General features: G+C 41.8%; 1 protein-coding gene and 1 long non-coding RNA gene across 2 annotated transcripts; both read left to right on the forward strand.

Moving 5' to 3' along the window:
* Positions 1-33,965: 33,965 nt before the first annotated feature.
* Positions 33,966-57,368, forward strand: LOC131478564 (uncharacterized protein CXorf49 homolog). The gene is made up of 4 exons (XM_058658795.1): positions 33,966-34,162; positions 54,455-56,138; positions 56,782-56,920; positions 57,253-57,368. The coding sequence occupies exons 1-4, from the start codon at positions 33,966-33,968 to the stop codon at positions 57,366-57,368; spliced, it is 2,136 nt and encodes a 711-aa protein (XP_058514778.1).
* A 74-nt stretch (positions 57,369-57,442) lies between these two features.
* On the forward strand, positions 57,443-58,820 carry LOC131478497 (uncharacterized). Its single transcript, XR_009244501.1, has 3 exons — positions 57,443-57,523; positions 57,846-57,891; positions 58,659-58,820. It is a non-coding gene; the product is annotated as an uncharacterized LOC131478497 (long non-coding RNA).
* The last annotated feature ends 7,257 nt before the right edge of the window (positions 58,821-66,077 follow it).

Raw genomic sequence — 66,077 nt, forward strand, 5'->3', positions numbered from 1 at the left:
TCTGCGAGGAGGGATTTGGACTTCTATCCCATGTGGGAGATTCATGTGGGAGTGGATGACCTCAGAGTACTTAGCCTCCGAAGGCACTCCAATTCCCCGTGGTCTCCGACCCAAGTGTTTTTGCCTATGAACTCACATGGGAGACCCAGAAGAAGCTCCAGACCCCCGGCTTCAGGTATGCCTCACTCCAACATGGCATCCATTTGGGGAGTGGGCAGTGTGTGGAGGATCTTTATGTCTCTCTCTCTTTTTCTGTGTGAATCTTCTTTTTAAATATAAATAAATGAGTCTTTTAAAAAAGTATGGTAACTGAATATTTGCCTTGTCTATGATATGGGCACAAAGAGTTTAAATAATCTGCCTGGGAAATACTAAGTGAATTTTGGCCTGGTTTATGCTTGGGTAATTTGGTGGCAAGCAAAAAAAAAAAAATCAAACTCAAAATTACTTAAGCAATTAGGACATTTATCATCTCACAAAAGAAAGAAATTCAGGTAAAGTGCAGGCACTAATTTTGGTTACTTCAGATGCTTGATGTCATCATCTGCGAGTCATATTTTCTCAGTCTGTCTGCTCTGCAATCCTTAGATTTTGGCGTTGTCCCCGGGATAAATGCCATTTAGGGATTGGGGAAATATGCTTCTTTATTTCATCCAGAAAAAAGAATATGAAAAGCACTCCTCCAGTCACAGAATTAAATATTCCCTTCCATTTTTATTGGCCAGGTGCCCATCGCTGAAGCATTACCTACCGCCAGAGGATTATGCACTGATATAATCAAGCTAGCATCTTCTTGGAACAAATAACCAAGTGAGTGCAGTAGGGATACTAAAAACAAATCTGTTCCTGGGAGACGTGAGACTCCTCTGTTGATTGATTCCTCCCCCAAGTCTCCATTGTTACTATAGGTGGGAATGAAGAAGGAACTGTAGAACCTCAAAATTTCCTGTAAGGAAACATGATTGCACAATATGAAAAGTAAATTATCACCCTTTGGGAATATAACTTGACACATGCTATGAATTGACATAGTAATTCTGGGAGATTTGAAATATCATTAGTGTTTATCAGTCAGACTGGAAACTGGTTAAGGTAAGGTGATGAACTGATTTTTAGATTAGATCCATCTTACAATCATATCACTGAGTTTCCTAACCAATCCATGGTCAACTTCCCATTTTCAGAATGCGTGTTCAGAACAGACACATGCTGGGATCAGTGATGTGATGCAACAGTTTAAGTCACTGCTCGCACATTGAGTGCCAGTTTATTGTCCTCAGGTACTCTAATTCTAACCCAACTCCCTGTTAATGTGCCTCGAAAACCAGCAAAAAATGGCCCAATTACTTGTACTGCTGCCAAGCATGTGGGAGACCTAAATGGTGTTCCTGGTTTCTGGCTTAGGACTGGTCCAGACTTGGCAGTTGTGGCAACCTGGGGAGTGAATCAGCAGAAGGATGATTCTCTCACAATCTCCCTCTCTCCCTCTCACTTGCCCTCCCTCCTTCCCTTTCAAATGAATGAATAAATAACAAATAAATAAATCTTCTTATTTATTGGAAAGTCAGATTTACATAGAGAAGGAGAGACAAAAATCTCCCGTGTGCTGGTTCACTCCCCAAGTGGCCACAATGGTTAGAGCTGAGTCAATTCAAAACCAAAAGCCAAGAGCTTCTTCTGGGTCTCCCTCATAGGTGCAGTGTCTCAAGGCATTGGGCCATTCTCTACTGCTTTCCCTGGTCATAAGCAGGGAACTGGATGGGAACTGGAGCAGGTGGGGTATGAACCGGTGCCCACATGGGATCCTGACACGTGCAAGCTGAAGATTTAGCCACCAGACCCAACAAGTATAAATAAATCTTTATAGAGCAGACATATTTAACCATTGGCAGAATCTCCAGGTTAGTTCCCTGACATTATTGAGGAGAGCTATTATGGTATAAAAGGCCAAGTGGAAACCATTAGAACTGTATATATTTATAAAACTAATGCACCAATAGCAATATTGCTTTTATAGAAGGATTTCACAATCTAGTTCCACTATCCGGAATCTGAAACATTAGGAGTGGCAGTTCCCATCACTTAACCTATTCAACTTACCTATTCCATCTGTGCAGAAGACAATTGGGTCTTTTTTCCCCTAAGATTTACTTATATTATTGGGAAAGAATATTTGCAGAGAGGGGGAAAGAGACAGAAAGATTTTCCATTTGTTGGTTCATTCCCCAAGTGGCTGCAATGTCTGGAGCTGAGCTGATCTGAAGCCAGGAGCCAAGGAGCTTCATCTGGGTCTCCCCCAAGGGTTCAGGGTCCCAAGGAAGGGAAGTGGAGCAGTTGGGACATGAACTGGTGCATATATGAGATCCTGGCGCAAGCAAGGTGAGAATCTCGCCCAAGACAATTGGGTTTTAAGGATGACAATAAAATTAGTCAGTTGGTGACTTCAAGTGAAATTGCTTTTTCATATTGTGTGTATTTTTTTTAAAGATTTATTCATTTTTTATTACAGCCAGATATACACAGAGGAGGAGAGACAGAGAAGAAGATCTTCCGGCCGATCGTTCACTCCCCAAGTGAAGGCAACGGGCCGATGCGCGCCGATCCGAAGCCAGGAATCTGGAACCTCTTCCGGGTCTCCCACTCGGGTGCAGGGTCCCAATGCATTGGGCCGTCCTCGACTGCTTTCCCAGGCCACAAGCAGGGAGCTGGATGGGAAGTGGAGTTGCCGGGATTAGAACCGGCGTCCATATGGGATCCCGGGGCTTTCAAGGCGAGGACTTTAGCCGCTAGGCCATGCTGCCGGGCCCGTGTGTGTATTTCTTATGAAGAGTAACATCTCCTGTGGTAAATTAGTTATATTAATATTGATGTGAATTTTTTTCTACCAGCCTTCTTGTAAAGGCAACCAAAAGCAGTGAAAACTCCAGCTAGTAAGGTCAACGGTACATCTTCCCTGTCTTGTCCAAGGACAAATTTTTATTTTCCATTATTTTTAAAGATTTATTTTATTTTTATTGAAAAGTCAGATATACAGAGAGGAGGAGAGACGGAGAGGAAGTTTTCCATCCGATGATTCACTCCTCAAGTGACCATAATGGCCAGTGTTGCGCCGATCTGAAGCCAGGAGCTTTTTCCAGGTCTCCCACTCAGATGCAGGGTCCCAAGGCTTTGGGCCACCCTCCACTGCTTTCCCAGGCCACAAGCAGGGAGCTGGATGGGAAGTGGGGCTACTGGGATTAGAATTGGCACCCATATGGAATCTCGGGGCGCTCAAGGCCATTAGGCCATTGCGCTGGATCCCAAATTTTTATTTTTTGCTGCTTAGTTATAGGAACTTTTATACGTTCTAGATGTTAAATCATTGTATCTGATAAGATTTAACCTATTCCATAACTTGGCTTTTAACTTTCTTTTTAAAAAGATTTCTTTTGTTTATTTGAAAGAGAGTGTTGGGGAGGGATAGAGATAGAAAGACACCCCTTACACTCACTGCTTCACTCCGCAAATGGCTGCAATGTCTGGGGCTGGACAAGGCATTAGCCAAGAACCAGGAGTCCAATCCTGCTCTCTCACATGGGTCCAGGGGCCCAAGCACTTGGGTCATGCTCTGTTGATTTCTTAGGCACGTTAGCAGGGAGCTGGAATAAACATGGAGCAGCCAAGACTTAAATTGTCACCAATAGGGGCCCGGCGGCATGGCCTAGCAGCTAAAGTCCTCGCCTTGAACACGCTGGGATCCCATATGGGCGCCGGGATCTAATCCTGGCAGCTCCACTTCCCATCCAGCTCCCTGCTTGTGGCCTGGGAAAGCAGTCGAGGACAGCCCAAAGCTTTGGGACCCTGCACCCGCGTGGCAGACCTGGAAGAGGTTCCTGGTTCCCGGCTTCGGATTGGCGCAGCACTGGCCATTGCGGTCATTTGGGGAGTGAACCATCGGACGGAAGATCTTCCTCTCTATCTCTCCTCCTCTCTATATATCTGACTTTGTAATAAAAATAAATAAATCCTTTAAAAAATGGTCACCAATATGGGATAATGATGGCAACTTAACTTACTATTGCATAGCACTGGTCTTTTTAAAAGTTTCTTTAAAATGTCCTTATTTGCACAAATTTGAATTTTGATGAAGCCTATTTTGTCAATTTTCCTTGTAATCCTTGCTTTTTGTCATATTTAAGAATCCATTGTCAATATTTTCTATTTAAGTATATCATGGCATTGTAGATATAGACAATGCTAGAAAGTCAAGTATCTTGTTATCAATACATATGCTTACGGTTTCATTGGGAGTCCTCCTTTTATTCAGAAGCAGAGATACATACTGAAATATATCTTCGCTTCCTGGCATTCTCGTATCCATTATACAGTTCATCTATGAGAATATATGTAAGTACATGCTTACATATATATCTATTGATCTTGTATTTTGCGTGAATGTTGTCTTATATCATAGAGAAAATATGACATTTGTATTTTGGGGATTGTTTTTTTTCACTGGACATAGTGGTCACTAGTTGGGACCATTTAGTTGTAAATTGTACAATTTCATTGTATTTAATGGCTGAGTAGCTTTCCATGGAGTAGTTGCTGAAGAATTACACTATTGTAATAAGATGGAGGAAAACAGTGGTGGAAGAGGGAATCCTGTTCCTATAGAACCATACCATGGAAAAGAAGATCTTACCATGGTTTGCCTCAATAAGCTATAAAATTTTTTAAAAAGCTGTGGGAAATGGCTGGGTAAATTGATGTGTGGATGAATACACGGACCAAGTCAATGGATAGATGATGGGAGAAATTCTTGTTTATGTTTTGGAGGGACTGCTTGAAGTTTTTTTTTTTTTTTAACATATTTTATTATTATACCTCAAATACCAAAAATGAAAGAAGTAACATACAAAGTAAAATTTTAAAGCAGTTTAACACATAAATAAAGATAGAAAGATTCTTGACAAAATGTTGTTAAGTCTTGCCTGGCAAAACTTAAAATGATAATACATCAAGACAATATATTTTATATCCCTTAAATGGAAGGTTAGTTCATCTTCTAATGCCTATCTAATCAACAAAAACATTATCATAACAAATTGGGAAATAAAAACCATGACCATCATCATCAAAGAAAGGGCATTTCATACAATTTGAACACATCATTATTTAAAAAGAAAATACTCCTATTAACGAGACATAATATGATTAAACCATCAAAGAAAATTACTTTTATTTTTTTTACTATTTTTTGGATTGACATCATTTCATAACAGCCATATTGATCACAGCAACAATAACAACAACAACATCAACAACAAATTGTAGCACCCTGATAAAATAATGTGCCACTGAGTAAGCAACACATGCTTAACTAAAAGGAAACACTCCAAAAGCAGTAGAAATTGAGACCAAAATAAACAATTGGGACCCCATCAAACTAAGAAGCTTCTGTACAGCTAGAGAAACAATCAACAAAGTAAAAAGGCAACCCACAGAATGGGAGAAGATCTTCGCGCACGACATAGGTGATAGAGGGCTAATCTCCAGAATATACAAAGAGCTACAAAGCAACCAAAATGTCAAAACAAACAAGCCACTCCAGAAATGGGCACGGGAAATGGGCAAACACTTCACAAAGGAACAAACCCAAATGGCAAATAAACATATGAAAAAATGCTCAAGTTCCCTGGCAATAAGGGAAATCCAAATTAAAACATCAATGAGGTACCACCTAACGCCAGTAAGACTGGCCCACATGAATAAAAGCACCAACAACACTTGCTGGCGAGGTTGTGGGGAAAAGGGATCCCTACTCCACTGCTGGTGGAGCTGCAGGCTGGTACAGCCTCTATGGAAATCAGTATGGAGAACATTCAAACAACTCAAATTCAACATACCGTATGATCCAGCAATAGCACTCCTAGGAATATATCCAGAACACTTGTTTTATGAGAAACCAACATGCACTCCTATGTTCATAGCAGCACAATCAGTAATTGCAAAAACATGGAAGCAACCAAAATGCCCATCAGCAGACGATTGGATAAGAAAGCTATGGTTCATCTACTCCATGGAATACTACTCAGCTATTAAAAAAAACAAAATGCAGTTCTTTGTGGCCAAATGGGCCAAACTGGAAACCATAATGCTAAGGGAAATGAGCCAACCCAAAAGGTTAAATACCACATGTTTGCCTTAATTTAAGATGATATGATGTTATGTATAACATGTTATGTTATGAATGTTATATGTTGTGTATAAACTAAAATTGAAGTATAGGTGAGGTGGTCACAGAAGGTGGCTAGGAACTCGCATTTACTTTCAACATATTGGTTACTCATTACTATGTCAATTAATTCCATAATGATGTAAATTTTTGCTGATGGTATGTTGGAGCTTTTAATTGATCGGGATGATACTCTGCTGGCTCTGTCTTCAGACCAGAAAGGGTATACCTAAGAAGCCATTGAACTTGACTGGACAATAAGATGCTGGACTCTGTGTTTGGTATATGCTCGCAATGGGGGAATCTCAACTGAACTTGAACTGTGGTTATGCAACAAGGTGGAGGAATCCACCATGGTGGGAGGGTTTGGGGAGGGGTGGGGAGAACCCAAGTACCTATGAAACTGTGACACATAATACAATGTAATTAATGAATTAAAAAAAAAACTTCCTTTCAAATGAAAAATAAATAAATCTTTTAAAAATTTCGGAAAAAAAAAAAAGAAACTATCATGCCATCGTATACTTCATGGGCACTTGATGAATTCTTTAGAGAAAAGATATTGTTTGGAAGCAAGCAAACCGATATAAAAACATCAAAACATATGAGATATAGCCAAAAGAGCAAACAGACACTCAAAAAACAGTATAGATTGGACTGTTGAAGTTATCCTTTCCATGTTGGCTTCCTTATATGAGAGAGCATATACGGTATTTGTTCTTTTGTGATTGACTGATTTCACTGAGCATAATGGTTTCTAGTTGGGACCACCTGGGACTGCTTGAAGTTGGTAGTGAAAACAGTAGTAAAAAGGAGAAATAGAAAGATTAGGTAGCTTGATGAATCAAGGGACTGAGTGAATGTATAGGATGGAACACCCAAGAAGAGTACAAATGCTTCTCTCTCAATACCTAAGTAAACATAAACAGTTTACAAAAAACAAATTGGCCCTGCAGCAGGTCAGCAAGTTCCTAATACATTCAAAATATTTTTATACTTTCGGTGAAGACTGATCTAAATGGACTACAATATTCCTCAAGCCATGATCAGTATTTGAGAATAATTGTGCTGCTAAATTCACAATCTTTTGGTCTTTATAGCAGCAAAATCTAAACGTTTGTGATGTATAAACAATTCAAATATGTGCCGTGTTCAGACAAAATGTATTATTATTAATAGGAGGAAATATTCATGCTTTAAAATTAACACAAACAATAACTACTATAATAAATAGCTTGATTTTACAAAACCGAAATAAAAAAGAATCCATTGTGAAACCCAAAATTATGATGATTAGGATTTTCCTTGTCATTTGATCATGTCATTTGAGGATACAAAGAGTTATGATTCTTTTCCAATTTGTCTGATTTTAAATCTTTTTTTCTAATTAATTGTTCTGAGTAGAACCTATTGCCTGATAGTAAATGGCAGCAGTGAATGTAGGCATTCTCATCTTGTTCCTAATTGGAGGGGGGAAATTTCCAATATTTTGCCAGAGAGTATGATATTGACTGTGTGTTAACCTGGAAGGTTTTGTTTAAATGTTTTTTGTTTGTTTAACAATGTATCATAAGTATTTTTTCATGCTATTAATTGCAAAAAAATGAATACTTATTCAAGAAATGGATGACAAATTTGAGAATACCAGCAGAGAACTATAAACTATAGTAAAGGTTTCAAATAAAATATCTACAACTTAAATTATAATATTCAAAGTTAATAACTCAGTAAGCAATGCTAGATTAGACATATGATTTTCTATTGAGAATTGGTAAAGATAGGCTTAAATATACCTATAATTTATTCCAGTGAGTGAGAAATATGGAAAGCACAAATGAGAAGGGTAAAAACAAAGAGATAGTGTGTAAAGGTCTAACATCCATGTGACTAGATTCCTGGAAGTAAAGACGATGGGACAGAAGGCATGATTGTAGAAATAAATTTCCAAAAATTGAGAAAAGATATTCAGTTGTAGATCCAAGAACTCTTATAATTCCCAAGCAATATAAATTGGTAAATCCTTATCTCCACTAGATTTTCTCAATAATCTGATGCAGTTGCAACATGGCCCAGAAAGCTTTGGGGAGCCAAGAATCAATATGCACATCTGAAGTTTTTATTCCCCTCATGGTAAATTTCTGGATCTTGGTGTACCAGAGGGGCATGGGCCTTGAAGTACACTTTACTGATGTTGATGGAACATGCTTGAGTTGCCTGCACTCTTCTTTTTGGGTGCCATCCTGCAGGGCCCAAGTTGGAAAGGCAAAGTGGCCATATTTCAAATGTTAACTAGCCTCTTGTGCTTAGTGGCTACCTTATTGTACAGTAAAAATACAAGCCATTTCCATTCGTCACAGACAGCAATGGCACCTAATGGGTGCAGGAGCCTTTTTTCCTGACTGTACTGAGGTATAGTTGACAAATAAAAATTCTGTGTATTATAGTTATGCAGTATGATATTTTGATATTGAAAAAAAATTGTGAAATGATTAACCGTAATCAAGCTAATTAACACAGATACCACTACATGGAGTTACCATTTATGTCTATGTGTTGAAAATATTTGGGATCTATTATTTTAGCAAATTTCAAGCACACAATATAGTATTAACTATGGTCACTATGAACTCATTGATTTTGCATAACTTTGGCTGGTATCTCCCCCACTCTCCAGTTCCTGATAAATATTACTCTACTGTTTTGCTTCTGTGATATTGGCTATTTCAGATTCCACAGATATGTGAGATCCTGTGGTATGTGGCTCTCTGTACCTGGCTTGTTTCATGTAGCATAATGCCTTGCAAATTCATCCCTGTTATCACAAATGGTAGGATTTCTCTCTAAAGACCGAACAACATTGCATTGCTTATATAACACGTTCTTTATCTACTAATTTGTCAGAGGTTACTCAGGTTGATTCCACATCTTTACTGTTGTGAAAAATGCTGCAATGAACATGAGAGACATATCTTTTCACTTGGATTGTACAAAAGCCCTACTTAAAATTTTTCCCTTAATGGCTATCAGCAACCTTTAAAAAAATATTACTCTATGTGGGCCCAGTGCGGTAGCCTAGTGGCTAAAGTCCTTCAGTTGCATGCACTGGCATCTCATATGAACACTTGTTCTAATTTCGATTGCTCCACTTTCCATCCAGCTCCGTGCTTGTGGCCTGGGAAACCAATGGAGGACGGCCCAAAGCCTTGGGACCCTGCACCTGTGTGAGAGACCAGAAGAAGCTCCTGGCTCCTAGTTTCAAATCAGCTCAGCTCTTCGGCCACTTGGGGAATGAATCATCGGACGTAAGATCTTCCTCTGTGTCTCTCCTCCTCTCTGTATATCTGACTTTCCAATAAAAATATACAAATCTTTTAAAATTACCTAATGGTTGTCATTGTGTTTGAAAGACAGCAGATAGGGATAGAGAGAGACTCACTCATCTGCTGGTTCACTTCCCCAAAAGACAGCAGTCAGGGCTGCACCAGGTCAAATCCAGGAGCCCAGAGCTCCGTTCAGGAATCCAAGTATTTGAGCCACCATCTGTTGCATTCCAATGTATTAGCAGTGGCTAAATTGGATCTGAAGGAGCTGGGATTTGAACCAGGCATTCAAATTCAGCAACCTTTTTTTTATTATTCATTAATTACATTGTATTATGTGTCACAGTTTCATAGGTACTGGGATGCTCCCCACCCCTCCCCAAACCCTCCCACCATGGTGGATTCCTCCACCTTGTTGCATAACCACAGTTCAAGTTCAGTTGAGAGTCCCCCATTGCAAGCATATACCAAACATAGAGTTCAGCACCTTATTGTCCAGTCAAGTTCAATGGCTGCTTAGGAAGACCCTCTCTGGTCTGAAGACAGAGCCAGCAGAGTATCATCCCGATCAATTAAAAGCTCCAACATACCATCAGCAAGAATTTACATCATTATGGAATTAATTGACATAGTAATGAGTAACCAATATGTTAAAAATAAATGCGAGTTCTTAACCACCTTCTGTGACCACCTCATTGACATTTCAATTTTAGTTTATACACAACATATAACATACATAACATAGCATGTTATACATAACATCATATCATCTTAAATTAAGGCAAACATGTGGTATTTAACCTTTTGGGTTGGCTCATTTCCCTTAGCATTATGGTTTCCAGTTTGGCCCATTTGGCCACAAAGAACTGCATTTTGTTTTTTTTTAATAGCTGAGTAGTATTCCATGGAGTAGATGAACCATAGCTTTCTTATCCAATCGTCTGCTGATGGGCATTTTGGCTGCTTCCATGTTTTTGCAATTACTGATTGTGCTGCTATGAACATAGGAGTGCATGTTGGTTTCTCATAAAACAAGTGTTCTGGATATATTCGTAGGAGTGCTATTGCTGGATCATACGGTATGTTTGAATGTTCTCCATACTGATTTCCATAGAGGCTGTACCAGCCTGCAGCCCCACCAGCAGTGGAGTAGGGATCCCTTTTCCCCGCAACCTCGCCAACAAGTGTTGTTGGTGTTTTTATTCATGTGGGCCAATCTTACTGGCATTAGGTGGTACCTCATTGATGTTTTAATTTGGATTTCCCTTATTGCCAGGGAACTTGAGCATTTTTTCATATGTTTATTTGCCATTTGGGTTTGTTCCTTTGTGAAGTGTCTGCCCACTGCCATTGTAGCATGGACGCTTCCATACACAATACATTTTAAGAATGAATATAGCTATGTTCCAATAAAGTGTTATTTGTGGTCACTAAAATTTCCTTTTCAAAAATACTCTTTTAGAATTTTCTTAACCATTTATTAGCGTAAAAACAATTCTTGATTCATAAGCCATACAAAACTCAACAACAGGCCAGATTTAGTTTGTAAGCCATAGGTTGCCTACAAAATGTGAAAAATAAACATGATGCATAGAAGTGGTTTAGCACAGATAACCATGACTGCATGAACAAGTCACACAAAGATAATGCTGACAAAAAATAACCCTTATCATTTTTCTGTTGCTGCCATAATAAATTACCACAATCTATGAATCTAAGACAAAAATTTTTGAAGATTTATTTATTTTTACTGGGCAGAGAGGAGGAGACACAGGCATATCTTCCACCCGCTGATTCACTCCCCAAGTGACCACAACGGCCAGAGCTGAGCCAATCCAAAGCCAGGAGCCAGGAGTTCTTCCAGGTCTCCCACGCAGGTGCAGGATTCCAAGGCTTTGGACTGTCCTCAACTGCTTTCCCAGGTCTCAACCAGGGAACTGGATAGGAAGCGGGGCCACCAAGATTAGAACTGGCGCCCATATGGGATCACGGCACATGCAAGGCGAGGACTTTGGCCAGCAGGTCACCGCGCTGGGCCGCTAGGACAAATTTGTCACTCAACTCTGGCACTGAGAATTACTACACGTCTCACTGAGCTGAGTTCATGATATTGGTAGAGCTTTGTTCCTTTCAGAGGCTCTAGGGAAGAATTTTTTTTTCTTGACTTAGTTTCTCGAGGCTGTTTGAATTTGTCTTGGCTTGTTTCTCCTTCCTCCATTTTCAAAGTCAGTGATGTTGTACTGAATCTGTCTCATGTTGCAGTTTCTCTGGATCTAACTATCCTGCTTCATTATTTCACTTTAAATGACCCTTGTTGCTACACTGAGTCCAATCCTAAAATGTAAAGTAGTTTCCACTGATGAACAAACTTTCTTTTTTTTTTTTTTGCTTAATAAAATCATGCATTTATTTCAGCATGGTAATAGGACTAAGGAACAGATATAGGAATTTACTTGGAAGAGAAAATGTATCCCTGGCTTCTTTCCAGAGCCCTAAGAAGAATTAGCTCTCATTGGCAGACTTTATTTTATTTGCTACCTTAATTCCACTTTCCTGTGTGACCAAACATTGTTATAAATTCCAGGAATTAGAATCAAAACACAGATGTTGCTGAAGCCCCATTAAATGGTATTGTCTTCTCTCATGCACCTCTATCAACATAAATACCAATGTACGACCACGAATACCAATTATAGGTACATCCTTTGCATGATTTTGAACCTTTTAAAGTTATTAAAAGTAGTTTTATGGTCTATAATATTTTCTGTCTTGAATAATCTATGGGGATTTAACAAGAATGTTTATTCCATAGTTGTTGAATGAAAGGTTTGGTAGATACTATAAGTGTTCAACTCTTCTATATCACCATTAATTTTGTTTGCTTCTATCATTTTTTTGAGAGTAGAGGACTGAAGCCTTAAAGCAATGTTGTTTCTTCTTTTTTGCTTATCTTACTGTATGCATTTTGTGTTTGTACTTTGTTGTTACATGCATATAAATTTATGATTGTTGTGTCTCCTTGATCAGTGGTATCTATTGATAATTTTTTATTCTTTTATTTTTTAAAAATTTTTTGAAAGATTTTAAAATTTTGTTATTGGAAAGGCAGATATACAGAGTGGAGGAGAGACAGAGAGGAAGATCTTTCATCCACTGGTTCACTCCCCAAGTGAGCGCAACGGCCGATACTGCGCCAATCAGAAGCTAGGAGACAGGAGCTCTTCTGGGTCTCCCACATGGGTGCAGGGTCCCAAGCCTTTGGGCCATCCTCCACTGCTTTCCCAGGCCGCAAGCAGGAGTTGGATGGGGAGCAGGGCTGCTGGGTTTAGAACTGGCACCCATGTGGGATCCCAGTGCGTGCAAGGTGAGGACTTTAAACACTACGCAATCGCACCAGGCCCGATAATTTTTTTCTTAAAACTATATTATGGCCACTTGTGTGGTTTTTCAGTTACTGCTTTTGTGATGTGTCTTTTCCATGATTTTACTCTCAGCATTCAAGGTGAATTCCAGTATTTTTATATCCAGAATGAAAAGCAATTAGCTTGAGTTTGTATTACATTTATTACATTCATGACTTTACATCTGCTCTTTTTCTATGAGTTTTCTGTTTTCTATATCTTTTTTGTTCTTCCTTTACCTGATATTACTGTTATCTTTAGTGTTTTAATTAGGTATTTTCTAAATTACCACTTTTACTAATTTTTTTAACAACACATGCTTTTATATGATTTATTAAAACGTGATGTGGGATTTGTAATCTGCTTCCTAACTAAAGCTATTTCTGATTAGCCCAAATATAATCCCATCTAAATATAAAAACATTGCTCCAATATAGCTTCCTTAGTTCCCACTTCTTTTGTCCCATTATTATCATGAAAAATACTTCTTCACACATTAATCCAACAAGTGATTTATAAATATTTTGCACAATTCTCTTGTAAATTAGCTAAAGGAATATGTTAGTTTATGCTGCTATAATGAAATACCCAAGAGTGGGTACACCTGGTCTTCTGGGACCCTCTTAAAAACACCATGAATTTGGGAAGAGGTAAGCACTGAAACCGTAGCACTGTTACGGCTTCTACCCATCACTCATCATCCAATTTCTGAGCTGCTTACATAGTTTTGGCTGTTTGCAGTAGTAAAATGCCATTCCTCTGGTACCAATTTCTGTGATACTCTGCTTTGTTTTGCTAGAATAAAATACTTGAGAACAAACAATTTAAAAAAGCATAGCTCTTTTTTTTCTAGCAACAGTAGAACATGGAAAGTCTAAGATCAATAATCTATGATTGTCTAATGAAGCTGCAACTTTTGAACAAGTGAAAATCATGTCTTTACAGAATAGAAAGCCAAAGTACAAGAAAGAAAGTCAATCAAATAGTGCATTAAGTCTCTTTCACAACAGTCTCAGTCTCACTCACAAGAGGAGGATCCCTAATGTCCTAGTTATTTCCTATAGGCACTGGCTCCAGCACCTGCTATTTTTGATGATTTCCTAAAGATCTCATGAATTCATGCGTTTTAAAAATTCTTTTTCTGAGGACTACCCGGGGCTCCTGGCTGTTGTTCCAATGTCATTAGACCCTGTGAAGAGTGATCTAGGATTCTCTCATTCCGTGTGGGAGATCCGATAGGGAATGTTTGACCTTAGAGTTCTCGGCCTACGAGGGCACTTAAATTCCCCATGATTTCCTTGGCAATTGGGATATGGTCCTTGGTGCCCATACTGATAGTCCTTGATGAGGTATCCACTGCTTCTGTGGCAAAAGCATTTAGAAAGTTTTCTGGTGGTCTCCAGGAGCTTGGATTTTCACATACCTCACTAGGTAGGACGCAAAGATCAGTTATTCCTCACTAGCTAGGTTATTGGAGATTGCGCTGCATACCCCTCCTAAATTGTTCTATTCTTCAATTGTTAGCATATGGCTTGTTAGAGTTATAAGTCTGTTTGGATTATCCTAAAATTTATGAAGTTCTGTAAAATCTCACTTGAATACTATAAGCTGATATATAAATGTATATATGTGTATATGTATATATACATATGTATGTGTATATATGTGTATATATATATATAAATAAATATATATATATAAAGAGACTCGAGACAGCCGAATAGTATCTTACAACCATTTTAAGGTTTATAGCAGTTGGTTATGTATAAACTAAAACTGAGATGTCAGTGAAGTAGTTACAGGACTTGATCAAGAACTTGCACTTTCTAACACATTAACCATTCAGTAGCAAGTTATTTAACTTCATGATGTTGTAAATTTCCTTTTTTATTCCTGTTGTTGATTATGTATTAAGGCTTTTCATTTAAAGGGATATATAGTAACTGTTTACTGGAGACTATCATATCTAGATGTGAGGATATTCTGCCATCTCTACTTTCAGATCAAAGATGGATTCCCAATGAAACTGTTAAACTTATCTTGACAATAGGATGCTGGACTCTCTGCATGGTCCATGCCTGCAATGATGGAATTATGACTGTTTATGAACTATACTATTGTAATAATATAGAGGAAATCAATATGGGGAGAAGGCTTGGAGAGGGGTTAAGGCAAATCCCAGAGCCTATGGAACTGTGTCATACAAAAAGAACAAAAAAAATATTTTTCTTTATATAATTGCGACTATACCACATCTCTTGAAGTAGTTTCTGTTTTATTGATTATTCTTTCAGCCCAAGTATGGTGTTAAGTTCTACTGGTCATTATTTATTCATTTTATTTTTCGTAACTTTTAGCTCTAATATTTTCAAATTTTGAAAAAAATATGTTTATGAATCTATTTGATGAGTCATTCTTATAATACTTCCTTTAACTTATTAAGCATTTTTTTGATTTTTTAAAAATATTTGCAACTTTTGATATAAAGTTTCTCTACTAAGCCTAATATCTACTGCCCATGAGGGTCAATTCCTCTTGATTGCTTTTTATTTGTTATGTGCCATATTTTCTTATTTCTCCGATTGTCTCAAACTTTCTTGTTAAAGGAATAGTGCTGTGGCACAGCAAGCTAAACTTCTACTTGAAACTTCAGCATCCAACATAGAAGCCAGTTTGAATCCCAGCTGCTCCAATTTGTTTGCTGTAGCCTGCTAATGCAGCTGGAAAAGCAGCAGAAGACAGTCCAAGTGCTTAGGCCCCTGTGGGAGACCCGGAAGAAACTCTTGGCTTTGGACTAGCCCATCTCTGGTGATTTAGACCATTTGGAGAGTGAGCCAGAGGACAGCAAATTTTCTGTCTCTTCCCCTCTCAATCTAATTCTGTCTTTCAAATAAACATAAAAAATTAAAATTTTTGCTGAAAAAATGGGTATTTTAAACATTTGTTTTCAGCAAGTCCAGATTTCTACTTCTCCCCCAAGGTATATGTATATATATATATATATATATATATATATATATATATATATATATATATATGTGTGTGTGTGTGTGTGTGTATGTATATATATATATATATGTGTGTGTGTGTGTGTGTGTATATACATATAGCTTCTGATTCCTCATTTGAATGTTTAATGACTACTATGAACTAATTCTTTAAAGTAAGTCTCCCTGTGGTGTAAGTCACTTGTGTCTGCTCAGTATTTATCAATGTCATGCATACTTCTCCATATTCATAGATGGACAATTAACTAGCTGGGTCCCTCTCCTTTGGTGTTATACATGAAGGGAACTCTACGCATCTGTGCATTTCTTCCAGGTACCCAGGAGAATGGTGAAGATTTTCAAAGTTTCTTTTGCTTACTTCATGCCACAGCTAACCTTTTAAGACTTTAAATGCTTGATTTTTTAATGTTTATGTATTTATGAGAGAGAGAGAGAGAGAGAGTCTTCATTTGATAGTTCATTCCTTGAATGTCCATAATAACCAAGTCTGAACCAGGACAATGCCAAGTTTCAGGAACATCATCCTTGTGTTCCATACTATTGGAAGTGGCCCAAGTACTACAGCCTCTTTCCTCTCAGGCACACTAGCAGAAACTCAATGGAAGCAGAGTAGTGGTACTTGAACCAGTGTGCAAATATGAGATGCAGTGTCACAAGGAGCAACTTAACATGCTGTGCCATGTACTGATCCCATGTTGTGATTTTTAAAATAGTGTTGTTAAAAATCACCATTGTTTTCTACAACATTCTGGGGCATGGGGTAGGTATTAAGACCTTTAAATTGGACCAGCCTCTAGTAGCTGAAAGAATGTATGTATGTCTACTGTAACAGAGATAGGCGCATGGTTAGGATAGCCACAAGTTATAAGGTCATGGGTTTTACTTATTTTACTGATGATATTTCCTTGAAAAATATTTTAAAAAACTTTTATGTGCTCTTGACTGAATCATATGATTCTAAAAATAGTTGTGCTCTGATAATTTCCTATTTTCATTATCTCTTTCTGAAAGAGAGGGTACTTGCAGACATCATCACAACAGAAATTCTGGAACTCACATCCTACCTTTTATTCTTTTTAAAAAGGTTTAAAAAGTTTTTTAACTTTAAAAAAAGGTTTAAAAACAAAGATTTACAAGAGAGTAGGAGAGACAAAAAGATCTTTCGTTTGCTGGTTCACGTTCCAGACGACTGCAAGGATGGAGCTGAGCTGATCTGAAGACAGGAGACAAGAGATTCTTCTGGGACAGGAGTTTCTTCCAGGTCTCCCATGCAGGTGCAGGTCCCAAGGCTTTGGACCATCCTTGACTGCTTCTGTTTCCCCAGGCCACAAGCAGGTAGCTGGATGGGAATTGGAGCAGCTGGGACATGAACCAGCACGCATATGGGATTCCGGTGCATGCACGGCAAGAATTTAGTCACTAGGCCAGTGCTCAGTCCCTGAGGGGCTATCTTGTGTTCCTGGGGAAAAAAAAAAAAATATATATATATATATATATATATATATATATATATATATATATATATATATTCTTTAAAGATTCATTTATTTTTATTGGAAAGTCAGATATACAGAGAGGAGGAGAGACAAAGAGAAAGATCTTCTGTCCGATGATTCACTCCCCAAGCAGCTGCAATGGCCGGAGCAGAGCCAATCTGAAGCCAGGAACCTGGAGCCTCTTCTGGGTCTCCCACGTGGTGCAGGGTCCCAAGGAATTGCGTCATCCTCTACTGCTTTCCCAGGCCACAAGCAGGGAGCTGGATGGGAAGCAGGGTTGCCAGGATTAGAACAGGCGACCATATGGGATCCTGGTGCATGCAAGATGAGGACTTTAGCTGCTAGGCCACCGTGTCTGGCCCGAAAAAACATTTTGGTTTTAATTTATTTAAAAATTTTTAACCAGAAAGTCAGATACAGAGAGGAAATCTTCCGTCTGTTGATACACTCCTCAAGTGGCCACAACAGCAGGAGCTGAGCCGATATGAAGCCAGGAGCCCGGAGCCTCTTCTGGGTCTGTCACACTTGTGCAGGGTCCCAAGGCTTTGGGCTGTCCTCAACTACTTTCACAGGCCATAAAAAGAGAGCTGGATAGGAAGTGGAGCAGCCAGACACGAACCAGCTCCCCTATGGGATGCTAGCTCTGCAAGGTAGAGGATTAGCCACTTGAGTCATTCTGCTTCTCTCCACCTTCATATTCTAATTAGTGTCTTTTACAAAAGAGATTCTCATTTTGATGAAGTGTATTTTACTAAATTTTGTCTTCTGAAACTGTGCTTTTGTGTTTTATCTCAGAAATATTTGCGTCATACAAACTCATCAAGATTTTTCTAGCATATTTACTCAATGAATTTTATAGTAATATGCTTTTACATTCAGAATACAAAAGACCTAAATCAGATAGATCCAAGGGACCGTGAATGCCCTTATACTTTGTGTTCTTTGACTGGCTGTCTGAGAAATTGATAAAGTCACTTATCAGCACTTACTAACTTTTATATTTTTGTAAAATCACATTTTATACAGCAAGAAGCATGCAATCTGCAAATAGAAACAGTTTTGCTTCTTATATCTCATCCAAGTGACTTCTATAATATTTATGTAGGATGAAGGCTTTCAATATTATAATGAGTAGAAGAGATCATTGTGAAAATTCTTGGATTGTACACAGTCACAGGAGGAGACTATTCAATTTTTCACCAATACTATGTTAGCTATAGTTTTCATGGATGGCATAAACTGAAGAAGCTGTCTTTCTTACTTTTATGAGAGACTTTGTCATAAATAAATTTTGTCAAAAATTTTCATCCTTTGAAGGAGGCCATCATATAGGTTTTCTTCTTTACTTTGGTAATGTCATTCATTACATTTACTGAGACAGAGGAGTTGATAAGAATGAAGACAAAGAGAAAAGCAGTAACTTTAAATCCACGTCAATACTGCATTAAATAAAAATTTTCTAAACACACACATTGAAAGTGAGAATTATATAAATCCATATTATCTTTTTTTTTAAGATTTATTTTATTTTTATTACAAAGTCAGACATACTGAGAGGAGGAGAGATAGAGAGGAAGTGGAGCTGCTGGGATTAGAACCAGCGGCCATATGGGATCAAGGCGAGGACCTTAGCCACTAGGCCACGCCACCGAGCCCAAATCCATATTATCTTAAAAGCTCATTCCCTTGTATAAACTCATTGTATAAAATTGAAATAAATCTCTAATCAGTCTACAGGAAACTCACTTCAGATGTAATTAACAGGTTGAGTATAAAAGGAAAGAAGATACACCATGCAAACTTTAACCTCCCAAAACCCAAAGTGACTATATTGATATTTGAGGGAGTAGACCTTAGAAATACTGACTGAAATAGAGACGTTGCCAAATACTGAAGAGTCAGTTCACCAAGTGTTGGAATTCAAAATTAAAATGCATTTAACAATAGAGCTTCAAACTGCTTGGAGCCAACCTAATATACTGAAAGCAGTACTTAGTCAATTATACAATCATTCTTGGCTCTTCAATACTCTTCTCTGTTCAATGGGATAAGTAGACAAAAATATCAATAACAATATATAAGACTTCAGCAACACTACCAACTAAATTTGCTTATTTGACATTTATAGAACGTAGTCATCAACAGAACACTATTTTCAAGTAGATATATAATATGTAATTTATCTACTTATTTACATATAGAATTTTGATCATATCTGAGCCATTAAACAACCTCTCCCAAACTTAAGATAGTTGAAATCATACATGAAATTGTATTAGAAATGAGTAACAGGTTAATACCTGAGAAATCTCCAAATACTGAAAAATTTAAATAGTTTTTAATAAACAATTAGTGAAAGTAGATAAAAAGGAAATGTAAATAATTTTAGTGAATGGAGTTGAAAGCATGCATATCAAAATTTGTGAGATATAGTCAAAGTTGTATTGAGAAAGGAATTAATAGCATTGACTATTATATTTAGAAATATGACATATCTCAAACCAATGGCTCAAGTTTCCAACAAAAGACAGCAAGTTAACCCAGGACAAACAGAAAGTAGTAAATAATAAAAATAGATGCAGAAATCAGTGAAACTGGAAACAATAAAATAACAAAAAAATCAATGGTGATTGATGGATATTTTGAAAGAAAATATCAATAAAATTTCTACATTCTTAGGTAGGCTTTTAAGAAAGCAGAGATGAAATATTGACATCAAGGTGGAGGGGAAGACCTCATTATAGATCCCTGGGTACTAAAAATGTAAGAAGGGAACATTCACTTTTTAATATTGCAAAGCCAATAATGGAAAGGAATTTCTTTAAATAGATAAAGATGGTCTCAAAGAAACCACAGGAAACATCATATTTAGTGGATAAACATAAGGAATATTTGATTTAAGATAAAGAATAAAATCAAGAGTTGAGGCTGTGATTACACTATGGTCATTATCATTGCCTGACCCATACTGACAAAAGCAGAGATCTATCACACCCAACTTGAATGTCAGCATGAGCTCTCACTGAACACTTAAGTACTGACCAGGATAGGCTGCCCACATCCAGCACACATATCAGGATATTCACTATAGGAACAATTACTCTATGAAGCCATAGGGTCATGTAAAAAGATAAGGCAGCAGAGGAGAAAAAACATACAAGTGTTTCCAAAAATGCCTAAAAAGACACGGAGATATTCTTCTGTAAGACATTCACAAACAGCAAGATAGCATTTATCTATTAACTATGTTAGTATGTGTATCAAACACGTAAGGAAGAAAGTGTTAAATATTTCAAAAGTCAACAGTAGTTAAAATTTACCAACAGATCAACTTTATTTTCAGCTTCAGAAGTTAGATAAAACATATAACAAATAGCGCTTGAGCTGGGCCTTTAAGGTATAGATAAGACTTCAATATATAGTGATTGGAGGTTGGGCCATTTCAAAAGGGAATCAAGATAAAATTTATGTGAATGATTTTTGTACAAATATTTATTGAATAGATGTTTTGAATATTGAAAAAAATACATGAAGAAGTACAAGAAGCAAAAAAAAAAAAAAAAAGATGTTATGACTCCTCAAAAGAAACACCACGATTCCTCAGTATCAGAAAGCAAAGGTGAAGATAGATGAAATATCTAAAAATGGAGAAGAAATGATCATAGAATTATGCAAAAAAGCACACAGAAACAAGTTACTGAAATAAAGAAATCCATACATAATATGGATGAAACATCCTACCAAGAGATTGAGACTTTGAAGAGAAATCAAACAGAGCTATTATAAATGAAGAATTTGATATTCCAAATAGAAAATGCAGTGGAAGTCATCAACTTGAGGAAACAGAAGAAAACATATCCTAGATAAAGGACAAAACCTTGGAAACATTTCAGTCATACAAAATACAACATGAAAAAATTAGAAAACCTCAAAACAGTCTTCAAGAATTATCAGTCATTAAGTGATCAAGGTATACATACCTTAGAAGTTCCTGAAGTAGTGGAAAAAGAGGATGGATTAGAAGGCTTATCCACTGAAATAATAGCATAAAACTTCCCTAATGTGCAAAAAGGGACATCTGAGTACAGGAAGCACAGTTGGCATGATTAGAAACAATCTTTACCACAAAAAATCAGAGTCAAACTTTCAACAGCAAAACATAAAGGAAAGATTCTAAAATGTGCAAAAGAGAAATGCTATGTTACCTTCAGAGGATCCCCAATCAGACTAACAACTGACACCTACAGGCAAGAGGAGAATGGAGAGATACTCAAAGACATAAAAGAAACTGCCAACCCAGAATACTATGCCCAACAAAGCTCCGATACATGAAAACAAAATAAAGACATCCCAATACAAATAGGGAAAGAATTTTCCACCACCTTCCAGTGCTACAGGTGATGTTTTAAAATGTATTGAACACCTAAATAGTGAATGATAATAAACATCATGAAAGAATGTGAAGGCAGAAAACCTGTCAGTTTTCTGTAACAAACAAACAAACAAACAAACAAACAAGCAAACAAGAAATCCCAAGCAAATGATGAGAATATTTATGGGAAAATGATAGGACCAAGTTGTTACTTTTCAATAATAACCCTGAACCCAAATGACTTAAATTCTCCAACCAAAACATACAGATTGAGCCTGGTGCAGTGGCCCAGCGGCTAAAGTCCTCGCCTTGGATGTGCTGGGATGCCATATAGGTGTCGGTTCTAATCCTGGCAGCTCCACTCCCATCCAGCTCCCTGACTGTGGCCTGGGAAGACAGTCTGGGAAGGCCCAAAAGCCTTGGGACCCTGCATCTGAGTAGGAGACCCGGAAGAAGTTCCTGGCTCCTGGCTTTGGATCGGCGCAGCACTGGCCATTGCAGTCACTTGGGGAATGAATCATTGGAAGGAAGATCTTCCTCTCTGTCTCTCCTCCTCTCTGTATATCTGATTTTGCAATAAAAATAAATAAATCTTTTAAAAATACAGATTGGCTGGATGAATTAAAAAGAAATAAGACCTAGGTCCTTGAACCATTTAGAGCTGATGTTTGTATAATGTGACAAGTGTGAGTCTTGTTTCTTAACTGCTATCCAGGTGTCCCAACATTTGTTGACTAGATCAGGCCTTTTCCCTGGATTGTTTTGTTTTCTTGTCAAAGATTAGTTCGCTATACATTCCTAAATCTACACCCAGAAACCATCAAACTATTAAAGGAAAACATAGGAAACACTCTTCAACAAATAAGAACAGGGAAGACCTCTTAGAAAAGACACAAAAAGCAAAGGCAGTCAAAGACAAAATGAACAAATGGGACTACATCAAACTAAAAAGCTTCTGTACAGTAAAGGAAAGAATTAACAAAGTGAAGAAGCAACCAACAGAATTGGAGGAAAATTTTTGCACACTACACAAGTGATAGGGGACTAATATCCAGGATTTACACAGAACTTCAGAAACCCAGGGACAGTAAAAATAACAAGCAACAACAACAAAAACAAAAACAAAACCAAAAACAAACAACCCTGTGAAAAAATGGGCAAAGGAAATGAACAGGCATTTTGCAAAAGATAAGATTCAAAGATGCTCAGGCTGCCTAGCCATTAGGGAGCTACAAATGAAAACCACGTTTAGGTACTACCTAAATCCAGTGAGATTGGCCTACATTGAGAACTCTACTAACAACACCTGCAGGCCTAGATATGGGGAGAAAAGTACTGTCCCTTTACTGTTGGTGGGAGTGCAGGCTAGTACAACCACTATGGAAATCAGGATGGAGAGTGCTTGGAGAATTGCAAAAAACTTGCCATATGATCTAGCAATCCCGCTCCTAGGAATATATCCAAAGAAATGAAAACTGCATATGAGAAGGGGATCTGTAATCCTATATTTGCAGCTGCACAATCTACAATAGCAAAGACATGGAAACAATCCAGATGCCTGACCAAAGAGGAGTGATTAGAGACTGTGGTACATCTACTTCATGGAAAGTTACTCAGCCATTAAAAAGAATGAATTTATACCGTTTGCAACTAGATGGTCCTAATTACAGACCATCATGCTCAGTAAAATAAGTAATATTCCATGAAGTAGATGTACCAAGTTCAGTAAAAATCATGCTTCAATAGTATAAGCTGCTAAATATAAAAATGAAAATAGACACGAGACAGCTGAATAGTATCCCACAACCATTTTAATGTGTATAGCAGCTGGTTGTGTATAAACTAAAATTGAAATGTTAATGAAGTAGTCACAGGATGTGGTTAAGAACTTGCATTTTCTAATATACTGGTAACTCAATACCACATCAATTAACTTCATGATGCTGTAAATTGCTGATGTTATGTTATGTCTTTTCATTGGAGGGGATGATACTCTGCCAGCGCTACTTTCAGACCAGGGATGGTCTTCCAAGGAAACTACTGAATTTATCTGGACAATAAGAGGTTGGATTCTATGCATGGTACATGATCTCAATGAAGGAATCATGACTGAATATGAACTGTACTACTGCAACAATGTGGAGGAATCCAATATGGGGGGAAGGCATGGGGAAGGGTTGGGGGAATCCCAGAGCCTATGAAACTGTGTCATTGTAATCTATAACAAGTTAGTACATGTTAACAAAACTCTTTGTGCAACTGCATGAACATGTATTCTGTTTTTACATCATAATTATTCCTGTTTTCCAGATGGACAGATGGATACACATACAAAACATCCATTCTTCGATAGATTGATCTTTTCAACTTTTACTGAGATAGTATTGAAACGTTCATGTTGAGACAAGTTACTTGAACATCACCCATGATAACATTTTCTAGATGGGAATAAAATACAAATGAATTGCCTAGGCTTGTCATCTTAGCAACTTGTTCAAAGAAACAATTTTTTATTACTACGTGTTAAATTCTCAACCTTTTAAATGAAACATGAATATATTTTTTTCTGAGATTATTGCTTGTAAAATGAATTTGACTGCTTAAGAGACAGATAATTTTTAACATAATCACTTAAGTTCGAATGTATGTAAAGAAAATGGTTCATGAATATTATTCTTAATAGATTATTTGTGTCTCATCTTTCAAAAAACTATATGAGGAAACATATTCTTGAATCTAATTTCTCCATATTTCTTTTTTGCTTGCATCACATGATCTTGCTAAAAATTTCATTCTTGCAATAAATTTTAAAGTTAATGATGACTACTTCTTTATAAATTATGAAAATCTCTTGATGATACTGTCATGATGTTAAGAAAAATTGTTAAGACCAATTCATCCAACAAAAGATGTTTATTTGGATCTAACTGTGCATTGACCACGACTTTGAAAATAATTAAAGGCTACTTAAAAGCAGTTGTACAAAAAAAAAATCAATGAATTGAAGAGATGATTTGGGGGAAAATATAAAGAAAATCAGTATAGCAGTTTCCCAACTAACCAAAAAGAAAGAGTAGAAACATATTATATAAAAATATAAATATGAATAAAATAAAACATAAATATATAATTATATAAATAACATATAAATATAAATTATATATAAGTATTTATATATATATAATATAGAAAATCTAATAGATCAATTACTGAGTTGGAGACTGAATAAGTTATAAAGACCCTCCCAACAAAGAAAAGCCCAGGACTGGGTGTATTCACTGCTGAATTCTACCAACACCTTTCAAGAAGCACTAACTTGAATTTGTTTCAAATTATTCAAAATAATTGAAAGGGAGGGAACCCTCCAAAATTTTTTATGAGGTCAGCATCACTTAGATTACAAAACCAGGAAAAGATTCAACAAAGAAAACCATAGTCCATTACCCCTGATGAATGTAGATTCAAACATCCTCAACAAAATATTAGCTAATCAAACTCAATAAATCTTCGTCTGCTCAGACGAAGAGTGGGACGTAAGCCTTGAAGCTGACAGTACCATATCAAAGGCACTTTTTAATTGTTTCCTGAGGAACTGAATATATCTAACTTGTGACTCTACCCCGTCCCTTTCCTGAAGCCACTGAATGAAATCCCTAACTAAATTCAACATGTCCTACATGAGTATATGAAACTACATGAGTTGAAAAATAAACCCCATTATATCTGTGCTAGAGTTCATCTAACCTTGTGCTAGAGTTTACCCTTGTGTTACCTAGCTCTCAAGATGGTGACTTTGTTATTCAGGTGCTCGTATATAAAATCACTTTTGCCTTTTCTAAGCCACTGTGTCCTTGTGCTGGTGAATACCTTAAAATACACTCACTCAAACCAGGAATGTTAGCCATCCTTGCTTTCTACCTTTGCATAGTGGCCATGCATATAAGCATCACAAGATCTCCTGCCCTAGGGACTCAAGCTGATTGACAAGACTTGCTGCCACTCCTCTAGTTTGCCACTGGGTTTGAATCAAGAATGGGTATTCTTTGGAAATTGCCCAGATGGTGATTGAGCATGGAAGATGTCTCTCTGCCAGGTAGGTGCAGGCTACTGCCAGAAACACTGAGAGCTAAACCGTATCTTATACTCCAGTCCACCCTCCTTTCTCTTGAATCTGTCTCCCAGGTCTGAGACATGTGAGAATTGTCTCGCTGCTGACTCCTGCTCTGTCCTCTTCATCCTTCACAAACATCTGCTCCAAGATGATCTTTCATGTCAGTTCATGCTTTGACTGCCATATTTTCAGAAGACTGAAATGAACAAAATTGTTTTCAAGAGTTACCCAAGAAAAGATAGTAAGATGGGGTTTGTGGATGGGTTCACTTACTGCCTCAAGGACAAAAAGGATACCACTGTGTCATAGGGCACATGGATTATCCCAAGTAAAAAGTGATTTCTTCACTGTTCTAGGTTTCACCTTATTAGCTGGAAAGATGAGTCAGGCCTTTGAACTATGATATGGAGGGAAGAGTATTGGTAAGAGGAGATCAATAATACTGAAGTCCTGCAGAGAGATAATGGGAAGCTAGAGGACATTATCAAACAGCTCAGAGCTAGGCTGAAGACACAGAAGGCCTCCAAGGAGCACCTCAACTCCTGCAGGCCATGATCAGAAACAATTGAGGCACACAGTGTCAATATGCTATGAAAGCGAGAAATGCAGAAGGGACACTTGTGCATGACACATCTTCAACCAACACTGGCCTGTTAAGCAATTAGAGGAGCCATACTGGTAAAAGTCTAAGACCGAGGGTGGACAAAGGTGTTGGAATGGATGTCTTCAAAGACACTGGTTTCTCAGACCCTCACCTCCAAAGCCTTAGATTTACAGAGCAGGTATTCCTTTCCAAGCGTGAGTTAGCATGTGCCTTCATTTTTATTACATGAAATCGTCAGTCCTTGCCAAAGTGAGTTACTTCCCCTAGGGGGGCTGCCTATATACCCTCTCAGGCTAAATCTAAGGTTGATGAGACAGTGATGGAATGACACACCAAGGAAGTTATGAAGAACAGTTGGGTTTTACCTGGAAGAATTAATGGATGCCCCCATAGTCAGAAATGAAGAATGCTGCAGCAAAGGGGCTAAATCCAAAGACTGGATAACCAAGTTTGACAGAGGTGGGCACTTTCACATGTGCCATGGGATTTAGGTCTTGGCAAGGAATCAAGGAGACATCAGAATCACATTGCCAGGGTGACCCTTAGGAGCACTGAGAACGTCATGGGTAACACAGAGAGGTAGACATGCCTGCCTTGAACTGTACAATGGCAGAAGTTGGAATTAGGTAAAGCAGACACACTGGAGTAGATACAAAACATGAGACCAGTTCCCAGGTTAAGGGTTAGATCTCGCAGTACTGCAGGGAGGGCACAGACATCACGCATTTAATGCTGTTTTAAGGGGGCATCTAGCAAGAGAGACTGTAGTGGAGCTAAGGGCCTCAGAAGTTGCTCCCCTTTGCTATATATGCAGATGCAGGAAAGTATGTGTTCCAGGCCTGAGATTACTAACTGCATTCATGGAGTGATTGAATTTGACTGAAAAAAGCAGAAGGGTGACTCTTAGCCAACAGAGAGTAGGAGCCCAAATTTCCAGTAGGAGCCAGTAATACCAGAGAGCCGGTTAGGAGGCTTGATCCACAGGGAGATCACTGATGTATAAGTACCCTGGTTCAGTGCCTGATCCCAGTAACTTTCACTTTGATTCCATTTGCCAGACAAGTGGAAATAGGGATCACCACAGTGAGGATGCAGAACTTCTGTGCAAGGCTCCTCCTGCAAAGTGACTGCTTGCTGGCTACTCAAGTGGCTGTACGCTGGGGGAAAGGGGACACATTTCTATGAATACCGAGAGCAATGGTTGAGGAGAAAGTGATGCTGATGTCCCAAGGTGTCACAATGAGAGTAAGGCAGGAAGGATCTTGGCAGTAAAATGAATTAAGGATAGAGATAGCTTCACAGTAAGCTTCCTGGGTCCTTGCAACAATTCAGTGGCCCCTCATCCTGTCCCTGGGTCAGTGAAGGGGAGTAATGTGTTTCAAATTGCAGCAGTAACCCCCCACTTGGCCATTGTCTTGCACAATAAGGGCTATCATGCTGGGGAAATCTATGGCCTCAGGCCAGGCCAAGGAATTAAGACAGAACTAATCTGTGGGGAGAACCCAAGTATCTATGTAATTGTGTCACATAATACAATGTAATTACTGAAGTTAAATAATAAATAATTAAAAAAAAAAAAGAACTAATCTGAAAGCCTGGCAGTGCAAGGGTAGGGATAAGTGCCAATAAAGATGTACAAGATGCAAGGGAAGAGGAGGCAAGAAAGTGACAAGGACAGAGTACAGAAGAAAGGACAAGTTCTAGATCTCTCTACATGGCAGAGGGAAGGGCGTAGGGAATGGAAATGAGGAAAGGACAGTGCAGGGCCTGGATGGGTCAGGAGTGTTTGTGAATGTATGGTTGAGGAAAGTAAGTGTTGCTTTACTGTTCTTTTTCTGTTTTGTAATGTGTGAAACACATTCTGATTTTCAAAAATGATTGTGGGGAGTGGGAGGGAAGTTATGCAGCTACAGGCAGGGGGACCTGTCTGATGCGGATGATAGTAGATTTCCAGAGGACCCAATCCACTCTGTTCTGGAACCTACCTGTGCCAGCAAGACAGGCTTCTCAGGTGCAAACCCATAGAAGCCAGTCACTTGTCACTCCACAAGGAAGAAACCCCTCAGTCCAGGTCTCATTGTATGGGAAGTTTGAGGGGGAGAAGAAGCACTGGTGAATAAAATAGGAAAGAGAAGAATGAAAGTGGAAAGTGAGCAGAGGCTTTGGAGTTTAGGACTGGTGACACACAAGGAAAATCCTAACACTGGGGCCAAAGCAGGATCAAGGAGAAGAGCACTCTCTAAATCTTAAGGCTGAACAGTTCAGAGACCTTGGGAATGGGTGGCCTCTAGGAAAATATGGCAGAAAGTTGCCCCTGCCTCAGGGACATATCTGCTGTGCTTCTGTTTCAGGCTTTACCACGCACTTTTCCTACACCTATATATGCTCTCACATAATACAAATTAACAGGTGTATTTTTTTTGTGATTTTTCCTCAAAAGATTGCATCCAAAGCCACATATAGTTCTGTAAGTGGCATAAACAGGTATGAGTTTGTTTTAGAAACCTGGTAACAGTCTCCTGTGTTCCTCTGGACTGCTGCATTTAATGCTGTGGATCCGTGGGAACCGTTGCATTAGCCCATTCTTTTTTCTGATGAGAATGTAGAACCTTCTCACATTTTCCCCCTTTACCATCCTTCTTGTACACTGAACCCACCAGCAATTACACAGAATATGTACCCCACATGAGTGTGGCTTTCTTGTGGGAGTGGGTGCTTTTCAGTTTAAGATGCTCAGCTCAAAACATTTTAACTCTGGGGCAAGTATTGGACCTAGCACTAAGGACACCTTTTTAGATGTGATGATCCACTCCAGAGTTTGGGTTTGATTTCCAGTTCTGAGTCCTTATTCCATTTTATACTATTGTGGACCTGGGAAACAATTGGGATGACTCCAGTGACTGGGTTTCTGTCACCCAGGTGAGAGGCTCTTTGATTGAGCTCCCAGCTGTCCCATATCTGACTGATGTTGTGGACCTCTGGGAGGTGAACCAGAAACTCAAGAGTACCTTTCTGTCTCTTTCTCTTCCTCTCTCTCTCCAAATAAATAAACAAATAAATAGCAGCAAATTGTGTTCCAAAATGCCTCTTTTTCTTGCTACTGCTACTGGCAATTCCAGTGAGTATGGGCAAGCTGCTGAATCTGAGCCCATTCTTGTCCTGTGAGAACGAATGCATGGCAGGTACTTCAAACAAAGGATTGTCTTAAAGGATGAATTACCATTGATCTGCAGTGCTTAGTAGAGTGCCAAGCACACAGTTGATACATTTAATCTGCATTTTACATGTTCTGGTAAGTTATTCTCTGCAATGACCATTTCTCCTTTTTCCCCCAGCAGTGAACAAGAGCTCTTGACCTCACTTCACTCTGTCTCTACACACAGAGCCTATACTGTTACTGACACCGACACTGGCACACACCCAGCTTAACTCAGAATTTTTTGTTTAGCTACCAGCAGGCAGTCCTGAAATTCAGTTCTTGAATCCCCAACACATGAGATCACCAGGTTCCAGTACACAAACAACCTTTGCCCTCAACCAGGATGGCATCACCTCTAGCATCTGGGCATTCCCCCATGAGTCTGAGGGGTTCAAGAGAGAAGCCTGTGACTCTGTCACCACTAGGGGCTCAGACTTGCATGCTTCCTTGCCTATACAAGTGACTTTCCACATGAAACTGAATGTTTTCAGGGCTAACCTTAGTGGCGTTTCTGTCATGGTGTCAGTTTTTAGCAGTGCCCCAAACTCTAGACCCAGAAATAGTAGAAAGTGGAACACAGCATGTTGTTAAGTCCCGCTGGGAACTGGTTGTCTGTATTCCTGCCAGTGGGAAACCCAGAGCCTTAGGGGCTGGAGTTACATGGATTCTGACACTGAGGTCCTGGAAAAGCAGGTCTAGGGACACAGTTGAAACCTTTAGGTCAAGAAAACCCAGCAGAACCGCCACCAGATCAGTTCATGGATGTAACTCCTGCAAGTGTCAACAGGTGTGGTAGCTTGGCCTTGGGAGGCCTTCTGGGTTCCCCTATTCTATCCACTTTATCCCAGCTCTCTCTCTCTCTCTCTCTCTCTTTTTTTTTTTTTTTTTTTTTTTTTTTGCTTGTGGGTGCAGTGTCCTGGTCTGTGGAAGCTCTTACAATTCTTTCTGTATTTCTTAAATACGAGCTCAGTGGTCTGTTCTGTCCCCAGTTTAGCGTAGAGGGGCACATGCTCTGCCTGGGTGCAGAGGAAACCCAAGGGATGGGTCAGAATCCACTATGCTAATGAAAGAAAAGGGTGAGAGGGGAGCAGGACTGTGACCCTGTGAAGAAGAGTGAAGAGGGATGGAGGCTGTGCAAGGGAGTGTTCAGCTCCTCCAGAAGGAAATGAGGACGATCAGTGGAGAATGGGCCATGGGACAACCCCGGCAGGAAGATATTAGGGGAGAACAACAGGGCCTGTGGGAGAAGGCAGAAAATACTCACATGGCCACATAAAACCCCTGCAGAAGCTAGACCTAGGGACTACTGTGAACCTTAGCATAAGGCTCAGAGCCTGCCCAGACATGTCAATGGAGAGCTCACATAATGGACACTAAAAAGATTCTTTTTTTTTTTTAAATCAATTCACTACATTTTCAACATACACAAAAAATTGTACATTCAGCTTCCCACCTCCAAGAGAGGGCAATTACAGACCACAAGAGGCACTGCAAATTGAAACTGCTGGAAGCTGGGGTGAGAAGGGGGCAAGAACAAGGGAGGAGAGGAAGTGCAGGCTGCAGAGGAGCTGGGTGGAAGCAACTGGGCCCCAGCTCCAGGGCTCCACAGGTACCAGGTACTGTTTGTCTTGTAGAAAAGGCCAGCTTCAATCTTCAAGCAGCATGAAGTGTAGGGCAGGTGTGTAGCCCGCCTAAAGAGTCAGGGTCATGGAAAGGGGTATGATGTGTGGAACACATCATAGGATCTGGGATCTCTAGGTGAGAGACTGCCTCACATCTGAAACAGAGACACCACAGGGCATCATATATACAGGCATATGGAAAACTGGTCCTCTGTTCCAATGCCTAGTGGCAGAGAAGAGGGACTGCTTATCACTGCTACCTCCATCTCCCCCAGAACACATGTAAATAACTCTGGGACTGACTCACTCACCCATCATCTGAATTACATGTGGAAATGTCCAAAATATACCATATACTTTGGGCAATGCCCGAGCCATGCAGAAAACATTACAAAAGCAATCAAATTAATGGTTAACAACAGAAACTATAATATTCACAGCATGCTGCACTTCCATGGGAAGAACATGACGTAGCTCTAAACGTCTGAACAGAAGGAATTCTCTGGGTCTCCTTGGCAAAGACAATGTGCAGCTCAGACAATGCATTTCTCCTTTTGAGCACTCCTGGTTATAACATGTGCACAGGGCTCCAGGCCAGGACTGCTTGGTTCTCCTCCACATAGGAAAGTGGGTCCCTGTGGTGACAGTTCCACACCCTGGAACCTAAGCAAATGATTGCTGATCTGTCCCCAACTGCAGCTTAAGTCTGGGGATCATCATTTCTAGTTTCTGTCTATAGTATTTTGCTCCAATCTCCTGTAGTATATTCTAGCCCAGCAGCTGAAGAAAGAGAGGAGAGAGTGAGAGCAAGAGTGAGAGCGAGAGCGAGGAAGCGAGAGAGCAAGAGAGAGAGAGAGAGAGAGAAAGCAGGGGACTTGGGAGTCAGGGAGTCAGTCTGACCTGGATATTTATCCCACTATCTTCTTTGCACCTGCATTTCTAGGATCCAGAGACAACATCATTCGAGGACAACCCTCTAGCCCAGGTGGTAAGCACTGTCTTTCTTGTCTCTGAAGACAGACAGGTTGTCTCTGGTCACCTGAAATAGAACACAAAATCAAGCTTCTGAGTCTGGGAGTGGGAAAGGGCCTGCAGTATCTAACATGAGGCAGCTTCACCCTCTACTCTGAGTGTGCTGCCCCTTCTCTGTCTGGGAGTTCTGACACTCTCAGCCTACCTTCCGTGTCTCCCAGTATCAGCTGGCATGTGTCTATGGACCCTAGACTAATGGCTCTGGGCCGCAGGCTGGAAGAGTCACAGGCACAGCCAGCTCCCAAAAGGAGACACGTGACTGTGTGGGACCTAACAGAAAATGTCCTGCTTTTACTGATAGCATACTTCTGATTTTGGTGCTTGGGGCACTGCCACAAACTCCCTCTGCCTCACAAAATTTCACTCACATTATGATGTGGCCTAAGGCTAGCCTTGTTGCCACTCCACTCCTGTTATCAAACTGCTTGGGTAGGCAGGGAGGTCTGGAGGCAGGGTTGAGCCCACGAAGCTGATGGTAGCAGAGGTTTCTTTCTTGATTCCTCTCTCCTTCACTTGAAGCAAACTAAGCTGGACTTAGAAGAGTGCAAAGGCTTTAAGTTTCCTGGAACTTCAGAATATCAAGTGTTGAGGTTTCCACTGCTGAATCCCCTACAATACTTGTACCAGTGAGTCATCCCTGACCTGTGACCAAGAAGCTAAAAATATTTCTCAGATTCAGGCCAGGGTGTGAGTATCAGTGTGGGTTGTGTGTGTAGTGTGGAGGTGAGGAGAGGTGAGGAGTAGAAAGGGGAATTTGGAGGGTGCCCTCATCAGCTGCCATGGGCCAGGAGACAGACCTCTACTGAGTTAGGAAGAGTACGGGTACTGAGAAACACATTCCCCCTTCCAGGCAAGCTTGAGAGCATCTAGGAGAGAGGGATAAGGAGGTTGACAAACCATACATTGAAGGTTTGTAACCCAGTCTGCAAGGTGGTCACTGAATCTACTCAAAGTCAGCTGGCATCCCTGCCATCCACCCTGGCTCCTCTGTGAGGAAGAGGCAGGAGAACTCTCTTTTGACATTTGTCCCTGCCTCTATGATAGTGGGTACCCAATGACAACCCCTGAGTAAGAGAAAGAGCAAGATTGAGAAGTCTGAGCTGTGGGAGATGCTGGGCCGAGAGGAGGGGGTGGGGAGGAAAGTTAGAGAAAGGGAATAAAGGCTGAAAAAGAAAGAGAGACAGCAGAAGGAATGAGCACACAAAGGCAGGGTGAGGCAGAGGGCCTACTCGCTTGGGCCCTTGGAATTGGCTCTATTTTGGGCCACTATCTTGTCAGGCCACAAGATGGAACTTCCTCATGATCCAAAATTTCTTCTAAGTGTTGGCTTGCTTAGACTGTCTGGGTTCCCAAGGGAGTGATGAGGCCATGCTGGGCTTCCCAAGTAGTGAAATAGAAGAGACTGAAGGGACGTGGCTGGATCCACAGGAATTGCTGCTTGTTTCTGCTGGAATAGAGCAAAAGGCTGTCCCCAGAACAAGCTTGGATGTATCTAGTGATTTCTTCTTCTAGACTTCCTTTCTCCTTATGTATGAGTGGCCTGAGGAAAATACACTACATCACCTTCATTATTAGAAGAAGCAATGGCGGCAGCACCAGCAGCAGTTTCTGTGTGGCTGTGCCTGCCCTCTCGTTTCCTGGACATCACGCTCTGCATTTTCATGGAGGAAGAGGGCCCAGCTTTCATACTGCCTTCTGTTCCACGGCCCAAGTCAGAACCTGGAGAGTGGATTTCAGCAGAGGACCTGTTATATGTGAACATTTCTCATTGCTGTGGGAAGTAGAGTATCTGGGGTTCTATGCTTCTACCGCTGTGCCACTTCCTGTAGCTCAACCTCCTCCCTTCATGTGAATGCTCACTTTGGTTGCATGACCCAAGGTTCATCAAAAGAATCAGACCCAGAAGGCATCCCGACCAGACCCTCCCTGCAGGTGTAACGATGCTCAAGCAATGTATCATCTCTTTCTTAAGCTGTTTCCACCTCAGATCAGGCTGCTCTGGGAGTACGCACATGCCAACAGGCTGCCCAAGTCTGCAGCAACTTCACATAGTTCTGGCCCTGAATGCCTCTACTGCTGGGGCCTGCTTCCAAGTGCATCCAAATTGAAGTTTTTTTAGTGGTACTGCCTTTGCATCTGGAAATCTGAGCACTTCCAGGGTTCCATCTCTCCATGAGTGGTAGTAGTAATCCTAGGCCCTTTCCAAATCCCCTTTTATAGTAGAGAGGAGCAGTCTGTGAACTTCTTAATCATGCTAAAATCCCCCTTACCAGGTAATTATATCAGTTTTGGTGTATATGAGCCTCATGGCACTGCTGTGAGACCTAACCGTCACCTTGGGCAGCAGCCTCACATTTTGCATCCACTCCAGTATGGTTGCATTAGTCCATGTTATTATTCTTCCATCTGCCACCCTCCAGTCCAAAACAGGCATTTTCACTTTCTGTATGAATGCTTCAGAACGATATCTTGAGTAAGTGAATGTCTTATGTTTCCTTGAGTCCTTATCAGGACACAAATTCCCAAGGTATGCATGTGAAATTGCTCCCCTCTATAAAATTTGGTTATCCGGGCTTATGATCTAGAACTCTTTCTGTAGCATTCTCCACTTCTGATGACACGGATGTCAGCTGTCTGCTCCATGAACAAGCCAGTTCTCCTTTGCAACTTCCTTTGTGTTTTTTGTTGTTCTTTCTTTCTTTCTTTTGCTTCCTAATCAGCTTCAGCATCAGAAGAGATAGGGCCAGTCCTTAAAGGGGTAACAGAAGTTTTGGTGGGGGAGGAGAGATGACTCAATAGCATCCACAGCACAGGGTACATGCCTTGCTTTCCTTAGGAAAGGAAGAGCTGCTCCACAACTCCAAGGTTTACCTGGGTGAGAGCCTGGGAAAAGAGTAGCTTCATAGACATCCATCCAGACACCCCCTTCCCTTCCAGTTTCCCAGGATTTGCCAACAGTGCTTCTACTTTCATTTGACAATTCTGTGCTGGGCAATGACCTAAAGTGACTGTGGCTTTCTACATCTCTTGCTTTCATACAAATGTGGTGTCAACAGATTGCAGCTGCCAATCAGATGGATACCCAAACTTGTCCTGCAGCAAAGGTTCTGTGCCATTCTCAGGCACAAGGCAGGAGCTATCTGTAGGATCCCTGCAATTGGTGCAGACTCAGTGGTGGACCAGGCGTTTGCCTGGCCATTTGGAGAATGAGTCACGGAATGAAAGATAACCCTTTCTGTTCTCTTTGTAACTCCGACTTTCAGTATAAGTAAATAAATCTCTCTAAAAAGTTTAAAAAAAAAAAAGCTTGTGGAGACTGGAGTTAAAATAATTTACATATGTGCAAAAAGTTTTTGAAATCCCATAGTTTTGCCATAGTATGAATTTTCCATGTACTTTTTGAAAAAAATTAGTTGAGGTATTTGGATCCTAGAATTATGAGAAAACAAATTTTAAATTCTGATCATGTTATTAACAGATTTGACAATAAAGATGCAATTTATTTGTTATTTATTTTAATTATTTCAAATTATTGTTTTATGATACAGTTCCATAGGCTCTGGGATTTCCTGTGCTCCTTTGCAAGTTCCCTCCTTCACACTGATTTCCCCTCTAGTATTACAATTGTGGTCCTTCATGAGCAGTCGTAAGTCCATCATGCTGTTATTGAAGTGTTTCTGGACATTGTAGGCATGGACAATGTCAGAGATTCCAGTATAAAGATGCAATTTAAAATGATGGCAATAACAAGAAAAGCTCCTTAAAACACTTAAGGCTTCATTTACAGTAATGTTTACCTATGAATGGTTTCTTTATTTCTGCTTCAAACCTATCCTTAAGTATGGTAGATAATTCAGAGTAGTTGGGTTTCTCAATAAAAGCTTCAGAGATGGAACAGTCATAGTAAATGTGGCTTCTCTTTAGGCAGGGACCTCAAGAATCATTTTTACTTCCTGTCATCAATTGATAAAATGAATAACCATCAACCATTTCCTTCTTGACCCTGTGAGTGCCACTCTGTGGAGAGCAAAAGACTACAAATAAAAACGACAAACTCACTGTGGGTTGCAGACTGACTTCAGAAAATTCTCCTAGCTTTGCTTCCCACAAGCAAGAATACCTCTAAGGGCTGCATATACCACCTGCAGATTGTCTGCCAATGGGGTGTCAAATAGGAGCCGTGGAAAAACCTCAGTGGTAGCATTATATGTTTGGTAGGAAAAACAGAGGAAGAAAAGTTGCCTCTGGGAAGCTTCATGAGTGGGGAGAAGGACAGTGTTGTTTCACCAGTGGGGCAAGTGAGAAACAGCCAATCAGAGTAAAAGTCATCACCACCACTGCCACCACCTATCTGGTCACAAATAATCCTCAGTCCTGTGGCAGATGGTAAAGAGGATAAACTCAGGGTGTGAAGTGCAGAGCCACTGCCACTCACTTGTGGTCCTACAGCCTTGGTGCCACTGCCCTCATCTGGTCACATGATAGTATGACAATCCAAACTCTTCAACTTTTAACTGATACATGCTGATTGCACACACTGATGGAGTCAAGTGTGATATTTCAGCGCAGGTATCCACTGTGTAATAAGATCAGAATTATTGCCATAAACATATCCTTGACCAAATCCATTATTTCTTTGTGCCTAGAAGATTCATAAGTCTCTATTCTAGGTGTTTTGTGTGATGTACTCCTGTTCACTATAATCTCCTTAACAGAAGGGCAGAATACCAGAATGTATCCGTCCTATCTCACTGTGTTCTGGGACCTGATAACAAGGACATGGAGGTGACAAGTCTTCTTCTGAGATATTGCAACCAAGCATAAATTCTAAGTGGCTTTTCAGCCCAAAATTAGCCATTAAATTCTAAATGTAAATACCCAAAGAGGGTATATTTATAAAAAGCTGATGTTACTGCTATAACTTGTCAGCACTCTTCCTAATATTTTAGTAAACTCTGTGAGTATTTGGAATAGAGCTATTTATAGAAACGAGATAACATTGTTAATTACAGTGGCACATGCTATAAATAAAGGAAATAATTTTAGCTAAGCTTCTGGTTATGAAATACTTTGTACTTATTGGGAGGTTATACTTATAGTAAAATGTGACACACATGAATGAAACACAAAAGCATATATGCACAGCTTAAGTAGTGATTGCCAAGTTCACCTTTACAGAGACACCATCCCTGTACCTGGGTCACCAAAGAACATCACCCACATCACCCACTGTTCCTTTAAAACCCTTCCTGATCCCAGTCACATTCCTACTTCAGGAGGAAACTGACATCCTTACTTTGTGATCATCATTTCCTTTTCCTTTTTGGGGGTTTATCCTAAATGTGAACCCTTAGCTGATGTGGGATGCTACTCTCTGCTGTTTATAGCTATATAAATGAAACGATTAAATATGTGCTGTTTCTTGCCCTTTCAATTAGATTTTATCTCTGTAAGATTTATGTATATTTTTCTGTATAGTGATACTGCCCACACTTTCATTGCTGTACTGGTAGCTCAGTGGATATGGTGCTGTTTATGATTCCAGACCAATGAATATACAGTATTGTGTTATTGTCATATTTGAAACTGGAGGGTTACAAAAACATTGTCCTCCCTGCACTTCATGAGATAAGTAAAGTTGTGTTGGCTTGGAGACATGGCAGGTTAAATTATACCTTTAAAAGAAGCAAAGATAAAAGAAAAATCAGGGAAAGAACCAACCACACAACAGAAAAGATTAAAGAATCAGAATTGTTATTTGGATAAAGAATGAAATTAGTGGGAATCAAGATGGCAGCATAGGGTGCAGACACATTTGGGATGATGGAGAATCATTAGACAGATTAAGCACAGAAAGCAAATTATAGGAAAAGATAGGGGTCAGGCAGTCAACAGGGAGGTACCTGGAGACCCCTTGGACAAAGGGAAGAGCCGGCAATGGCAGAGTAGTGTTACAGGGAACAGAAAACCCACTAGCCACCGGTGAGCAGCAATCTGGACTCCAGAAACAACCAGGGATCTGCTCTTGGAGCAGCCAGGTGAGAGCTTGGGTTTGCACAGGGAGCTCGGGAGGTGAAGGCAGGCTGGGACTGGCCAGTCCTGCCAAATAATTTGGCCCAGCAACAAACAGAGAGGGAGTGGTGGACTCCATGGGGTAAACGGGTGGTGGGATGGAGCTCATAGCACAGGGATCAGACGCCAGAGTGAGCATGTTTATGGTTGGTCATTCTAGGCTGATCCCATGGGGAGGAGAGCACCAGTTTCATGTCCTGCGGGATCTGTATGGTCTCTGGATCTGAAGGCCAACAGCCCTGGTTCTCTGGCAGCGCCCTGCTGGGCACCATCTTGTGTGTCTAGACAAGATCAGCACCTCTGACAAAACAGTTATTTGGAACAGCTTGTGTCTTCCTAATTTGGGACACTGATTGAACATAAAAACCAACCTGTAGAACTATAGGTAATACATATTAGAAACCTGCACTAAGGAGAAGAATTTGCCAAACAGGATTACAGTCTCAAAAGTTAAAAGAAGAGACAGCAGCACAATGAATGTTACTAAAGATTCTCCAGTAAAGGAGTAAAAGCCTCTACAACCCTCAGAGTTAACTAAGTGTCTGCAATGCCTGCGTCGCCACGTACCCCGAGCCGAGCAGAGGGGCTAGGGTTACAGACAACACACAAGACAACACAGGACAACACGCAGTGGGCCACTCTTGTACACAGAATGCCCAGTTTATTCCAGTATCCTGCATCTTTAATAGTCTGCTTAGTCCCTCCCAGTATTAGCCCAATGTTCAAGCAACACCTAAGCTCCCCTGAGGGCATCTTAACAAAAGGAAAGTAAGAAAGAGGGAACTTGCAGTCAAGCCAGGGGCTAAATGCATTAGGCCAAGATTTCCCACTGTGTTACCTCTAGAAACAAGCTAAGCTGTGGAGTTAACCCTTGGGAGATCGGGGCCCACAACTAAGGAAGACATTGAGAAAATGGGGACACAGTACTCAGAAAACTCATTTTCAAGTTTCTGACCAACAATGAGAAGCACTTAATACAGGCATTCAAAAAATTTAAGAAATATGTCACACAGAAAATGAATCAAATGAAAGCTGACATTTCAGAAGTTAAGAATGCAGTGGAGCAAATTAAAAGTACAGTGGAGAGTCTCAAAAATAGAATGAATGAATGAAGCAGAAGAAAGAATCTCAGAATTGGAAGATATTTCCTGTCACCAGGGGGAAACAAACAAAAAGCTGGAAGCAGAGTTGGGTCAAACTAAAAAATGTATCCAAGAATTAAAAGATATGATTAAAAGGCTCAACACAAGAATTATGGAAGTTGCAGAAGGCACAGAAAGAGAAACTGAAGTTAAAGGTGTATTCAATGAAATAATAAATGAAAACTTCCCTAATTTGGAGAAAGAATTAGAAAACAATATGCAGGAGGGTCACAGAAATCCCAACATAGTTAATCAAAAGCGAACTTCACCATGACACATGATAATTAAGCTCGTTTCAGTTGAACATAAGGAAAAAATCCTTAAATGCACATGAGAAAAATCAAGTAACCTCTAGAGGAATCCAAATCAAACTCACACCTGACCTCTCAGAGGAAACACTATAGGCCAGGAGAGAATGGAGTGACATAGTCCAGACTCTAAAAGGAAAAAATTTTCAGCGCAGAATAACGTATCCTACAAATCTCTCCTTTGTCTTTGAAAATGAAATCAAATTTTACCACAAGAAAAACTCCAAGAATTTGCCTTTTCTAAACCTCCCCTACAAATAATACTTAAAGATGTTCTTGTGAAAGAGAAAAGCAATAACAACTACCAAAACCAAAGGCAAATGTGGAGAGCATCCCACCAAAAAGGCCAACAGAAGACTCATTCAAGGAACAACCCATCGCTAAAATGACAGGACCAAACTGCCACTTATCCATATTAACATTGAATGTACATGGCTTAAACTCATTAATCAAATTCCACAGATTAGAGGACTGGATCCAAAAAAACCTGATCAATCTGCTGCTTACAGGAGACGCATCTCACCAACAAAGATCAGAGGAAACTGAAAGTGAAAGAATGGAAAAAATATTCCAAGTGAATGGAACAATGTGCAGGTGTCGCCATTCTTTTGTCAGATGATACAGACTTTGTTGTAACAACATTAACAGGGATGAGGAATGCCAAGGCTTCTAGCTGCGTGAAACAAACATTCATGGATTTAAAGGGAGAAACAGACTCCAATACAAACATAATGGGTGACCTTAATACCTCATTAACATCAAAGGACAGATCAAAAAGAGACACTCAGCAAAGAAACAATAGAACTCACCCAAACTCTGGAGCAAATGGACTCAATTGATATCTATGGAACCTTTCCTCATACAGATGGAGAATATACTTTTTCCATCAGTACATGGAAACTTCTCTGGAACTGCCCATGTTATAGGCCACAAAACAAGACTCAGCAAATTAAAAAATTATACCATGCATCTTCTCAGACTATCATGGAGTGAAGCTAGGGACCAAGAAGTCAAAACACCCAGGAAGACCTGCAAACACATGAAGACTGAATAATATGTTACTAAATAGGCAATGGGTTAGAGAGGAAATCAAAGGGGAAATGAAAAAATTGCTTGAAACAAATGAAGGCATCAACTCAACATATCAAAACTTATGGGATACAATCAAAGCATTGTTAAGAGGAAAGTTCATCTCAAGCAATGCTTATGTTAAGAAACTAGAAAAGCACCAAGTAAATGAGCTAACTTTACAGTTAAGGGAACTAGCAAAACAACAGCAAAGCAATCCCAAGATTAGTAGGACAAAAGAAATAATCAAATCAAGGGAGGAAATTAACTAAATAGGGACCACAAGAACTATACATAAAATCAATACTTCAAATAACTGGGTCTTTGAGAAAATCAGCAAAATAAACTTTCCACTAGCCCAACCAAACGAAAACAAGGAGGAAAAAGCTATGCATCAATAGAATCAGAGACGAGAAAGGAAATATAACAACAGATACCTCAGACAAACAGAGAACTATTAAGAACTATTACAAGCAACTATGTGCAAACAAATCAGAAGACCTAGAAGAAATGGACAGATTTTTGGACACATACAATCTACCAAAACTAAATCAAGAAGCAATTAATAAGCTAAACAGACCTATAACATGGACTGAGATTGAATTGGTAATTCAAGCTCTATCAAACAAGAAATGTCCTGGACCAGATGGCTTCACTGGTGAATTCCACCAAACCTTTCAAGTGGAACTTACTCCAATCATTCACACGCTTTTCCAAACAATAAGAAATGGAGTCAATCCTTCCAAGCTCTTTCTGTGGAGCCAATATCACCTTGATTCCAAAGGAGATAAACAACAGAAAAAGAGAACTACAGACAGATATCCTTGATTAACATAGACACAAAGATCCTCAATAAAATACTAACCAACAGGATCCAACTTCACATCAGGCAGATCATTCACCCGGACCAGGCAGGATTCATGCCAGGCATGCAGGGATGGTTCAACATTTGCAAACCAATAAATGTGATACATCACATCAACAAATTGATAAATAAAAACCATATGATCCTCTCAATAGCTGCAGAGAAGGCATTTGATAAAATACAATACTACTTCATGCTGCAAACCCTAAGCAAGATAGGCATAGAAGAAACATTCTACAACATAATCAAAGCAATTTGTGAAAAACCTAGGGTCAACATCATGCTAAATGGGGAACAATTGGAAGCTTTTCCACTAAAATCTGGAACTAGACAGGGATGTCCACTGTCATCATTAATCTTCAATATAGTATTGGAAGTCCTTGCCAGAGCTATTAGACAAGAAAAATGGATTAAGGGAATCCAAATTGGAAACGAGGATCTGAAATTATTTCTGTTTGCAGATGACATAATTCTCTACATCGGAGAACCAAAAGATTAAAGCAAGAGACTATTGGAATTCATAAGAGACTTTGGTTGGCAGGGTAGCAGGATACAAAATCAATGAACACAAATGAATGGCACTAGTGTTCACAAATGATTCCATGGCTGGGAAATAAATTGAACCCTTTTAGATAGTGGAGAGGAATCTTAAATACCTAGGAATTAAGCTAACTAAATACGTGGAAGACCTCTATGATGAAAATATAAAACTTTTAGGAAAGAAATAGAAGCAAATATTGAAAAACAGAGAAACTTATCATGTTCCTGGATTGGCAGGATCAACATCATCAAAATGTACATATTACCAAAAGTAATGTACAGATTCAATGCAATTCCAATAAAAATTCCAACAACATTCTTTTCACAAATAGAAAAGAAGATACAAAAGTTCATCTGGAAACACAAGAGACCACAAATAGGCAAAGCTATCCTGAAGAATAAAAATAAGACTGGAGGAATCACAATTCCTGACCTCAAGGCATACCATAAGAGCAGTGGTCACCAAAACAGTCTGATACTAGTACAGAATACAGAGAAGAAGATTGATGGAACAGAATAGAAACACCAGAAGGAAACCCACACATGCAGAGCCAACTAACTTCAACAAGAAAACTGAAAATAATTCAGGGAAAAAGCCTGGTCTATTCAAAAAATGCTGTTGGGACAACTGGATAGCAGCCGGCAAAATTAAGAAGCAAGACCCACACCTGTCACATTATACAAAAACCAGCTCTAAACAGTTCAAGGACCTAAATCTACACCCAAAAACCATCAAACTATTAAAGGAGAACATAGAAAGCACACTCCAAGATATAGGAACAGGGAAGGTCTTCTTAGAAAAAATACCAAAAGCAAAGGCAGTCAAAGACAAAATGAACAAATGAGACTACATCAAACTAAAAAGCTTCTGTACAGTAAAGGAAAGAATTAACAAAGTGAAGAAGCAACCAACAAAATTGGAGGAAAATTTTTGCATACTACACAAGTGATAGGGGACTAATATCCAGGATTTACACAGAACTTCAGAAACCCAGGAACAGTAAAACTAACAAGCAACAACAACAACAAAACAAAACCAAAAACAAAAACCCTGTGAAAAAATGGGCAAAGAAAATAAACAGAATTTTTTCCTAAGATAAGATTCAAATTGCTAACAGATATATGAAAAGACGCTCAGGTTGCCTAGCCATTAGGGAACTACAAATGAAAACCATGTTGAGTTACCATCTAACTCCAGTGAGGCCTGACCAAGAGGAGTGGCTAAAGAAACTGTGGTACCTCTACTTCATGCCACTAAAAAGAATGAAATTATACCATTTGCAAGTAGATGGTTCCAACTAGGGACCATCATGCTCAGTAAAATAAGTTAATCCCTAAAAGACAAATACCATATGTTCTCTCTAGTATAAGGAAACCATCATGCAAATTGCAATATATAGTGGTGGAGTAATAGAGACTACCATATCCTGATGTGAAGACACAATGCAGCATGCATCCCTACTTCCTAATTTAAGATGGATTCCCAATGAAAATGTTGAACATATCTAGACAATGGGATGATGGACTGTCTGACATTGCCTGTACCAGCAATGTTGGGGCACACTTAAATAACAGACTGATGGAATCATGATTCCTTATGAAGGACTATACTGTTGTAAAAATCGGGGGAAAATCAGTCAAGGGGTGGGAATGGTGGGGGGAATACCAGACTCTACAGGGTTGTACCATCAAATCCAAAATTTAAAATAAAAATAAAAAAACAATGAAATTGTTGGAACTATGATTAGATTGGTTTAGACAACAGAGAAGGGTACCAGTCAGGAAAAATGTACAAATCACCCCAAATGGTGCAGACATAAAGAAAAAAATGAGAAAATATTATGTAGAAACTGGATATTCATGCAGTGACTATGTAGTAAGAAAAAATGGATTGGTAATTAAATACAAGAGGAAGATGGTGCTTTTACAATGGACTTATATGGAACAGTGCACTAATTACAATATTAATTTCTTGTTTTTTCAGTTTATACTATTTATTTTTGATGATTTTTACATAGTTGGTCAGGGTGGAAAGGATCTAGGATTAGGGGAAAGTGGGTGAGACCATTGTTTCCATTTTTTTTCTTCCTCCTGTATCTTGGGGAAGGATGGAGACAAGCGGAGAAGACACTTCCAGCCTGCCAACCACCTCAGTACTCGGGGATGAGGAGCAGCCACCAGATCGCAACCCAGGGTCCCCAATGTGGAGCATACTCAGAGAGTTCTGCTTAAAAGATTTCGATAGTTCTGAAATGCTGTCGATCTTGCTGTTCCAAGAATGAGGAAATCCTTCCAAGGTCCAAACAACGTTAATTAAAAATCACCAATCTTGGAACAGCTTGAAATCTAGAATTTCCTGACAGCTCATCACTATGCAATATTTTCTCAGGGTGTATTTATTTATTTAAAACATAGAAAAAGAGAAAGAGAAAGAAAATATCTTCCATCATCTGGTTTATTTCCCCAAATGGTTGCAAGAGCCAGGACTTATCCAGGACAAAGCCAGACACCTAGATCTCCATCCTGGTTTTCCTCATGGGTGACAGGGACTCAAATACACTCAGGACTCTAACTGGTTGCTCTAATACGGATACTGGCATTTCAATCTGTGCCTTAATCTGTTGTACCATAAAGTTGGCCTGACTTGATGTATTATGATGATGAGTGGCTTGAGTTCCTTCAATATTATGGATTTTAACCCATCGTTACATGCATGGATTGAAAATATTTTCTTGCATTTTGAAGGTTGTCTTTTCATTCAGATTATTATTTCACTTGCTGTGCAAAAGCATTCTAATTTGATGAAACCTCATCTTTCTATTTTTGCTTCTTTTTCTTTTTTTAAATTGTGCTTTCTGTACTCTGATACAATTGTCATCCATTTCAATATCATGAAACATTTTCACTAAGCTTTCTTCTAGTAATTTAAAGTCTTACATTGGAGTTTTTAATCCATATTGAGTTGAACTGTGAATATGCTGAAAGACAGGTCAAGTTTCATTGCTGTGCATGTGGATAACCATTTCCCCCGAATTATTCATTTATTGAAAGGATTGTTCTTTATTTAAATATATGCTCTTAGTACTGTTGGCAAGGAACAGCTTTTAATTCTGGGGTCTCTATTTGGTTCCTCTGGCTTATCAGTTTGTTTCTGTGCCAATATAATACTGTCTGAACTACTGCAGCTTTTTATTAAATATCTTGTATAAAATGTATACATTTAAGTAGAGACACAAAGTTTTGTTTAACATTTGAAAACGTTTCTTATTTGTTCATTTATTTGAAAGGCAGAGATACAGAAACATCCAGATAGATGGATTTAGCATTCATCCACAGATTAGCTCTTCAAAATGCCCGCAGTAGCCAGCCCTGGGACAGCTCAAAGCTGGTATCAGAAAGCTCAGTTCATGTCTCGACATGGGCGGCTGGGACAACTGCTTGAGCCATCATGCAATACTGCCTCCCAGAGTCTGTATTAATAGAAAGCTGTAGTCAGCCTGAAAGCCAGGACTTGAACCTAAGCACTCTGATATGTGATGTCTTAATCCTGTCCCTGCTATATATATTCCATACTAAAGCCTAATTTAATTAATTTATTTTAAAGGTAAAATGAAAATAAAAGATTAGGAGAGACACACACACACACAGATGTCTGCGTGTTATGGCCTCCTCCCACCTATGCACTTACTGGCTCTTCCATGTGACACCTCCCACAGTGCATTGACCATGGTGGCTTAGAATCCTAATTGGAAAGGAGGATCCCTGTCCCTAGGGGATGTGAGATGGTAAGCAGAGATCATAGGAATTGTTTTGATCTAGATATGGATCCACCATTTCATTTGGGCCCAAGTTTCTAAGAGTCAGAGAAAGAATTAGCCAGGGTCAGGTCTGTATCCCAGGTAATAACTGCTGCCTTTTTGGTCTCTAAGGATGGACAGGTGGTTTCTGGTTGCCTCAAAGAGAACACAAAACCCAGCTTCCCAGCCTGAAAGTGAGTTGGAAAGGACCAGATTTGGTCCAACGTGAGGCAGCTTCACCCTCTGCTGGAGACAAGTTGCATCTGCTCTGCTCAGGGGTCCAATCCTCTCTCTGGGTTTGCTTTCCTTGTCTCCTAGTATCAGCCATGATTCCCAGACACCCACTGGGACTGTGATTTTTGGTTACACAGTAGCAGAACCACAGTCACAGCCAATTCTCAGAACAGCCACACGGCCGTGTAGGAATTAGCAGGAAAAGATCTGCTCTGCTAGCTGTCTTTTGGTTATGGTGTTTGGGCATTGCTACAAACAACCTCCACCCCACAAATCCCATTCGGAGGAGGAAATGATCTAAGGTTAGTCCTGTTGATATCCCATTTACTATGGGAGATCTGCATGGATAGACTGGGAAGCTTGGGGGCAAGTCACTGGTGAGTGTGGGGTCTCTGGATGTGGTATCTCTCTGACCTGCAGACGAAGGCTGCAGATGTCCCACAAATTGGCAGTCTTGGGTGTTGAGGTCCTCACTCACTGTTGAATCCTTCGTGATGCAAGCACTGCTAAAGTACCCTGTCCTGTGTTTTGGAAGCTAAAACAAAAATTTCTCAGACTTAGGCTAGGGTGTGAATGTCAGTTCGGATTATGTGTTTAGGGCCCGGGGTGAAGTGGGGAGTAGACAGGGAAATTGGTGGCTCCTCTCATCAGCTTTTTCTTTCTTGTCAGCTACAGACCAGGAGGTGGAACAGAGCCAGGGAAGATAATGGAGTATTGAGAAGCCCAAGCCCTGTGCAAGGCGGGCTTAGGGAGCACCTGGGATTGAGGAATCAGGAGCCTGGCAGACCCAGATAAGCTAAAACACTGTAGTCAGATATGTAAGAGGTCACCTAGAACATTCAAGATCAGATAGCAGTCCTGCCTTCCAGCTCAATCCCTATGCGGGGAAGAAGGCAGGCAATGCGCCTGAGAACCCTGCCTGATATGCACCAAGGAGCCTCTGAACTTTCCTCACCCAGAGGACTCCAATTTGACATCCTCAGGCTGGTGATCTCCGGAATAAGAGACAAAAAAGCAGAGTGATAAGGTTTGCTCTAGGGTAGGATAGTGTGAAGAGGGGAAGGAAGAGGGCAAGATGGGAGTACAAGAAGAGCTAAAGGATTGGAGGCAGAAAGACAGGGGAGGAGGAGGTGGGCTTATGCATTTTCAATCTTTGGAGCTGGGTCTCGTGACACATCCTCTGTTGGCTACAAGGTTGTTATTTCCTCCTGGCCCCAAATTGCTGCCCAGTGTGACCCTGTTTTGACTGTTTGTGTCTCTAAGGGAAACGGGAAGGTGTGCTGGGTTTCTCAAGCGGTCGAACAGCAGACGCTGGAGGGAAGGTGGTTGGTTCCACAAGAGTCCCTGTGGAGCAGGGACTCTGTGTCCCTGTGTCCCTGTGTCCCTGTGGAGCAAAGGCAGTTCCCAGAGAAACTTTGGAAACAATCTCTAAGGATTTCTTCTTCTGGATGGGCTTCCTCCTGGGAGTGGCCTGAGGTAGGCCCCAGGATCAGTAGCAAAAGAAGCTCCTTGGTGGCTGAGCCTGGCTCCTGCCTTCCTAGACACTACATTGTGCTGTTTTAGAGGAAAAGGGCCCTAGCTTGCCTTTCCATGGTCCAGATAAGACCCCAGGAATTAGAGGTCAGAGGAGTACCTGGCATGCCAGGAAGATTTCCTCTGCCATGGAAAGTTGTGTGACTGTGTCTCTCTGCCTGTTGCTTGGGGCTACTGCCCTTGTCCTGACCTTCTCCTTCAGTTGAATGCTCACCTTGATGGGCTGCATATTCCAGACCAGTCCTACTCCACAGGCTCCCTTTACATGAATGCTGACTTGAAAAAACACCAAAAAGAAGATTTATTTATCTTTTATTGGAAAGTCAGATATACGGAGAGGAGGAGAGACAGAAAGAAAGATCCTCCATTCGCTAGTTCACTCTCCAAGTGGCTGCAACGGCTGGAGCTGAGCCAATCCAAAGCCCAGGAGCCTCCTCTGGGTCTCCCATGTGGATGCAGGACCCCAAGGCCTTGGGCCCTCCTCAACTGCTTTCCCAGGCAACAAGCAGGGAGCAGGATGGGAAGTGGAGCTGCCGGGATTAGAACCAGTGCCCATATGGGATCCCGGCACGTTCAAGGTGAGGACTCTAACCACTAGGCTACTGTGCCAGGCCCTTGAATGCTGACTCTTACATGACACTTGACTCCAGAACCAATAACTTACACACAACTCAGGGAACTGGGATGCAGAAACCACAGCACCCTCACCACTGGTGTTCGGTGTGCCAGATTGGTCCTCACAACCCCAAAGTATCATGGCTCCCACCTGGACCATTTCCAGGTCAATCAGCACAGGTCCATTAGGTTTAGGTAGATGCATTGTCGGCAAAAGCTTTGAGTCTGGAAAAGACTGAGTGTGGCAGTATGGGTATCCCTGAAGGTGCTGGGTTCTCACGCCCTCACCTGGGAAAGATTCAGATCTGCAGGGCAGATCTTCCCTTGCAAGAGTTAGTATGTGCCCTGTGAATATCAATGAATCCTTGTTCCTTCACATTAAGGCCATAGCTGTGCCCCTTGGGGGCTGCCCCATAATCTTGCCAGTCATTGCTCTCCAATGCGAGGCTGCTGAATCTGTGAAAGGGTGACATACTAAGGCAGTTACAAAGAAGAGCTACCAGTCAGCTCTTCTGGAACATAGAGATGGATGAACACTTTTTAACAGAGGGGATATTTCGCATATGCCATGGGCTTTGAGTTCTGGTAAGAACTCAAGGACATGTCAGAAATTCACTGCCAGGGTGACCCTTAAGTGGACGTGTCTGCCTTGGACTGGCAGGTAGCAGAGGGATGAATGATAAGGTTGATTAATTCAACCACACTGGAAGAGACAGGAAATGTGAGATCAGTGCCCAGGCTGAGGGTTAGATCACACAGCATAGCAGGGGACACACACCATCCTGCTTCAAAGCTGTTGAAAGGGTTCTGGTGAGAAGGACCTCAACAAGAATGAGTTTGAAGATGCTTTCGTCAGCTGAAAATGGGCATTCAGAAAGGGATGTGACCCAGACATGGGGTGATGGGAAACGACAGGAAATAGGGTGGAGGTTGCTCTCACATAACAGATAACAGGAGACTGCGTTTTCCATAGAAACAAACAAGATCAGAGGGGCAAGCAAGGGTCTTGACCTACAGCATGCTCACTGCAGGAAGACTCAATTGTTTAATCATTTCCTGACCCCAAGACATTCATTGTGGTTCCATTCACCAAATAGGTTGAAGACTGCCCTGTAGGAAGGATCCAGAAACAATGCATTGAGGATGTATCATTACTACGCCAAAGTCTTCCCCTAAAGAGATTGACTGTCAAGCCCAGTAGTGTGACGTAGTGCGTTAAGCCACTGCCTGTGGTGCTGGCTTCTCAAATGGGCACCAGTTCAAGTCCAGGCTGTTCCACTTCTGATACGGCTCCCTGCTAATGCTCCTGGGAAAGCAGGAGCACATGATCCAAATTATTGGGTCCCTGCATCCATGTGGGAAACTCAGAAGAAGTTCCTGGATCTTGATTCCTGACTCATGGCTTTGTTCTGTCCCAGCCACAATTGTCTGGCGATTTGGAGAGTGAATCAAAGGATGGGAGGTTTCTCTCCCTTAGTCTCTCCCTTACTTTTTCTCTAACTCTGCACTTCAACTAAATAAAAGTAAATCATAGTAACTTTCAGTTATGTAGCGGACAGTAAACTGGGTATAAGAAAACATTAGATTTATAAAAAAGACTTATTTAGTTTTATTGGAAAGGCAGATCAGACTTGCTGAAAGAAGAAGAAATAGAGAAAGATCTTCCATCCTCTGGTTCACTCCCCAAGTGGCCGTAATGGCCAGAGCTGAGCTGATCCAAAGCCAGGAGCCAGGAGCTTCCTCTGGGTCTCCCACGTGCATGTGGGTCCCAAAGGTTTTGGGCTGTCCTTGACTGCGTTCCTTGGCCATAAGCAGGGAGCAGGCAGAACATGAACTGTTATCCATATGGCATTCTGATGCTTGCAGGGTGAGGATTTAGCCATTAACCCATTGTGCCAGCCCCAAAACATCAGATATTTCTAGGAGTACTGAGAATAGTGGCAGAGGAGATGTTGGTCCCAGCGACCCAAGGTGTCATGAGAGTGGAGCAGGAGTGCAAGTGTCAAAGCTGAGCCTCAGAGGCTCAGACAGAGCAGTGGACAGCATATCCAGGTGCACATGGAGGACATGGAAGTCTATCGGAGCCTGCAGAGGACGCCTGGTACCACAAGAGAGGACGGAAGACAGAACAAATCAATCAACTACCCCAGCCATGTGTTGGCAGTAAAAATCTGGGCAAACAAAGATTCTAAGGTGAACTATGTCAGCCAGTGGATTCTGGAGAGATTTCATTGTGCTTGGAGTGGCGAAGTTGGCAGCAATTCTGAACTGTTGAACTATCAAAACCACTTGAGCAGGACCCTCGGAGCAGGCCCCACATCGGGGACCTGGGATAGGTGGAAGACTGGGTAGGGCTTCTCCCTTTATCTCCCCCCTTACCCGAGATACAGAAAACAAAAATCAAGTGGAAACAGTAGTGTTACCCACTTTCCTGTAGCCCTTGACCCTTTTTGCCCTAATCAACTATGTGGAGATTATCAAAAAATTAGTTATTATAATTAAAGTATGTTAGACATAAAAAGAGAAACATGCAGACAATGATAGGGTGCAGAAGAGGGGAAACATTCTAGGCTTCTCTGTGTGGCAGAGGGAAGGAGGGGAATGGATACAGAGAAAAGTATAGCTTATGCTTCAACTAGCTGATTCAGTGATGCTTCTTATGTCTGGGGATCGGGGAGTGGAGGAAAGGAGATTTTACAATATATTTCCATGTTTCCTTCAGAATGTGTGAAAAACTTTGGAACGTTAAAGTCATCATAATGGGGTGGGGGTAATTTGAAGACACAAGCAAGGATAGTGGGGACCTGCTTGATGTGGATGATAGCAGATTGTTGAGGACCCAATCTACTCGGCCTTGCAACCTTCCCACTCCAGGAGAGCAGGCCTTTCAGGTTCACACCCAAGGAGCCAGGGTGTTACTGGTGTGAGAGGTTACTGGTTCTGAGAGGTTTCCAGCTTTGTTAGGTACAAACCTTTTTCTAACGTCTGTTGTCCTTGTCTATCATAGTGCAACCCACAGACCTAGGTTCTTGTTGTAGAGCCTGTTCTGGACTGTTGTTCAAACTGTTCTTCCCATCTTATGACGAGGTACTTAAGAATTCTGTTAGCTTAGATTGCTGGCTGGCCTGTTTTCTGTGCTCATCTGGGCATGTTGTTTATTCTTGCATGAGGGTCAGCAACATGTGCTCAAGGATCAGACCACATGTTTACATGATTTTTCTCTGAGGTCAGAGATCGAACACAGTGATCTAGTTGTGGAGGCCCTTTAAGAAATCTCAGCTGGGATATCTTCAGATTCCTCTCTTGTGTGTGCCAGTTGGTGTATACAGGTTCAGCCCATCCTCTGCACCAGCCAATGCCTGTACCACTGGGTGCAGTTGTCTGATCACTCCCATCCCTAGCCCTGGCTTTCTTAGGTACCAGGGGGTACTGTAGTCTAGTCGGAGTGACCCCAAAGTACTCCTACCTGGCCTACCCCAACCCTGGTTTTCACACATGCTGGTGGGTGCTATGTGCTAGTCTGGGTTGGCCTGCCCTTAGCACCAGTCCTCGTGTGCACTGTTAGGAGCTGTTGTCTAGTTGGGGGTAACTCCACACAAATCCCCACTATGCTTGCCCCCAGCCTTGGTTCTCACACACTCTGGAGGGTGCTGTGACCTAGCCCAGCCCACCCCCAGCCCCAACACTTATTGGTGGTTGCTGCTGCTAAGTCCAGCCTGGCCAGCTCTAAGCCCTAGCTCCCATGCATTTTGGCAAATGTTGTGTCCAAGCAGGGATATCCTGAAATACACCCCCTCCAAGAATGTGCCCAGCTCCAGTTCCTCCTGTGTTCTAGTAGGTACTGTGGTCCAGCCAAGCATGGCCTGCCCCAAAACCCTGGCACTTGGTGGCAGGTGCTGTGGGCCTAGCTTAGGCGAGCCCACTCTCAGCCCCAGTTCTTGCATGCATCAGCAGGTTCTGTGGCCTAGCCTAGACTGGCCAGCCTTCAGCCATGGCTCCCGTGTGTACTGTGGTGATTCACCTTAGCAGGGCATTCCCTAGGATCCCACATCTGGCTTTCTGCCCAGCCCTGGTTCTCATATGTGACAGCAGATTCACCTGTTCACTTTCTGATGGGAATGTAGAACCTTCCCAGGTATTTTACTTCACGATCATCCTGTACATTACAGCCACCAGCAATTCTGCATAATATGTCTCTCAGGAGTACAGAATCATTGCGAAATGGAAATTTCTTAGTTCTAAGATTCTTAACCTATAGCATTTGCTGTGGGAGCAGGAGATTGGCCTAGTAGTAAGATGACGTTTAGGATGCCCAGGGCCCATAAAGCAGTACCTGTTTTTCATACCCTGCTCTGGCTTCTGATTCCAGATTATGCTACTGTGAACTGTTTGAGGCAGTGGTTGAGTTCTTGCCAACCTGGTGGAATACCTGGATTGAATTCTCAGCTGCTGATCCCTGATGTAGAAGGCTTTCTGAAGGTGAGGCATCAAGTGGGAGATGTCTCTGAATATCCCTGTCTTTCCCTCTCCCACTTTCCTTTTCACCCCAGTCTCTCTCAAAATTTATTTATAAGTTTAAAAGGAGCACTGTATTAGGAGACAGACAGCCCGGTATTATTTTTGCTGCTGACACTGGCAAACTCAATGACTATGTGAAAGTACCTGAACCTCTCTGTGCCTGTTCTATTTCCTCCCTGTGAGAAAGCACGGATGGCAGGTACTTAAACCAAGAACTGACACCAGGGTAGTTTAACACAAGTTTATGCTACTTAGGTGCCAGGAATTAGTATTATACCTGAGGTGTAATCTGAATGTTGCAGATTCTAACAAATGGGTGCGTCTCATTTTTTAAGAAACATATTTCTAAAAGATTTGTTTACTTTATTCGAAAGGCGGATTCACAGAAAGGAGAGAAAGAGAGAAAGAGATCTTCCATCTGCTGGTTCACTTCCCAAATGACCACAATAGCCAGCTAGCATGTGAAAATTGAATTTTGATAAAAAGTTATTTTATTGATTTTACAAGGCAGAGTTACAGAGAAAGAGAGAGAGAGATCTTCCATTTGCTGGTTCACTCAGCAAATGACCACAATGTCCAGGCTGAAGCCAGGTGCCAGGAACTTCTTCCAAGTTTCCCACATAAGTGTAGGGGCCCAAGCACTTGGACCATCATCAACTTCTTTTCCAGGCACATTAAGAGAGAATTGGATTGAAAGTGGAGCAGTTGAGTTCAATCAGCTCCCATATATATTAGATTCCAGGGCTACAGACAGCAGCTTAATCTACTACACCACAACAAGGCTGCCCAAATTGATTTTTCAAAAAAGATTTATTTATTTTTATTGGAAAGGCAGATATACAAAGAGGAAGAAAGACAAAGAGGAAGGTTTGTCTGCTGGTTCACTCTCCAAGCAGCCGCAATGGCCAAAGTTGAGCTGATCCGAACGAAGCCAGGAGCCAGGGACCTCTTCCTGGTCTCTCACGCAGGTGCAGGGTCCTAAGGTTTTGGGGTGTCCTCGACTGCTTTCCCAGGCCACAGGCAGGGCGCTGGATGGGAAGTGGGGCCGCCGGGATTAGAACCGGGACCCTGAGCATGGGATCCTGGTGTATGCAAGGCGCGGACGTTAGCCGCAAGGCTACCACGCCGGACCCACCCAAATTGATTTTTAATTCCTATCTTTACAATTAGTGATGGAGAGCATCTCAGGATTGTCGTTTAACCAAAGAGATATCTGCCTTTATGAATTAAATCCGACTGGGCAGAAGTGGAAGTGATATAAAACTGGGTAATATGTAACCGGCTGGCCGACAAGCATCAGGGATCACAGCCGTGGGTCACTGCCTTCCTTTTCAAAACACGGTCCTGAGATATTGTAGTCATCCCCATCCCCATTCCCAGTTGTACAGTGGAGAAAGCAGAGGCTCCCAAATCTGGTTGTCCTTGCAGAGGAGGTGCTAGGACACCTGAATCGGGAAGTAGGAGGGGAGAGTCAGCGACACTTGTTTTACACCATCTGATTGGTTTGCGACCGCTCAGTCATGACTCAAACCTGGCTGCAAGGCCAGCACCCTCTTCCCTATTGGTTGGAACCTCGAGGGGGCAGTCCCAGAGGGTGGACGCTGATTGGCCAGCAGGTGACCAACGAGAAGTCCGTTTTGTGTCGTGGAATGTTCGAGGGAAGTCTCGCGTTCGTCGAGGTGGTAGTGGCAGTAACACGGCGTCGTCGTTCCTGACGCACGCCTCCCACCTCTACTTCCTTAAAGCTCGTGACCAGGTCGACCGTCTCCCCTTCGCGGGGTTGGTCCAGACCTGCGGGATGAGCTCCCACCGTAAGGCGTCTGATTTTAGGGGGGGAAACGACCCGAAGACCGAGGAGCCGGCTGGCCTTACAGACCCCCGAGCCCCATGGGCACAATCACTAGGAACTTATTTTGGCCAGGGGCAGGGTCAACGCCCGCGCCTGGCTGAGAGTGGGAGTGATGAAGGGCCTTCAAGACCCCAGGCCCGAAAGTGGCAGTGGGACCTGGAATCTAGGTCTGAGTCCCAGCTGGAGACGACTCAGGAGGGAACCGAGGTGCTTTGGGGCTGCCAGGCCAGGCCGAACACGCCCACCTCTGAGGGTCAGGGTGCTGTGGACCCAGTGGCACAGTTAGCTGAGGCGTGTGCGGCCATACTGTGTGTCAGTGCCGCACACAGATTCCAGAGCACAGAAAGTGGAGCTTCAGACAAGGCCTTCATTTGGTCGGGGGTGAAGGCAGGTTCCAGCAGTAGAGGCCCACTGGGCCGCAGCGATGAGGAGTCCCGGCAGGCCTGTGCTGCCGCTTGGCATAGGGGTGTCTGCACCAAACGCCAGTCCCATAGCCCTTGTGAGGGAAGAGGCGCCAAACGTCGCTTGATTTTTGACACTGATGGCCAGAGCGCCTGCGGGGAAACCCTGCCCCAGCCGCTTTCTGACTCCGAGTCCTCCGATGAGCTCATGGACACGAATCCTGTGAGGGTGAGCATTCATGAACAAGAAGACCAGGCAAAGGACAGCAGCTCTGAGGAACTGCCAGAGAGTCCCAGACGCTGCACTGCCCACAGCAAGGCAAAGGTCCCTCCCATTTCTGGCCCTGTCTTAACCTCTACTCTCCAGGGTCCCACTTGGACCACTGAAAGGCAGGCAGTAGGAGAGTTGGGGCCATTTTCCTCTAAGAAAATGAAGAGTGTGGTTTTAAGGGAGGGAGGGGAGAGCCCCACTCACCCAGAAGTTGCTGCTGCAGGGGGCCTACCTCGGGGCACTTTTAAGAGGAAGGCAGTCAAGGTGAAGGCATCCCTAGAGGATTCTCCTGAGGTTGTCCTGGGATCAGCCTTTGCTCCATGGGGGAGGGGACCATCAGAAGCCTCTGTGTATCCAGACACCTTTCCTAAAATCTCTGGTATTTCACTACTTGAGAAGCGCAGCCCATCTTCCTCATTCCCTTTGGCACCCGAGCAGTCCAAACTGGGTGACCTTGGGAAGCAATCTCCAGTCAGCAGAACGTCCCAGACAGTGGCTGCAGGAGATGGTGGACCAAACAGAGATCCAGACTCAAGGGCTGGAGTGAGTATAGCCCCCTCCTCTATCCTCCCCATCTTCTTCTACTCTTTGTCTTGCTCTCTTTGTTCCCTCTTCCTTTCCATTACTCTCCCCCTTCTTCCATCTATGATTCTCCACTGTGCTCGGGACATTGAACACTCTGCCCAGTATTATACCCAGGGATATAATTTGAGCCCAGTGTCATTAGGGTGCTGAACTGAGGTCTTTGTGGTGGGGACAACAGTTTAGAGGGTGTTTGGTGTCTCCAGGCAGTGTTCTTGACACTCTGCATTTTCTGTCTCCTTCTCAGGGACGAACTGAAATGGAAGCTGTAGCTGCTGTCTGGTTTTGAATAGTTTGAGAGGGCTCTTGCAAGTCAGGGTGCTAATCTGGGTGTGGGTTTTTCTTGTCATCTTGATTCCTCCTTCCTATGTACTTTCCGAGCCTGCGTCACAGGCTTATCTGTGCTTATCTGTTCTACACCTCTTCTCCATGCTTCAACTCTGCCTCTTTGCCTAGGGCTGAGTGGCAGAGAAAGAGCTGATGAAATGAGCCTAAATTCCGCTCCTTTATTCCTGTATTCACCTCACCCCAGCCCCTACTCTAACACACACACACACACACACACACACACACACTTCTAAGAACTTTTGTTTTTTTCTTTTAGCTTCCAACTAATAAGTCAGCGATACTTTGCTGGTACATGCATCATGCAGAATTCAAAAGAGGCCATCAAGATTTGGAAAACTCAGAGCCTTTGTCCCTGAGTCAGGACAGTGTCACACTCCAAGGCCCTCTACTGTCTGGTAAGTCTCGGTTGGAAATGATTGGAGGAGAGGGTTTTGGATGCACAGCTCTGGTTATGTCACTTCTGGAGACTCAGCACTGAACCCAGCTTCTCTCCCTGCCTACCACAGGTAGCTCTTCACAGGAAATTGGATCTCATCAAGGCTGCCCAGCCTTAGGTCATCTGATCAGCTCGGTGGGGGTTTCTGTTGGGGTGGTTTGTGGCAATGCGCCCAAACCAAAAACAGATTGTCAGTGGAATAGAGCATTTCTTGGTAACTCCTGCACAGACACATGGCTTCTTCTGGGATCTAGGTGTGGATGTAGTTGTGGCTTAGTGTGCTACCCACAGCTACAACCGTACGGAGCCAGAGTGACACACTGGCATATACTGCAGGACTTGGAGGGCTGGCCCAGAAGGGGTGGTGGATTGGGACCCCTTGGAAGAGTGGCTTCAACAGACAATGAGGCTGCCTCACAATGGACCCTACCAGGCCTTTTACATCTCATTTTCAAGCTTGGAAGTTGTATTTTGTGTTGTTTCAGGTGACCAGGAACCTCCTGTCCGTCTTTGCAGTCCAGAAAGGCAGCAGTTACCAGCTGAAATAAATACCTGTCCTCAGGTAATGAGGGCCCAAAGAAGATGGTGGGGGTCTGTGTTCAGATCAAATTGACTTCCATGTTTCCTGCTCGCTCTCTCACACAATAAGAGAGAGGTTACCTCCTTTGATTTTAGGATTCCAAACCAGTATGGCCACTGGGCTGTGGGAAGTGCTTAGATGCTAGGCTACAGAAGGTGTCAGGTATAAGAACCTGGGACATGGATGGTTAGGAAAAGCAGTAGGATGCCATAATATACTCACCATCTCTCTCTGTCTCTCTCTGTCTCTCTCTCTCTCTCTCTCTCTCTCTCTCTCTCTCTCTCTCTCTCATTTTCTGGGATAGTGTTCCATGTTACAGAAGGAAAAGGATGACCTTACAGGATAGCTAGGTATGATACATGCTTGGCTGGGACTGGGGTTGGAGCTGGGACTGGCGCAGAGATAGATGGGAGCATCTCCATACAGATGCTGGGCCATGGGGTTTGGGTGGGTTATAAGGGAGTGTGGCATCACTGGGCCTCCCATTCCTGTGGGTGGGGAGAGCCAAACAGGATTGGCCCTGGATCTTCATAAATATTTACAGCCAGGAGTGTACATGGGGGAGGGTATGTGTTGTCTGAGCTGCAGTTGCACTTTGCCAAAGAGTCCCAGAGACTCTTTGAGACTCTTTGACTCAAGGAGTTGAGGATGTTTAAAGCTGCTTTATTTGTTTTCTTGGAAACTCTGTTTGTTATTTCTCCTTTTTGATTGTTTGCTTTTTAATATGTTCTGAATGGTTCTGATATGACCAAATGTTTGAGAATTGCTGGTTCATTTTGTTCCTGTTTAGAAGATGTTCTCACATGTAATTCAGGTGATGGGTAGGTGGGTCTTTCTTAAGGTTGCTTGAATGGGGCTTTAGGGGTAACACAGTGGAAAGTTATGTGATTCCCATCTCCAGACCTGGGTCTCGGAGGGGTGGGTTTCCTTAGGCCAATGTCTTACGGGTTTTGCTGTGACTGTGTTTCAGCAGTGATTGGATCCTTCACTGAGAAGTTCCAGAGGATATGAAGTGAGTGTTAACACATTTCCTGCTACTTGCCACATCATGGCAGTTTAGGAGGGATGTGGATATACCCTGGTTTGGGTATCTCCATTCCTGGACTCTACTCCACAGGTGGATGTCAGGATCATTTATCAGACAGCTGTTATCTGTGAAGCCCAGGAGCTGTGGCCCAGCTGCATCTCTCCAGTTCCTCTCAGCCACTGCTTCCTCTATATTCTAGCTGCCATTTCTGACAGATTCTGTATTTAGTATATAAAGGAGATAAATGGAGATATAAATATATATATAGTGTATGTGTATATTCATGTTGAGGCCCAAACCGTCCTATAGTCCAACACATTATTCACTTGTGTGTGCTGATGTTCACATAAAATTATACTGCCAGTCACATAAAACTATAAAATTCTAGCAAATGCAATTGGGTAAAATATGCGATACTTATTAATGAGTTTTATGTGGTTTATATATTTAATGCTTATTATTATTTTAGAGAATATTCCTACATACGTAATAAACAGTTTACTCATACCTTTTACTTTGTCTTTTGATTGCATCAAGATATGTTGCATTGTGACTGGCTTACTATCTCAGTTTGTACAAGTACACTCCGCAGTGCTTACATGCTGAAATCACATTAGTATGCATTTCTCATCAAGGGTTCCCATTACTAAGTGTTGTATGACTATGACATTCAAGATGTGTGTGTGTGTGTGAGAGAGAGAGAGAGAGAGAGAGAGAGAGAGAGAGAGAGAGAGAGAGAGTGTACGCACACAAGTCTGTGTATGTCTGTGTATCAAACTGGTTAGAAATGATCAAAGCAAGATCCCCCTTGGTTGGAAGTCTGAGTCAGGAAGTAAAGGAGTTGAAGCAGTGGTCAAAAACACATAAAAGGGGACCAGCACGATGGCTCAATGGCTAAATCCTCACCTTGACGCTCCAGATTCCCATATGCTCCACTTCCCATCCAGCTCCTTATTTATGGCCTGTGAACTCAGCAGAGGATGGTCCAAAGCCTTGGGACCCTGCAGCCATGTGGTAGACTTGGAAGAAACTCCTGACCCCTGGCTTTGGGTTGGCTTAGCTCCAGCCATCGCAGCCATTTGAAAAGTGAACTAGCAGGTGGAAGATCTTTCTCTGTATCTCCTTCTCTCTATAAATATGATCTGCCTCCCCCCCCCAAAAAAATCTTTAAAAAACACATAAAGGGTCAAAAATGTACACAGGAATTGTTTTAGTTGTAAAGCACAGGAGGGCACTGACATCAATGGCAGGGAGCCAGGTGTCTCACAATGGCAGAGTGCCTGAAAGAGGCTCTCCATCATGTTCTGGGATGAATATGATATCTCAGAAGTCCCTGTTATTTGGTAGGAATGCTCACCTGAGCATTGGCTGCCTCTGTGTAGGAGGGATGGTCCTCATGACTGACAGGAAGCTCCTGGAGGACACAGACATGACCTGAGCTAACCAAATCCTGGACAGGATGGTACAGTGCGGATGGAAAGGAGAGAGGGGCTGTGCTTGGAATGTTGGTTGGACTTGTCCCACCCCTGCTCGAAATTCTCACCCAGTCCTACTTTGGGGCTGTGTCAGAGAGATCACAACACATGTGATGGAGCAACCACTGGTCTCACAGCCAGAAAAGAATATCAATAGGAATTAAACCATCCACATCAAACTCCTCACTTGGCTAGGTGTGCTGGAGTATTGTGACTAGGAGTCAAACCTTCACTCAAGTCATTTTCCCTGTAGATAAAGTAGCACAGGTTGCTATTCAGGTGGTAAAATTTGATAAGGCATTTTAGCCAGGATTTCTGCAATGTGTACCATCTATGCTAGTTCTCATTGGGGTGATTACAGTAATTCCAGTACCATGCACTGTCCTGCTCTGAGGAGTATGGTGTCATTAATCTTTGCAGTTTGTGTAGCCTGTGCACCATTTTGTATGCCTGTGTGCCTTTCTTAGCATGAACACAGTTCTGTCACTGATGACACAGTCTCACACCCGCATGTGTGAAGCCAGTGAAAGAGATAACAACATAGGTCGACATGTCTCCCTTCCCCACATTACTGGCATTTGCTTTAGATGGGCTACTCAAGTATTTTCTATCAATTTCATGTTACTCAGACATATTCCCCTTATACTAGAGAACTCCAACAGGCTGATGGCAATGTGTGTTATAAAAAATATTATTAGGGATTTCAAAATATCTTGCTCCAAAATTATCTTCTGCATTCCATTTCCCACCAACCTTCTGAAGTGCCCATGTACGTATATGATGTTAGTGTTCCTTATTCTGTCTCTGCTCTCCTACGACCTCCCCACCCAACTCCTCATTCATACCTCCTGTAATCCCATTGGTGGAGAATGTCCTCCTGACACCTTAAGCTTTCCTTGCCCAAGAGCTATAGGTGTAACAACACAAGGAACTCTGAGCAGCTGCATTGAGCTACTCTTTATTCCCTATGAGGAAAGCTTTGCTAGCCTGTCTGTTTCTGAAACTTATATTTACCTTTCCAAACAGTGGATGAAAAGAGAGCTGATTGGCACAGGTTGTACACCTTCACAGTGCCTACTATCTATAAAAGGTCTGCTAAGTGGTTCTCCAAAATAATCCTGTTTCTGTGACAGGGAATCACCTCTTGGGAGCATCTGCAGCTCCCAATTCTACTGCTGTTGAGTGTGGATAGAAAAGATTCTTCTGAAATTTCAGGGGTTGGATCAAATGTTCAGAGCCATTGGACATTCCTACAGCTGCTATAAGGCAGGTCCTACTGGAAAGCGGGTATTTCCCTGCATAGTATCACCTCTATGCGTGGCATCAGGTGCTTATCCTACAGACCAGTACTTGAGGATGTGTTGCTCCTTAAGCTGACTGTACTGTACCAGCGACCTAGATTCTCAACAACAGGACTGTATTGGGTATCAGCTGCAAAGTCCTAGTATCAAGTTGGTGTGAGTCAGTCAGAACAGTGGAGCTCTATCTTCATCTCATGGGTTGTAGAAGCTTGAACTACCAGGCTCCAGGCAGGATGTGATCCATCTCACCACTTGTAATGCCATAGAGGGGGTGGGAGAAGTCCAGGTAAGTCTGAGCAAAGACACGGGTGGCTGGCTCCCCCGGCCACGTGTGTCAGCCCAGGCTTCCTGCTGGGGAGTCTAGCTCTCCATCCACCACTGCTGGGCAGGGGGAGCATCCTGGCTTGTGGGCGGCCAGAGCACCAACAGACACCAGGCTCCACCTGCTGGCTTCCCCGGGGGAGGGGGGCGAGCTCTGGGGTCTTAGGGGTATGGGATTACTGTCTAGTACTTCCATGGATAAGGCCACTGTACACATAGGTGAGGAATGAATCCTGAGGGACACCTATTGACAGGGCCTCTTGTACTTGTAGGTAAGTGAGGGGACTGAGACCTGGTGGTTTGGAGGGGAGAGACCTGAAGATATTGATTGATCAGACTGATGCACCAGCCCACATGGGAGTCCTGATTAGGTTTGTTAAGATGGAACATGGCTGACCATAGTATGCCAGTGCACATGCAAGCTATGGCTGGGGGCCTGTCTCACAGGACTGGATCCCAGTACTTGACAATGAGTGTCGGATCAGGGGATGGATCACATTAGAATGGGCCATGACACCAGTCAGCATGCAAGAGAACCAGGTCTGAGGTTGCATCCTATGGTGGATATGTGTGCCCAACCCTATGGAACTACAAGTCCCACTGGTTAGCTTGAGAGTTGGGATGGTGATGGGCTGAGTTAGGTGTGACCATGGAACTCATCAATGCTCACGAGTACTGGAGTTGGGAAGAAGCAAGGCAGGTCCAGGCTGCAGTGCTCACATGAGCACCCTAAAACAGTGTTTGGGGTGGGCTGGGCCACACCAGCTCATATAAAGGCTGGGACATTTTGGGTAAGTGCAAGCAACGGTTGGCATGCGTGAGATCTGGGTCTGGGAGTGGGCTGAGTGGGGGAATCTGGGAAACTCCCCTAGTGGGTCATAGCTCTCACTGGTAAGTGTTAGATATGCCAACCACCCGAGAAAGAAAATACCAGCCAAGTACAAACAGGTCTTTCCCATGTGGTAGAGGAATGAACAGGAGAGGAGAGGAACTTACGTGGGAAAGACAAGCTGGGTAGCGGACACAAAGGTTTTATACCCTCTCTGACATGGATGCTGGCATCAGTCCTGCTTGGGTCCCAAAAGGACAGGGAATGTTGGTCTTTGTCTATGATTGGCCTGTACATGGCCATGGCTGCCTTTGGGGTATGCCAGATCTTTGGCTGAAGTCACTGTGGTGTCTATCCACTTTCTGTAACCGCGGTGACCATCAGTGAGCATGTGGTCAGGCCTGCGTGTTGGACGGGCTGGGCAGGGAGTGGTGAGATCAGCAACAATACAGAACTGTTGATCTATCAAAACCACTTGAGCAGGACCCTTGGAGCATGTCCCATGTCAGGGACCCTGGGATGGTTGGGAGGCTGGGTGTAGCTTCTATCCTTATCTCTCCCCTCAACCCCTTATACAGAAAGGAAAAAAGAGAATGTCAAAACAATGGTCTCTGGCCCAGCACTGTAGCCTAGTAGCTAAAGTCCTCACCTTGAACATGCCAAGATCCCATGTGGGCACTGGTTCTAATCCAGGTGGCCCCGCTTGCCATCCAGCTCCCTGCTTGTGGCCTGGTAAAGCAGTAGAGGGCGACCCAAAGCCTTGGGACCCTGCTTCCGCATGGGAGACCCAGAAGAGGCTCCTGGCTCCTGACTTTGGTTTGACTCAGTTCTGCTCATTGCGGCCACTTGGGGAGTGAATCAACTGATGGATGATATTCTTCTCTGTTTCTCTGACTTTACAATAAAAATGAATAAATCTTTTTTTTAATCTTTCGGGTTTTTTTTATTAATTATTTGGCATTATGTGACAGTTTCATAGGCTCTGGGATTCCTCCAACCCCTCCCCATGCCCTTCCCCCATGGTGGATTCCTCCACCTTGTTGCAGTATTACAGTTCAAATCCAGTCAAGATTCTTTCATTGCAAGCATATACCAAGCATAGAGTCCAGCAACTTATTGTCCAGATGAATTGAACAGTTTCTTGGGGAGACCATTTCTGGTCTGAAGGTGGAGCTGGCAGAATGTCATCCCAATCAGTTAAGAGTCCCAAAATAACATCAACAACAGTTTACAACCTTATGGAATTGACATGGTTTTGAGTAACCAGTATGTTAAAAAAAAATACAAGTTTTTAACCACATCCTATGATTAGCTCATTGACATTTCAATTTTAGTTTAAATACAGAACTGGCTGCTATACACTTTAAAATGGCTGTAGGGTACTATTCAGCTGTCTCGTGCCTATTTTCATTTTAGTATTTTGCCGTTTGTTGTGTTGAAGTATAGTTTTGCTGAACTTGGCAGATTTTAGGATAATCTAGACTAGCTTTTAAGTCTAACAAGACATTTGTCGACAATTAAGGTGCAGAACTGTTTTTTTGTTTTTTTTTTTTTTGGAGGGGTGTGCAGAGAAATCTTCAACACCATGGTGAGGAGTGACTAATCTTTGTGTCCCACCCAGCGAAGCATGAGCAAATCCACGCCAGCTCTTTCCTGTCAGAATCCAAGCCCTACTTTTTGTTGTTTGTCTAAAATAAATGAATCTTTAAAAGAATGGTCTCATCCACTTTTCTCTAGCCCTTGATCCTTTGCACCCTAATCAAATACGTAAAAATTACCAAAAATAAAATTTAATGAAAAGTATTTTAAAGAGGTGAGACTAACAAAAAAATCAAAATACATGAGATATAGTTTCCGCTGATTTTTGTTGGTGAAATGTGTCTCCTGTTACCAAGAAATAGATGGGTTTTGTTTTTTAATCCAGTCTACTAATTCATGACATTTAATTGGTGAGTTTAAGCCATTTACATTCAGGGTTAATATGAATGGGTGGTAATTTGGTCTTGTCATTTTAGCAATGGGTTGTTCATTGATTTAATCTTCTGTTATTTTACTGGGACATTCTTCACATTTGCCTTTGGTTTGGTGGGTGTTATTCCTCTTCTCTCTCAAGACAACATCTTTATCCTTTGTAGGGCAGCTTTGAAAGAGGCATATTCTTTTAACTTCTCTTTACTATGGAAGAATTTTATTTCATTTTCATTTTCAAAGACAAAGGAAAGTTTTGCTGGGTACATTATCCTGGGCTGGCAATTTTTTGCTTTTAGAATCTGGAATATGTCGCTCTATTCTCTTCTGGCCTGTAGAGTTTCCTGTGAAAGGTTTCCTGTGAGTTTAATTGGCATTCCTTTATATTTCAGTTGATTTTTTTCTCGTGCACATTTTAGGATCTTTTCCTTATGTTTGATTAAAGAGAGCTTGATGATGATGTGTCTTGGTGAAGATCGCCTTTAGGCAGCCAGGCCATGTTTTACACCTTGCTCCACCAGCCAAAAGTGGCCCATGGGGAGGGGTTCCTGTGGGCATGCCCAGCCTAGGCCAGGGTTTCTTCAGCTGCCTTTAGGTGGACTGCACCCCTCCCCCTCCAGCCAAAGTGGTGTGTGGTGTTGAGGGTCGCTTTGGAGCACTCAGCCCAGGCCAAGGTGCCTTCAGCTGCCTTTAGTCAGCCAGGCCAGGCTGTACCCCTCTCCCCAGTCAAAAGCAGCCCATGGGGTCAGGATCCCTTTGGAGCGCCCAGCCCAGGCCAGGGTGCCTTCAGCTGCCTTTAGTCAGTCAGTTCGGTCAGGCTGCACCCCTTCTCCCACAAGCCAAAAGTGGCCAGTGGGATTGAGGGTCCCATTTGAGTGCCCAACCCCTAATTTGTATATATTTTGTATAAACTCTATATAATGCATTCAAAGGCTTTTGTTAATTTGAAGAGATGTTGTAATTCTCCAATTTGCTACATACATACTTATATTTAAATATAATGTAATAAATCTCTAGATTTATCCTTTGTATTCATGTTGCTCTAATCCATATATTTGAGTTATTTTAGGAATTTATCTCATGATTATGCCACATAGTAGTTAATGATCCTTGATGCATATAAATATGTTCTGGTTTTTAATATGATGAGCAATACTGGAAGAAACATTTCCATGGATTTATTTTTTGTGTAAAAGCAAGAGTAGAATTATTTTTTTCTTTTAGTCACGGTCTCAATTTTTAAACTTTTGCTGAAATGCACTCCCCAATTTGTTATAATGCAAAAATTGTCTTTGGGAAACATTTTTTTTTAGAATTTACTTCACATTTTAGTTGAATTGTTTGATTTTTTTGTTGTTGTTATTTGAATTCCTTACATAGTTTGATTTTTTTGGCCAGTTTCCAGATAAATAGCTTGTAAGTATTTTCTTCTATTCTGAAGGCTCTCATTTCCAGCTATTGGTTGGTCTTTGCTGTACACAAGCCCTTTAGTTTGATAAAATTCCCATTGTCCCTTTCTTTTTGTTTCCTGTGCTTTCAGGGTCTGATAAAAAATTCTTCCTGATTTGAATGTCTTAGAGAGGTATACTCTAAGTTTTAGTAATTACAAATCTTC

Source organism: Ochotona princeps, chromosome X, assembly GCF_030435755.1.
Source record: "Ochotona princeps isolate mOchPri1 chromosome X, mOchPri1.hap1, whole genome shotgun sequence".
Taxonomy (NCBI): domain Eukaryota; kingdom Metazoa; phylum Chordata; class Mammalia; order Lagomorpha; family Ochotonidae; genus Ochotona; species Ochotona princeps.

Bases quoted from the DNA above. Each gene is read 5' to 3' on its own strand.
- LOC131478564 (XM_058658795.1), top strand. From the start codon at position 33,966: ATGGCGGCAGCACCAGCAGCAGTTTCTGTGTGGCTGTGCCTGCCCTCT. The intron at 34,163-54,454 runs GTAGAGTATCTG...CCCCATTCCCAG, and splicing joins ATTTCTCATTGCTGTGGGAA to TTGTACAGTGGAGAAAGCAG. The intron at 56,139-56,781 runs GTGAGTATAGCC...TTTTTCTTTTAG, and splicing joins ATCCAGACTCAAGGGCTGGA to CTTCCAACTAATAAGTCAGC.